We start from the raw sequence: 72,089 nt of genomic DNA on the forward strand, positions 1-72,089 counted from the left end.
TTTATCATTATTATATACATTTGAAATAATAAAAATATACATGTATTTTGTTCCCATATTAAAAAAAGTATAAAGATTGTGTTCTCAGCTCAGTGTACTTAATTCCTTACACTGTGACCGTTTTATGCTTCAAGGATCCGCTTTTCTCGCTTCTTCACCTGCGTATCCCACAAAGTTTTTCTAGCTTTTCTTGCCTAACACCTCAAACGCTTGCATCTCTCTCTCTCTCTCTCTCTCTCTCTCTCTCTCTCTCTCTATCTCTGAGGTTACTGCTTATTGTGTCATTTTCATTCTGATTTCATCACTTACTTGACAACCCTTTTTCCATATCATCTTTCTTGGTTGAAAAGTTGAGCAAAGGCATAAGCTTACCAATTATGGGTAAGGAGTGGTATTGGACTGGAAAATCATCCAAGAGAGGTGGAGGAGCTGAAGCAGAAACACCAACTTCTTCAGGTTGCATGTGTGCCGTTTTTCACTTCTTTGATTTCCACCCGTTTAACTTTCCTACCATCAACCAACAACAGCAACAACAAGCCTCTTTCAAGCCACCATCTTGCATTTCAGAAGACTATTCTACAGTCCCTAAAGGTATATTATTATTATTATTGTTTTGTTCTCATTACACTCCACAAACCACCCCTTTGTTTCTCTTCTTTTTTTTTTTTCTTTCTCTTATGGTTTTGTATAATTCAGGTGCTGAAGCACCTAGGAACAGCTTGGAATCAGAAAATGGTAATGGTACAGTTTCATCAAAAGAAGATAATTTTAAAATCCCAGTAAGTTTAAGTTTATATATATTAACCTGCCAGGCTTGCTTTTCACTAATTTTTACGAGTTACTTTTCACACACTCCTAGTTGGTTTGTTAGTTTATTATGTAAAGTGAGTAATGATGGTGATTATTTTGACCACTTAAACAAGTTTTGTTGGTTTTGAAAACCCAGAAGAATATCATACAAATTAAGACAAGTGGAAGCACAAGAACAAATGGTGGGGGTGGTGGAAATTTGAATGATATATCCTCAGAAATCAGCAGCTCTCCAGGGATAAAGACACCAACTTTGGTTGCAAGATTAATGGGTCTTGATCTTCTTCCAAATGCACACTCACCTACTTCTTCGTCTTCTTCTTCCTCTTCATGTCTTTCCACTCCAAACCCACAAGGCAATGTTCCTCATCTGCACCACTTGAGACACAAGCAACACATCCAAACCAAACCAAGAAACAGCATAGACAGTAGTGACATTGCAGCTTCTCGTTCCTTGCCTGAGACTCCTAGAATATCCTCTGCAAGAAGATCGGATGTTGATTATCATCACAGACTTTCACTCCAAATGAACAAGGAGAACATGACCCTTGGTGAGGACTTGGAGCTTCCAAGGTTCTCATTTTCGAAAAGGAAATGTGATGAGAACAATAGTAGCAAGAGTCCAAGCCACTATGCCAGACAGATTGTGAAGCAGGTTAAGGAAAGTGTGAGTAGAAAAGTTGGGCAAGACATCACCAACACTCTCAAAACAAGAGAAGAATTTGTGGGCCAATTAAGAAGCAAAAAATCTCCCAAAACATCATTGAAAGCAATTGATGAGACTAGTCCAGGAAAACACTCAAACCCGTCTTCCTATTCTCCAAGGCTTAGATTCATTGACACCAATAAGCACAAACCGAGCACAACTACACCATCACCACTCAACCCAAAGGATCAAAACATGCTGAAACTACCATCAACTCCACACACTCAACCACAGCTTCCAAGAGTTTTTACAAAGCCAAAGCCTCAAGCATTATTGTCTGAGCAACAAGAGTCTCATAACAAGAAATCAGTCACAAAGTGTAAGAAGGTCACCAATGAGAAGTTCAACTCAAGGCTCAAAAGGCCTCCACAGACAACAGACATAATCAGAAACAAGCAAGAAGAACCATTTATCATTCGTCCAACATCACCTACTACAAGAGTCAGTGACATCAAAACTACCAAAAGCAAGAAAACTCATCCACTGTCAAGCAATCTTCTTAACAACATCAACACTGTACCAAATCTTCTCCCTGTCAAGATAGATCCTTCTCCTCCAGCAACCAAAATCCCTTCAAAACAGGTACCCTTGAATTTTCAATTTTTAAATTTTATGCATTTAGTCGCCAATTATTTTATTAATCTATTTTAAAGTTTTGTCTTAACTGATTTTAAAAACTAATCACTTTTTTATCACTAACCCAAAGGAGTCCCTTTATTTTACTATTTATTTACATAATTTATTTTTTTAAAAATAACTTTCAAAATTTATCGGTGTGTTTGTTTAATTTTTGAAAAAATAATAAAAAGATATTATTTTTAGTAGCATATGAAAATAACGTAATAATAACTGTATTTACAAAAAGCATTTTCTAAAAATATAAATAAACAAACCTAATATAAAATTAAAATATGCAAACATATTAGAAGACTGGTTCGTGTCTATTTTGTGTATCATACTTCTAATTAAATAGCAGCACTCTTTTAGTAGTTTCAATTTTTAAACTTTTTCCATCATGTATTCCATTTTTTTTTTCTGTATATATTTTTAATGTGTGTTTAATTTAGGTCATCTTAAAAACAACAATGTTTCATTAATTTTCTGAAAAGATAAAACTTACAAAATGAGTAGCTCTTAAAATGAATCATTTGCCAAAATATGCACTTAACATTTTTTTTCTTTTTCTTTTTATGATTTGCCAAATTCGCTTTTTTAAAATTATATAAAACAGTCACAGGCATCTGATACCCAAGAGTCCAAAAGCATCTCACAGTTGTCTAGTTGTTCACGCCAGAGGTACAAACAAGAAAGAACAAGCACACTCGCCACCCGAGAAAGCACCAACACATCAGAAAACAAACTTAACGGTGCCTCTATCACCGGAACCAAACACCACACACCAGAATTTCAGTACATCACAGGAATCCTTAACCGTACCACTACCCCAAACAAAGAGGGTACCCCCACAACAACATTGTCCTTCAACCAATGGTTTTCTCCAACTCATCTACTAGACCCATCAATCTTCCACCACTTAGAACACCGCAACAACGACAAAAATCGCAACTTTTCCTCAAAAAACGAACTGGGTCAACGTTGGAACCGAAGGTTGTTGTTTGATTTGGTGGATGAGGTGTTAAAGGAAATTATAAAGCCAAAAGGGAACCAAAAAAGGCTTTGGTTCTTGAAGGGTGTTTGCTACCAAGGAAGCGTTGAAGGGTTGATAGAGAGAGTGTGGAAAAGGGTTGAGGAGTTCCCACGTGCCAAGTGTGAGGTTTTGGAAGATATTGATGCGTTGATTGAAGCACAAGACATGGAAGATGAAGATGAAAATGGAACTGAAGAAGAAGGAAAAGGATTGGTGGCAGAGATTGAAGGGAACATATGGGACACGTTAGTGCATGAAACGGTTATGGTTATGCATTTTTGTGGAAGTGTGGGAAGTGGGGTCCATGTCTTTGCTTGAACTGGGACGGCGTCGTTTTCTAAAGTAGTGTGTCACGTGACATTGTCGTGATGGTTTGTGGGGTCCACGTGTTTTGGGTTTGAACTTGAACCCCTTCGATTGTAGGGTCACACATGAAGAATTTGACCCCTCGACAAGACTGCCAATTCATTGGTCATTAAAAGACAATATTTGACAGAGGAATCCACACCCAACTTTACCCCTTCTCTCTCTATTCAATTCATGTAATGTAAAGTACTACACATTAGTATATTATATTATTATTTTTTAAAATTTCTCTGTCAGTTTATTCATATTTATTATGAGCTTTGATTAGGGTAGTTGTTGCATAAACACTTCTTTTATTTGAGTGTGTCACAAAATAAATTTAGCCCATTAAGAGAAAGGGTTTCTGAAGAGGAGAATATTGAGAAAAGTTAATGGTTATAAGTAACTATGTTTTTGGTTTGATGAACTTTACTACAAGTTTAATGGCTTATAGTTGTTTTTATAATTGTAATTCTATATATTCTTCCCATGATTATTCACTTTAATAAATAACCTACTATGTAGTCGAAATTTAAAACTAAAATAAAATTTAATTAAAGATAAAAAAAAATAGAAGTCATTTAAAGTTAAATAAGAAATAAAAATCAAACCAAATACAAATACAAATACCCATGACTCCAGTTATGATTTCTTACATGAGTTTAATTTTGATAAATTGTTAATAAAAAATTTATACTGTTAACTAATTAATTATTATAAAAATTAATAATTCTTGCTGGATGACAGTATTTTACAGTGTCAATATTCTAACATAAATTTTAACACTAACTTTCTATTTATTAAATTTTTAATTAATACTTTTAGAACACTAGTCTAAAAAAATCCAACTGTTTGTATACCTACATTTAATTCTATCACCTCATTTTGATATATCATTTGTGAGATACGTTAGCTATCACATCAAACATTTTAAATGTCTCAAAAACTAATAATATTTAAGGTTAACGTACATAAATTAAAAAAATATTTAATTAATATAAAATATTTTTGTTTAATATTTATTTATTTCGTTCGATATATTTTTCCTAACTAGTAGGTTGAACTAAATTTTAAAAGAGCGCGTAATTAAAAAATATCATCATATTTTAAATTTTTAAAACAACTAAAATATATTTTTTTAGCTAACGACAATATTTAGTATTTAAATCAAAAAATTGAAGTATCTCAATAATAGTAATATAATGTACCTACAAAATGTAAAACCGACATTTCTTTTTCCTTTAATCTTTTAATTAATGACAAACTTTTTGTTATTAATTTATATTATTCACAATATCCTATTCCTTTTTTTTTGTTTTGCCTTTTTTAAATCTTCCTTTCTTTCTTAGCACGTTAATTAGACTATTTTGAAGGTGACATAAAATAATTATCGAATTTTAGTTATCTTAATTGTGAAATTGATGCCATTTGAAGAAATAATGATTCATAAAACTGAAGAGTAGTCAAGGAATCTAAAATACTTCAATACAAACTATAATAAATACGACTTACGAAGAACATATAAGTAAAAGTCAAAATCAAAAGGTTTTGGTTGGCGCAATCAAATGCTAATTTACCGAACCATTTGCGAATGTATATAGATAATAATTAAGTGTTATGTATATATGTACATGCCAAAGCACATATAAATAATAAAAATGTTTAAAATGTTAAAAAATATATAATTACATTTATTTTGAATTTCAATGTATCTTAATATGATATAATATAATAAAAAAAAGTTACTTTTAATATCTTTAAGATCAACGAGATCAAAAAGTATAATATGCTCAGAGGATCATATCCTGTTTGGCTCTTACCTCATGGAAGTTTGAGATTGTAAGGTAGAGAGCGACTCTATAAATTAACGTTTTTAAAAGGTGATTTTGCATGGAGACATGAACTTTAATGCGACCTTTCTTTTCTTTTTGCTTCTTTTCAACACAAGTTTTGAAACTGAAGCCCCAGACAATGACTTTTTTCACTTTTCTTTAATACTTTGTTGTGAAACTCAACTCACGAAAAATAAAAATCACATGAAAATGTTCTCGTCCAAGTTTCAAACGTTCAACAACTTCGATCCAAAAGCTAGAGTTATATAGCTAAGATTCCTGATTTGTATAAACATTGGATCCATTGATATAATTATTTTTTTTATTACATAAAAAATTATATTATAACTTTGAGTATAACTTTTATTTAAATAAATAAATAATATATTAAAACCACAAGTCATTTTTGTAAGTATTAATACTTCTCATAAAAATTTTACTATTTCCATCCCATGTTAGTTATTACTCAGTAATGCACACTTTTTTATCAAAATAATTAGTTTTTTTATTATTATAATAAAAAAATTAATTTCACAAAAATACTCTAATAAAATTGATGAAGACCATCAGCTACATGGATTAATTAATAGGAGTTATTTTAGTTTAATCTATGGTATTGAATTTGAGTTTCAATGAATGCAATTATATTAAATATTTTTAAAAAAATTATATAATTATATTAAATACTTAAAATGAGAACTTCATATAATTATATTAAAGAACATTAGATATGTGGATTAATTAGCAAAATTTATTTTAGTTTAATTTATGATTTTTAGTTTGAATTCCAGTAAATATAATTATGTTAAATATTTAAAATAAGATTTTTTTACGTTTGTGTTAAATATTCAGAAAGAAAACTTTACACAGATCTGTTGAAAACCACCAAATACATAGATTAATTAATTGGAGTTATTCTAGTTTAATTTATAATTTGAGTTGGAGTCTCATTAAATGCCAATGTGTTAAATAATCAGAAAAAAGTTTTGTATAGTTATGTTAAATATTTGAAGGAAAAACTTTGTCATGATGCATGCATAATGGTAGTTGTACTTTATGCATGTATATAATGACAGTTGTACTTGATTCAAATATGATTACTTTTAATAAAAAAAAATACTTGTGGTTTAAATAAAAAAAGTGATGAGATGATAACTAATTTTAAGATTATTTAAGTTGTTAATAGGAAAAAATTATCTTTAAATAAGGATATTATTTTGAAAAAATTAAAATTATTTTTTTAATATTTTAAAGTGACATATAAAAAGTATTCTAATAACAATTAAGTATATAATATTTCTTTAATAACGAATATATAATAATATATGAAGTAAGATCTTTTTTCACAAGGTTAAGTTTAAAAACTTTTATATTTAATTTAAACTTTTTATTTAACTTACATATAAGACAATGAAATAATAAATTATAACTCGTTAAATATAAGTTAAATAAAAAATTCAGATCGAATATAAAAGTTATTAGATTTACACCAATATAAAAAAAGTATACCCCATAATATATATCTTTAAACAAACATTAATTAATATCTTTACGAGTTAAAAAATTAAAAATATTTGTTTCATTAATATTTTTATTTTAAAGATTATTTAACTTATAATGTTTAAATTAAAAAATAATAAATTTATAAAGACTCAAAAAAATATTTAACTCAAGGTTTATTTACATATATCATGATTAAAGAAAAAGAGCGGGAAGTTCAAACATGAATAGAATAAAAGCTTAAAAGTAATTAATGGGTGACATGTGGTTTAACAATGTCTCCGCATAAATAGTGGAAATAGGTAAAGGGATTGAGACTGAAGATGGGTGCCACTCTCCATTTTAATGATGTTTAGCTGTTAAGAGTACTGTGACTTTTGCATGTGCCACTTCTATTTCTTTGTCTTCCTTTTCACATATGCATGTATATGTGGCCAAGTACAAGTAATCAATTTCAACTCTATTTTTCAGATATTTTTATTTTTTAATTAAAAATAAAATTTTATTTTTATAAAAGATTAATATTTAAAGTTATTACAAATTATCAAGGTTAAAATTTAGTTTTAGTTAAAATATAACTAAACATATTTTTGAAAATTGCACTTAAATTTTCTCTAAATAATAGACTTACAAATGAAAGTGTACTATTGAAATGAACACCTGTCTTTTCTATTGTATTCATTTTAATTTATTTTTCTATTGTATTATAGTTAAAAATTATAAAATTTTATTTGGATAGATAGATAAAAATAGTTTTTATTTTATAAATATAAATCAAAACAAATATAACATTATTTGAAAAATAACATAAAAATAATGTATAAATATGATCATTTGTTGCTTTTTTTATAATAGTTAAAGACAATAGTTAAAGAATCAAACAAAAGTGCTTTTTTTATAATAAAATAATATTAAAATGCATTAAAAGATACAAAACATTAACAACATTTTAAAATAATTTTTATTTAAAATTGTTGAACTTATTAATGATTACTGTGTTGCATAAGCTTGCAGATATGTTTGTATATGAGTATCCTTCCTGAATTATTAGGGCTGTGATTTGTTGGGGACTCTGTCATAAACTATATTTAGAAAATGAAGTGAGATAATTCAATAATAATAAGCCATTGATTGGGAGAAAAGATTTACATTGGAAAAGCTGACACCCCTTTAACCTCAAAAGGCAAAATAAAAGAAGTGCAATGCCCAAACTTTTTGTTTAGTGCCAATGCCATTTAATTATATATTTTTTATTAAAATCATGAAATTTAATATATCAATAATATTAAATATTATAATTTTTATAAAAATATCATTTATTAATTTTTATTATATATTTAAATGTGTATTAAAATAATTTTAAAAGTTGACCTAATGATATAAGCCTTCACTGCATTCATATAAGGCTAAATGAAATGGATTCTCATAAGATGAAAAATCAAATTATTAGCTTTACATGAGGTTTCTAGATAAGTGATATAGTCTGATTGAATACAATAATAATTCCTTTTTCATATAATAAAAGATTTCTTCCTTTTTACAAAACTTGTTTCAATTTACGTGTAAATAAAGTTTTGATATACATATGTCTCTTGTTAATGAAAAATCAAACGTGGGTTAAGTATTAAGAAAGGAATAACTACTTTTCTATTAATACATTTTTCGTATACATTTTAATTAAGTGGAGAATTATTTTAAATTTCCCATAAATCTTAAGTTAAAATGGTTAAATTTACATATTTAGCATATATACTTTTAAAAACATATTAAAATATCAGGAAAAAAACATATTAAAAAATCATCAATTATTATTATTATTATTAAACTTTTAAATAAGCATAAGCTTATCTAACAGTGCAGATATAGTTTATCAATTCGAAGATATGTTTCTAAAAGGAAAATACTATTTAGTTTTCTGATGTACTAAGAAAATAAAAAAAAATTATTGGAAGAAAAAAAATGCATTTACTCCTATTTTTCATAATTCATTTCAACATGACTTCTCAGAAAATATTTTTTATTGATTAACAAGAATTTTTTTAAAAAATATATAAAATTTTAAAATAAACATTTATATTCTTAGGAAATAATATCAAACTAAACATGATTTTAAAACATTTTAAAAAATATATAACATTACCAAAAATATTTAAGAAATATCAAACATATTTTTTAACATTACATTTTAAAAAAATATAAATTAAAAAATATTCCCTGAAACTAAAAAAAATAGTACAATAAATACTCTCAATAATAAAATTATTAATTATTCTTATTACCCTTAAAAATAAAATTGTTAATTATATTCTTCCGATATACATGAATAAGTCAATAATAAACCTATCCTTATGTAATAAAATGGAACTTTATTTCTAAGGAGAAGTGAATCTTTTATTATAATTCTTTTCTTGATGATAAGTGGTTTGATATATAAAAAAGAAAAACAACAAACTATTCATATTTTTCAAAATTGTAAAACTAATTACTTTTGCATTTACCTTACATATATATATATATATATATATATATATATATATATATATAATTAAAGTATTAACTTGTGAAGAATTGCATGTCATTTTTTATTTCTTTTTTAATTAAAATTCTTTTAAGAACAACATGCATAGATTCATAGATACAAAAATAATATTACACATTTTCAAAACATCTTTTTACATATTTTACTGAAGTGAATTAGGCATAATATCTTTAAATATTTGTATTAAATATTTATAATTATTAAAATTCATATGCTGCTTAAATTTTAAAATACTCCTAAAATAAGATAAGAAGCTTGTAAATTTTAAAATTTGAAAACTAACATCATGTATATCTTATATATATTTTTTCATTGATACATCAAATATTTTATCAATAAATTGTGTATTTAGTACATGTTTCTTATATCATTAATTTACCAATAATTAATTTAATTAAAACTATAGTATCTCATTGCAATGTTGAGATTGATGGACAGTCATACTTGCAAGAAACTTTAGGGGTAAATTTTGAAGAATATCATTAACATGAATTATTAGTTAATATTTATTAAAAATTATACTTTTGTAATTTGTAATAAATAGTTAAAAAATATATTAAAAAGAGTACACTCTTAGCACTCCTAAATTTACAGTGTCATTATTAATAAGAACTTGTTCTAAACATGGAAAGACTGAGCAATTACAAGAAGGGGAGGTATTATGGTTGGAGGTGCAGGCTTATCTTGGGTGACTGAGACTCCTCAATAAGGGGATAGCTGGCAGAAGATCTTAATTGCAAGGAACAGAAGAGTGTAGAAATAAGGATTAGATTCTTCTGAGAAACGGCTTGCCCCCACCACCTGTTTTTAATTTGCACTTGGCAGAATTGCAGGGCCATTTTGAGTACAATCATGTCTTCATCTTCTTCGTGACTTCCTCAAACAAGTCCCATCATACAATGATGTTTACTTTGAAAATTTCCCAGCAATTTTAGCTTCCTGACAAACTGGGACCAATCTAAACTTTACCACCTTATTTACTATGCAAGAACAGTCATTTTATTCCTTAATTTAATGAGTTCAATTCAAAATTCCAGAGTGAACAAAATAATAGTTATTTCATCATTTTTGTAAACCATCAAATTTTTTTACTCAAATCCTATCCTATCAACCTTAATATGCACTTGAACTAGCTGTAACCAGGTTGAATATTCAAACTTGAGAAATGATAATTAATTCACATGTGACTGTGTGCACGCATGCTATTATTGTATAGTCTAAATTTATCATTCTAATTTTCATATAAAAAAAGACATTTTAACTAGGTACATCTCCTTTAATCAAGTCATGTAATATTTTAAATAGTAGTGACATCGCTTTTAATCTTAACAATCTATGTGTAGTTATATGATTAAATTTACCCCTTTTTACCTCACATGTTAAAAAGGTCATCTCACTATGTATAGTTGTAAATCTTAATTCTACAGCCATATATAGATAATCAAGATTAAAAAAAATTAATAGTCACATAATCATTTTAAAATATCACATAATTTTATGTTTTAATTTTAACTAATTAAATATAATAAGACTTATTCGTTCCACCCTTACATTAAAAAATTCTCTCATTTGATACATCTACTGTATCATAGGATTATTATTATTATTATTATTATTATTATTATTATATGTTGCAATGAATTTAAAAATCGAGGCATGTTAATACAATTGCATATTAATGGTAAGAATTAAAAAAAAATGACCAAAATGTCAAAAGTAGGAACGTTCTTTTTTTTCCAGTTTAACACTGAAATGATTTCCTTTTGTAAGTATATTAATTTTTATAATTACTTTATTCATTCTTAATCATATGTATAATAAAGTTCAAATTGATTTGCTCACAAGATCAACGTTTTATTAATGCTATCAAGCAATGCATGGATTAATTTCTAATTCAGAATAATTTTTTTGAAGGACCAATCACCAATATAATAATACACATAACATTAAAATATTGATTGCACATAAGAATTATTCAAGATTTTATTATTCTCCTTCTAAGAGATCTTTAACCATTAAATTTAAAATTACTTGGCTTTTGCCACTAAGAAATATAAATTGCTCTTAGAGTTTCTCTTAACACTACTATTTATTTGAATTACGAAGAAAATAAAGAGAAAAACAAAGTATCTTCTATTGTTTAAATTAAAATTATAAAAGCAAGGACAATCGATTTTCTTTTCTTTTATTTGATTAAAATAAGTAAATAAGAGAAACTACAATTATGTTAATTAACTTTATATCCTAATATAATAGTGAGTAGGTTCAGAGTCATTATGACGAGGGGTGACTGTGAGGACATTCTTTATAATTCAGGGGTAGCGAAAGTAAACTCGGTCGCCACCCATAATATAAATTTTATTAGCTACTTCAAAACTATTGTCAATATGGAACATTGATAAATTAAAGCTTTTCTTTGATATTATGTTATCTTCTTTTAGACTTTTATTGATGTTATAGTTTAACTAATCGAATACATATTTTCTGGTTCTGCCCAAGTAGTGATTTGAAGAAAAAAATAGACAAATTTGTCATCTTAACAATTTTTCCTTTCTCTGTCCCATTTTCTCTTCAGCTAAGGAGAGATAATTTTTGTGCACTCAACATAATTTTTCCTCTAAATTTTTCTTCTTCACCAGCATTAAATTTTTTTTTCTTTTCCCATTTTCTATCCAACAATTTTCACCCCAACCAAACAAAGCCAAGGTAAGGATAAGCATGTTCAAAGACCTAAGCAAATGCTTCTTACATAATCTAGGTAGAAATTTTATTTTTCTTTCCTGGGTTAAAGATAAAGCACCCAGACAATACAGGTAAAAAATATGACTTGGTAGTTGGTACAAAATCTAACCACAACCTCTGCTGTCATAATCACAAGTAAAACCCAAATGTTGAAGACATAAACCAACAGCAATGGAACTACAGTCTTATTGGCATCGTCAAAGTGGAAATTAGTTCCTTCCCCACCTAACTAGGCCTCTTGAGATGTCTGGTGAAGTAATGGCAGTTGTTTCATTTTATCAAAAGATTGCCATAAAGACATTTGTCTACAATGGGGGGGATCAATTTGTTCAAAACAAAGAAACTGAATTGAGGTGCCAGCTCGAACACTCAGAAGGACGAACCCAACTAGACAAATTAATCTATTCTTCCATAAAAAACCCATTGGTATCCACAAGTTTGAGTAAGCAGTCTAGCACAAGTAAATCAGAAAGTCAATGATTCTGTGTCAACTGTCAACAGACTGTTACTAATGGGTATAGAGAATGGGGAATTGAAATAAATTACCTTTTTTACATACCGCAATGACTTCTAATCAGCTAAAACGTATTCAGGTCAGTAATGCATAACCATAGTACTTTCAGGTTCTGCCATCTACATCAAAGCCAGAACCAGTCCAACCAGGAGTTGAAGATCTATTCTTGGGCACTGCACCAATTCCTTTTCCTTTTAATTAGAAGTTAACTTTCTTTTTACTTCTTCCTTCTGCTCCATTAGGAGACTGCAGAGCATTCGTCATTATAGGAACAATCTTGGCTAATCCTCCATTTGATTCCTTTGTATTTGAAACAGAGGAACCATCTTGGATTGCACTATTAGGAGAAGAACTTGCTGATTTTCCTAGCATAATTCAAGTGCAAGGTTCTAAGTTTTAGTATCCACCAGAATAATACGAATATGTTTCATGGGGATGCACATGTTTGAGACAGAAATAAATGATGTATGATTATCAATATGTGCAATAACCAACAATAAACTGGAAAGAGAGATAACATTTTCAGGAGAGAAGTCATACAAACAGGCAACATTATATGGTTGAAACTCACGACATTTAGTTTGAAGTTTCAATAGAGGCTGAGTCAAACTGTATTAATTCTGTTTCCTTATGACCTTGCATCACCATAAACAAAACTTTCAGTCCCCGCACACTCTGGATTTGTCTTGTAGCAGCTATCTTTAGTAAATTTCACTCAACCCTACCAAAGAGTATTTTGGCCGAACTAACTTGTGGGTTTGAACTTTGAACTGCTTAGCTAGTTAGATAGTTAATCATGTTTCATGTACTAGCTGCTCCATGCAACAATTAAGAATTCTGCTAGACCTAGAACGATAATTGATATGTTACCATGCTTATGTCAGTTCAATGGCTTACCCACTACCTTCTATTTTACAAAAGATATTTCTTGGAGGAAGGTTTTTGACAAGATTGAGAATAGACATTCACACTCTCATATGACTGGCGGCAGATGGGTATGTATTAAAGAAGGTACGTCAGGTCAATCACCAACGTAAAATTTATTAGGTCACCACTTAAATGATGCAGTAGAAGCTATTGAGCACAAATCTTACAATGATTAGTGCGATAAGAAAAACATACACTGAGAAGACCAGTTGACTGCCGATTTGGATTCAAAGCTTCCAATTGTCTTTTTAATTCCTCCAGCCTAGACAACTGAGTGTTATTGCTCTCTTTGACCTATAAAAGATTGTTAATATCAAATCACAAGATGAATATTAAATGTCTTAATTTAACAATATATTTACCAGTTTGCTTAAGTCTTCACATAACTTCTGCTTTATTGCCTCTTCATCCTTCACTGTTCTTGATGCTCATTCCCACACCTGCAGCATATGCAGTCAAGATATATGCTATATTTGAAAAAGGTAATTAATTATGCTCGTCAATGTTTTTAAAGATCAAATCCCTACTCTTCCACTAAATTTCCCAAACAATAAAACCTCTTTTACCAATCAATGTATACATGCATAGGTTGTTTGGTAAAAGTAATAGGGTCATTAATTTACCATAGCAAAATGAGTTTTTGAACAAAAATATACAAAACATAGGTTATTTCAAATTTATGAGATCAAATGAGCTATTGAGTAAGAATCTAACTAACCCACTGTTCTAAACCTTGCTTCGTATTCAGTATGTGTGAATGATGAGTGCACCAAATGAGCCAACCGTTCAGCATTTTTACTAGTCATATTAACATGAGTAAAATAACATTTAAAAAAAATTTGTTTAAACTGTTTTCAAGCAGCACGAGACTGTATCAACGTTTTTCGCCATTCCATCCTATTTGTTGACCTCATCATAAACTCTCAAGTAAGATATGAAGTCACACAGTAAACAGGGAGTGGGTGCAGGCATAGTGTCGTACAGGGCACCTATACCACAAAAACATAAGACATTATGAAAACAGCAGAATAAACAAGTTAATAGTAGTGCATTAAAATAACATACCTTACGTGCCTGTTCTTCCTTCAGCTTTACCACACGAATTCTCTCGGTTAATGTTTCTATCTTTTTTCTCAAAAGCTCCAGTGCTTAAAGTATGCAAAGCATATAAAAATGAAATGAAGTCATTTTACATTTTCATAATTCTAGGAGCAAAAACCATTAATTAATTAATGCAAAGGAAACAATGACATATAGAAACCTGCTTTCTTTGGTCCAGATGTAAGTTTCATCTCCAATCCAAGATTTGAAAGCTCACGCTCCACATCACGAATTTTAGAATAGTTTTCTTGAATGTACCTGAAAATATTTTTAAAAAAAAGAGAGACTAAAAAAGGTATTCAGTGATCGTAAAAGATACCTCTTTCCATCATATTGGCTTTAGCCACAAAAATACTGATAATTTTTCCATTTCTGCATGCTCCATCCACTTTATTAATTCATTAGCCGTAATATTCCAATACTTCAATTCAATCACTGAAGCAAAATCATGAATGCTAATATTATTATTATTATACCAAAGCTCCATGATTAATTATTACCAGAGACAAATTACAGAGTAAAAAGAATTAAAAGAAGAAATTAAGAAGTAGCATTAGCAAGTGCATAGAGAGAGGTTACTTCTTCAATTGAAGCTGTTCTTCTTCGATTATCTGCAATAAATAAATAAATAAAAGCAACGAATGAGAGATTGAAGGAGGAAGAATGAACAGAGAGAGAGAGATTGAAAACCTGTTCGGTGTAACTGATAACAGGAGCTTCTCTGGGAAGACCATCGGGTCCGATCTCGGGGACGAGCGCAGGGTTCGAACCCATTTTTCTCAATCCCATCACTCTCTTCCTAACAGCTGCAACGCATAAAATCATGAACCCCCTTCTCTCTCTTTATTTATTTATTTATTTTTTATATGTATTTCCATATAAAATAAATAATTATACTAAATGTTATTCTTAGTGGGTGTTTTTGTCATATTATTTCTGTGGATTATGCAAAACAAGTTTTTAAAAATGTGGTATTTTCTTTTATTTGATAAGTTTTAAAAAAACTCAGCTTATTTTAATTATTTAATAAAATCTAAACATAAATTATTATTTTAAAATCACTTTTACTTATTTCAAACACACAGTTATTGTGATTATCAAGTATACATATAATTAATTATTAATATAATATATCAAAAGCTTCATTCATCTCCTTAAAGCATCTTTATGAGAAATATCTTACTCTATTTCTTTTACTTTGTCATTTCAAATTTTTCAAGATGTTTTAAAACTTTGTAAGTAACTTATAATCCTCATAACTTCTTTTCAACTTAAATAAATAAACCACATTCTAACTCCTTTAATTAAGGGTATTTTTGTTTTTTAAAAAAAGGCCATTTTATCATAATAACTTGTATAACTACTTTTTTTAATGAATGTATATGACATTAAAAGATAAAACATATATGAATTGAATGGGTATTAAGGAATGTACTAACGAATTTTAAGTTATTATATAGAAAATTAAGTGTATTACTAGCTTTTCAGTTGTCTATACTGAGCCTAGTTGCATTGCTAAAATCCCAGGTCATGTTTCCCAACAAGGTATCAATCTATTTGTTAATTGGGCATATCTCTCAATATTAATTATATACCATAAAAATGCAAAATCCAGTAGTTTATTAACATTTCTTCATTCCTTGACTATAACCGAATACCTTTGATTTTATTACAAATCTTAAATCTAGAGCTAATTCGTGAGCTCAGCTGTTAACTTGAGAGCAAAGACAAATTGAATGTATAAGAAAATTACAGGACCAAAGATTTTAATTGAAAAAAAAAAAATCAGCATCACCTAAACTATAGCTTAACAACAAACTATAACAAAAAATTTCATTTGTTATATTGCAGCTGCCTCTAGTAAGAATTGCAAGATAGCTTCCTTTGTGGGTAGTGCAGGAATTGCACCTCTTTCAGTAACAGTGATAGCACCACATACATTAGCAAAATATAAAGCCTTTCGGAGACGTTTCTCATCCTGCCAATGAAAATAAATGTATAAATTCTTATGCAAAAATGTGATGACACTATAAAGATAATTGATTATTTAGACTGTTCCCATTTTCCTATACATCAAAAGCAGATTTTTATTTTTTATTTTTGCATATATTTGAGCCCCTATCTCGAGACATCTTCGAGTTTACCTTGTAACTAAGATTTTATCACATGTTAATTTTTGTGTCATATGTCGGTTTTTTTACATCAGGAAAAAGGGACCAAAACTAATAACTTCAAAAAATATAGGAACTAAAACAAAAGGATTAATTTTTAAAAAATTAAATACAGTGTATTTTGAATGACTAAAATCATATTTAACCCTTTTTTTTATCATGTAAAGTGCACCTAAACAATATGCCACTGAATATGAATAAACATCTGGTTTAAGCACATCTTCCACCATAGAAATAGAAAACCTTGTATCCACCTAAAGAGTGCGGCAGAAAATTGTAAATAAATTTGTGGTATTATAAGGGCATTATCTACCAGATTACATATTGTGTAAAACTCTGTAGAATTAAATAGATATCCTGAACAGCAATTAACAGGAAAAATAATCCAATTCCATTTTGCAACTGCTGATCCCAATAATTCCAACTTCAGATTTTTTATTCCTTATCTCCTTCATCATTGGATTCCAAGAATAAAAGGATAAAGAAATAGAAGAAACAAAATATATATCGAGTTAGTTTGGACAACTTCTTAACAAGTACTTGTACAAGAACATAAAATGAATTAAGGAAGTTAAATGAATCAAAATTCTTAAGTTTAAATCCACTTTTGCACCTTAATTTTTTTTCGAAAACTCTCTCATCTAAATTTTTTATAAACAAAATTCTGCATTCTTGCCTTAGAAACGTCTTAACAAAAGGATTTTGCAACTGAAAAGATTCAATAAGTAAGAAACTAATCCAAACTGGGCCATAATAAAACATTAATGCCTTTCTGTCCTAGAACACTTAACATGAATAAACAATTAGACTCTGCAATTTTATAAACCTTCTGGCGTTAACATCCATGAAAATTAAGCAAAATGGATCAATGACAAAATGGGGATCTAGAAATTTTTCATTTTATGAGATACAGGTTGGGTCAGGACAATTTAATAGACAACCACAATGAGAAAAAAAATTCAAAATTACCTGAAAAATAGCTTGGTCAGAAGCTATACAGTATAAAATCCCACTAACAAATGCATCACCAGCACCAGTTGTGTCCACGGGTTTAACTTTAACACCTGCAACCCTGCCCCTAAATTCCTTCACAGAAATAAAACAATCACATTTAGCTGAAGAATGATTCACAAGGGGCAGAAGAAAACATGGGTGAATCCTAAAAGGCAAGCTTTGTATCAGTTTTTACTAGCTACTAGTAGTCATTGAGTACATTAATACAAGATGGTGTCACATTAGTACATTCAAACTCAGAAGTCACAACCATTAATTCAGCCCATAACTTATTGTATAAGGGACACACAATATTTGTCCATGCACTGTAGACACAAGCACACACATCAACACTATACAAAACAAAAATGAAAAGAGAAATCCTGCTTCTGTTGACACGTTTGATGTCATAGTCAAATGGATTTGGCAAGCATACCTTGGTGTAATATCTGCAACCCTCCGAGCCTTCAGTAACTATTAAAAGCTTGAGATTTGGATGAAAAAGTTTCTTCAAAACAACATTATCATCACAAGGATCATCACCTCCGGTCAAAAATGTAATCTCATCTTCACTTATCTGTACATACATAAGATGATACCATGTCAGGTCTATTAAGGAAAATGGAAGGGAAGAACAGACTTCTTATTTTCAAAATTAAACAGAAATATTGAAAAATTAAAGTAAAATTTTGAGAGTAAATTTAAATGATTAGTGTATTATCATTTATAAAGGAGGTCACATAAGAAAATCATAGTCACATATGTTACTTATACCTTTATAACATCAGCCTGATCCCATATATCCATTATGCCTTTCCGAGCAGCCTCTGCTGAAGGCCACAGTGCCAATCTCAAATTAGGATCATAAGAGAGTATGCAACCAGAGTTTTTGGCAGTGCTCATAGCAGCAAGGTGAGCTGACTTGCATGGCTCATCAATCAAGCTGATGGAGCCATAATGGAATATTCTAGCCTGAATTCAATATTATGAATATCCTGACTTAATCCTCAGTTCTAGGATCACATTTCATAAAATATAGAGATTCAAAATCAAAATACCTGCTTTATGAGATTTTTGTCAAGTTCTGACTCATGAAGAAGCATATCAGCACTTGGATTCCGGAAAAACAAGAACTCACGCTCACCATCAGCTCTAAGTGTAACAAAAGCTAACGCAGTTCTTGCATTAGTGTCAAACCGCAAGCCAGATGTCTCAACGTTGTTATGCTTTAAAATGTCAGCCAACATGTACCCAAATTCATCTGCTCCAACCTAACAAACACAGGGAATGTGAGTTTCTGTTCTAGTAAGTAGTTCAATACTTAGCTTCAATCATAAACTTATGTAAATTCTAAGTGTGTGCTTGGAAACGCGTTAAAAATCTTGCAAATGTCAATTCAATGCAAAAGCTACAACTAAGAGTGTTGAAGTAAGATTCATTACCAATTAAACGTGAATCCAAACACGCTATAAATATTCAGATTTTATGAAAATCATTTAGGAGGATGAACAGCTAGATAGTAAAAAGAAAGCAAAGAAATCATATCACCAACAGACATTGATTGGAAACTACACCTTTCCTACAAAAGCAGATGAACCTCCCAGTCTAGAGATACCCACAGCCACGTTGGCTGGAGCTCCACCAGGAGCTTTCTTGAAAGCAGGTGCTTCAGCCAGTGACACTCCTCCCACAGTTGGGACAAAGTCTATTAACATTTCCCCAAAGCAAACAACAAGAGAACTCGTTTCCTTGGTGTCTTCTTTTGTGAAATCATTGGATTGACCTGCACAAAAGGAGTAGCTTCAGACCAACCTGAACCATATTCTGTCAGAACTTTTCACTAGTAACAATCTAATTTCAGAGAACTAAGTAAAACATTAAACACTAAACTCTCATTATTAAGTAAGGAGGCTGAAACTATCAAAACAATTCATCCTTAGTGAACTGTAGATGGCAATGTGGCATACAATAAAACATCCCATTCTGCTAATTAGGGAGAACTAAAAGAATACAGGTGAAATTTTGAACTTAAATATTTCTTGAAAATCTATACGAAGCATGAGTTTCAAGTACATCACTGGTTCAAATTATGTACTTTCCAAGTACCCATTTCTGCTCCCAATGCAGGGTCAGGTCAACTCACATGCCCTGGTCCAAATCACAAAGATCCCATGTACATATGACAAAAGAATTTGTCTAAGCAAAAACAAAAAAATAAAATAAAATAAGATTTTTCACATCATCTGCCACATAGAACACTATACAAATGCAGTCATCAGAGAAACACCGCAATACATCACCATAATTTTGTCCCTTTTCATGGAAATCACACGCTGCCAAGTGCCAAGGTGTCATCTCTCATTCACAGAAAACATTCACACACATTAACAAAACTTAACAGGTCCAATCAGAGAACAAAACATTCACCAACTCACTCAACTAAGATCTCCATTTTGATTCAGTCAAAAAAACCTCAAAAGGAGTAAAACCCAACATCCAAAAAACCTGAAAGAATAAACTTTTATCTGAAAAATCTAGTTCCAATCCACATAAACAATTTCAAATAATAATAATAAGTGTTCCAAAACACGTAAACAAAAAATAAAATAAAATTGTGGGCATAGAAAGAGAGAGAAGAAAGATGACAAAACCTGATGAGGTAGAGAGAGCCATTTATGAATGATGCAATGAGGCTTGGGATTTTGGAACCAAGAAAACAGAGCCTAAAAGCTATTAAATTGTTGTGTTATGAAGAGAGAAAAACAAAATATTGGAAGCAGAAGAAGGGTAGCTGAGAAGGAGGAGAAAAATGGGTTGGTCTTTAAAACAAGAGAGGTGACAAAAAGGAATTCAACAACAATCAACACACACAGCACACAGATTTTTACTTTATATATTTCCTTCCTCTCCAACCAGTTGCCAAAACCTTCTCCAAAGTCTTCAACTTTTCTTCTTTTCTTTTTCTTTTCCAGCAAATGTTATGCGAGCATGATGTTTCGATACAGTTCATGTAGACACAATTGATACAATTAATAAATTCTGAAATAAAACATTGCTTAAAATTTGTGTAATTTTTTTAATTGTTAGAAGGAATAGTTCAAGTGTTATACAAATTAAAATGTATTTTATTATCATTCTTAAATATTTATTATTTTTATTGTTTAATAATTTTTTTTATAATAAGTTCATGAAAGGTCCAATAAATAGTTCTCAAATTAAAATAATTCTTTTTTTAATTTTATTTATAAAACTTGTATGTAATCATCAAAATTCTCTCTATATATACGCGTGTGTTGTTCGTAGAAAAAATTGAATATAATATTGTAAAACTACTATTTATACGTATGAATTGGGTTGTAAGAATTTTATTTGACCGACGTACACGAAACCATCGAAAAATTGAAAGACTGCAAATCATAATATTTATTTATTTATTTTTATGAGGTTACGTTCTGTGCCTTTGTCTCTTTCAGAAACGTGTATTGTATATGTTTGATAAATAGGAAGTCCGTGAATTACAGTGGTGGCAATGGAAAATAATCAATTGTGGGGTTAAATGCAGGTTTTATTTTTTATTTTTTGTAATTTTTTATTACAATAATTTTAGGAATGAAATAATAAGGCATTTTAAGATAAGAAAAGTCAGGACATCTTTAGATTTAAATGCGTGTTTCGATTTGTTGCACTCAATCAATAATTATAATTAAATTTGTGTTTAGATTCGCAATAAAAAAATTTACACGGGCATCTATTTTAGACCGTAATTAAGTAACAAATTACCTTTAATCATTGATAAAAACTCAGTTTAGTATATGGTTATAAACCTCGTTTATTTGTAATAACGAGAAGACACTTTAAATCTTAATATATTCATTAATTTATTCATAAAATTATAATAATCAAAACACTTAATTTATTTTAGATATTTACTTTTCTTATTATTGCTTTATATTATATTACTTTAATTTTTTTATAAAAGCATATATAATTAATATTTTAAATTACTTTGATCAATATATACCCAAAAACGTTTAGTTAAGATCAGCCACAGAATATCGAAGGATAAGGATTCCTGAACCGATACTACTATGCACTTGGCGGTGAGATTATTTGGCCTGTAAAGAACATGACAAAAACAAAAACAAAAACAAAAACAACAATTATATAATAATATCTAAAAGTTTTATGTGAACCTAGGATTGTTACTTTTGGCACACAGCTTCATGCATATTCGTAGATTCCAAGAATTCAAAATTGGATGTGGAGTCCACTCACATGCACAAAATAATTCATCATAACTTGATATTTATTGAGAAACAAACAAAGTTGAAAAGAGGTCAATTTTTTAATATAACTTTAGAGTAAATTATAATAAAAAGTGAAAACTTTTGTTATCATAAAGTTTACTTGTGTAACGTGTCCATTATTTTTAACTGAGTTAAAAGCCCAACATGCATGTCGGTGAGGTTAGCTTTATCTTAATGTATATTTATAAAAACATTAAAAATTATAAATCTCAATTTAATGTAAAGTTATAATTAATAGAATAAAAATAAAAATAAAAAGTAAGTTTATAACTATGAATTTAACACACTGGTCTCCTAGATGCGAACAATCATTAGATATGTATCTATAAGAGATGAAAAAAAATTTGATTTTATTTGACCACAAATTTTAACAGTCTTATATTTTAAATTTAATATAAACTTAAATTCAAAATTAACTTAATTAAAATTACATAACGTATAAAATAGGAGAGTTAATCAGATATTTAAAGATAAATTTAAATTCATCTAAAATTTTAGAAGCACAATTTATATAATAACAGTTTTTAATCAAACCGCTAGAAATAAGATACTCTAAGAAAAATATATTAAATAGTGTAATTTTTTTAAAATGTTAAATTTAAATACTTATATTATTTAAATATTTATAAATATGTTATCTAAAATGTAAAATTTACTTATATTTTAAAAATATATTAGATATTAAAATAAAACAATGAGATAAAGTGTTTATTAATTTTATTTTTATATAAAAAAGTTTTTAACTTACCTACCAATAAGAATATTTAAAATAACAGTCAAATTAATTAAATTCACATTTTATAAAATATAATTTTTAATTTTTAAATTTGATTAATAAAGTTTCACTTATACGTACAAGCATGCATATGGGCACGCTTGTGTACCGTATATATTAAGCATTACTTATACTTAAATTGATTGAATTAATTGTTTTTTATTTTTAATTAAATAAAAATAAAAACTAAACTGAATGTTTAAACCACATTTTTTTTGTTTGAAACCACACTTTTTTTAATATACAATCTCTGTTTATTACTTTTATTGGAAACTTGTTGGATTGATGAAGTTAATGGGAATATTAGCAACATCTTTTGCTAAAACAGAATATATAATGTCACGTGAAATACACAGTTTTTTTCTTTTTCAAAATCAAGAAAGCATGCTTATTAGAAATAATAGACACTATATGAAGAAACTATTTTGTGTGACACCAATATAAGGGTACCTAACATGCTGTTGTAAGAAACATTTGATGAATACGTAAAATAAAATAACATTCACTGCAACCATCCATTGTTTTTGTGGTGATTCCTTTGATTATCTTCTGTTCCACTGTCAATTATTTTTCCTTTTGAAGTAGCTTCATGATGTCGAAACCTATTGCAACAAAATATTTATTTAATTAAATATCAAGAATATAGTTTATAGACAATAGCTTTTAATTAACTTATATAAGTCATTTTATGCATCTTTGTATAATTTGTATTTAGAAACAATAAAAGAATATTTGTGGAAGTGTTACATTAAAAAATTAGATAAACTAATGGACTTTTAGTAGAATTATGAGATATTTTTTTATTTATGCATAAATCCAATTAATTAATTATAATAAGAGATAACCTATTATGGAAAATACATTATGTGCATTATTGTCATTGGTTGATTAAAAGGATTTTCTTAGAGTGAAACCATGTGCATCTACCATGATTCGAATGTTAACAAGAATATAAATATACCTCAAAGGTATATTTTTGAGGAAATTGATCCTCAGTTATACCTTTTATTACTTGGTCGAAGAGTCTTATAGAAAATACTTTTGAACTAAGACAATGGGAAAAGAATTTAAATTGATGATGTCAACTCTTATAATATTGCTTTATATAGTTTCTTTTGGAGTGCAACGTTGGGGGAATGCAAAATGGCAATATTGGTAGGAAGCTTTTACTTATATGTAATCATATGGGTCCCTTTTTTCTTTTTTTGAAATAGTCACGACTTCATTCTAAAGGCCTTAGTGATAGTAATAGTGTTACAGCCTCTCAAACAAGGCATACACGTTAGTAAAGATAAATTTTGGAATAAAAAGTTGTTCTTCTATTGTGGCTAAATAAGTTATAATGATGAATAACTATACTCAATTCTAATTAAAGATGAGCTAAAAGCTTTCTTGCAAAAGAAAGGAGAATACTTAAGTACATTATAATGTATACTATTGATGTTATTTTTTAATTAAAATTAACCTAAGGGTAACCATGAAGTGGTTATTTATGTTTATTAAAAAAAAAAGAGTGAGGTACAACTTTAAATCTGGATATATACATATATATATATGTGGTGGAACTTGCGTGGGCTCACATAGGATTAGATGAAGTTAGACTTGAATCTCTAACACAAATGCTAGACACTATTGTCACTATCAAATATCAATAATGAACATAATCAGGGGAACTATAAATAAGGTAATGGCCCTATTTTGAATATAGAAAACATAACTATCGCTTAAGTCCAAATACTACACTTTACTCTGTCTATGCTACAAAGTCGCCCTATTACAATGCAACTAATTTTTGCTAGTAAGAAAAAACGTTGATCTCCTCCAAGCCTAAATTGTATTTCAAAAGGATGGAAACGAAAATGAATTAACTTTTATTCGAACTCTTTTGCCTCGTAATCCTTATAATGCAACCAACTTCTTTTGTGGAGCACTAAGTGTTAAGAGAAAAAGCTTACATAATGAAGATGGCGATGGTAATTTGGTATGTAAAAATATAACTTAGAATTATATATGGGATGCACTAAGATTCTATTGAGCCATCTTTATAGGCTTGTTGGAATTATTTTGGGATCAACACATCTTGTTGTCTTGTAATGAAATTCACTGCCTTTGAATAAAAATAACTACATATGCCTTATGTTATTACGAATGAAAAGATTTATATAACAAAAAACAAAAGGTCAAGAAAAATATGATACATACCATGTATTTAATGTTGTCTCAGATTCAAAATGGTTAGCTTGTGTGTCATGTAATTGAATATTGTTGTTATTATCAGGAACGAGGTCTGAGAATCCATCTCTTTCCTACAACATAAGTTTTGATAATACAATTTATATGTAAAAGGACTAAAAACATTCCTTAATTATATGATGTGATTATGTAATGAGGAAACCTTGGATTGTAATTGATTGTTAAGCTCCTCCAAGTTGTGCACCTGCCAATAATATAACTAATTAAAATTAATACTGAGCATAGTAGTTAGTATTAAATGACTTCCATACATTATTATTATATTGTATTTTGCATCTAGTTATTTCATTCAATGATGGAGGTATAAGGTTTTTGAATAGTAACATACAACGCAGTATATATATATAGAGAGAGAGAGAGATTAAATCCACCCCTTTTTCCTTTATGTCAAATAATATACATAGGATTCGGGATATATTTGAGGATATAAAAACAATATGAAAGGTACCAAAGTTAAAATTTCGATAGAATTTTAAAAATATTATAGAATGGGATATTAGTGTTTGAAAAGTAGATTTTCGTAAAAAAATTGCAACACTATAATATTTGATTGATAACTTTTAAATGAAAGAGGGATTAAAATAGTTTTATTAATTTAATTTATGAGAATTTTGAAGATTTAAGAAAAAAAAACATAAAAAAATTAATTATAATAATTAAAAAATATATTTAATAAAAAATTTATCAAAAAATAAAAACATACGTCAACTTCTATATTATAAATGAGAATACTCTATTTTTAAAGTAAAGCTGTAAAATATTTTCTTTTATAGTGTGCAAGTGTACTTATAATATTAAAATTGTATAAAATTGATGTATATTATATTTTTCTCCCTACAATTATATTATTTTTGTTATTGATGCATTACTTGAGCTGCTAGTTAACTATGATGAAAGGAACACTTTAATGCAAAATACATTAAGACTTTACAAAATTCCATACCTTTTCACGTAATTCATCAGTTCGTGCCATAAGCTTCTTCATCTACGATTTAAAAGTGAGATAACAAACATGTCAACAAATAAATAAACAAAAGAAGATAATAATACAATTATATTTTTAGTTGAGAAAAAATGACACTTACAGAGCTCAGAGGAACGGAGAAATTAAGATCACAAATGTCTTTTTGATCAAATAATGACAGGAAGTAGAATTAGGCTACGGTATACTTTACAAACAAGAAGGATTCTAATTATTTTTCTAATCAACCAATTAACATCATAATCAACTAATTAATCTCTGGTCAACTCTGGTTATCTATAATAAATCTCAAATAACTTCGTTATAACCAATTTCATTGAGGATTGAAATCACTTAATCACCTTCTCATTTTTACACTTTTTATTACGTCAATTAAAAATTACACGTAATTAAAGCACAAACATTTTCTTTCTTTATTGTCACAATTTTAACTCACATATTATCTTTTTATTAGAGGGACAAGTAAAACAAAGGAAACTATATCAAATAATGAGACCCTAATTTAGATCCCAATGAAAAAAAAAATCTTTAGAATTACGTGCAATATTTAATGTTTTAATATATATATATACAGAGGAAAGATTTTTTACAAAACTAATAAATTATAACCTATTAGATTTAAATTAAATAAAAGGTTAAAATTTAATGTAAGAGTTTTTAGACTTATACCGGTATAAGAAGATTCTACCATATACATACATATATATATATATATATATATATATATATATATATGAAAAAAAAACTAATAAATACTGATTTTAATGACAATACTTGCTGCTGACGAGCTAGTGCGAGCGTTATGTCTAGTTGTTTCTCAAGGCTCTGTAATTCTTTAAAGCTTAGTGGCTCCAGTTCTTCTCCTTGAAAATGCCTTCAAACACCGAAAAGAAACAATGTAAAGTATTGTTCAATGATTTGGACGTTTCAAACACTTTTGTTTCTATATATCTCTTTATATTTGGATTGTAAGTATTATTGTATGAAGGAACATTTTAGTATATCCTTAAATATAGGGGTGAAAAATTAATTAAGGAATAAGCACTTAATTTGATTTCACAAATAAATTTCATTAATAAATATTTTCACCCTTGTTTTTTTTAATTAAGGCTATATCAAACTGACTATAAAAGTAACATTCTTTAATAGATCTAAGATATATACTGTTACCTTTGTGTCCGTTCCAGAGATTCATATTTCGCTCTTAATTTCAAGAACTCATGGTAGCTCTGCATGGCACCATAATTTAATTAAGCCTTATGATTACTTTCTAGCCATAATCATAAGTAAATAGAAAACTGTAGGGTCCCATTTTTTCCCTCCCAAATATTTAAAAATTGATACATAGGGAAAGGAAGAAGATTGAACCTGTGATTCATGTTCAAAAGAATCGCCAGCCTGTGATTTGTTGTAACGACATTGGCGATACCTCTCAATGATTTTGTTAACACTGATCATAATAATAATTAAAAAAAAAGGTCACAATCAATTGATTAATTAGAGTAATGCTTGATAAAACAATCAGTTGCAATATAAAGGACCAATTGTACGAATTGAGAATCATTTGCGGAAAAATTAAGTTTACTTCCTCTAAAAGTAATGCTTGATTTGTATGAATACAAAGTTATTATTAATTTAAATTTATTCGACTGCATTGATTACACTTTTTTTACTGTGCTGAAATCAAATTCGTAAAGCTCAGGTAATTTAATTAACATTCATCAAATAGACACAACAATGTCAAATGAAACAAGCTTTAACGGACCAAAAGAAGATGTGGTCAAAGATTTTGGTATTAAGTTATACATGTGATTTTAATAGTGGAAACAAATAATTTTGTGCATATTGATGAACGGAATAGAGAAAGAGAGAAGAGATGAAATGAATAATAAAGATCAGTGCAGCTGACAAAATGTTATATATTTAGTTCATACAATACATTAACTTAATAGCTGTTACGTTTTCATTTGTCTATTCCCATTGACCATAAATTGTATTTAATTCTTTGCAAAACCATCATCAATCATTTTGTTTTTTTTTTATCAATTCCAATCTTAATGAATGGTATCTTCATCTTCTATTCATGTATATTGAAGACAGACGAAAAATATTATGGGTAAAAAGTGTGAATAAAGTACGAACTGTGAGTCACCAAATCATCGTTCGCGCTACGAATCAAAATTTATCTAAACGAACTGAGCGATAAATTTACAGAAAAGATAAACACTATAAGAAAAGTTATGGTGGGCTCTTTGGTGATTGAGTTTGAGCCGAAGAGTAAATTTCCATGTCGAAAATTTAAAGAAGGACGGTGCATGTGTATTGTAGTATTAATTTTGGGGCAGATTGATGGAGCTATAAGAGAGAACTCAACAACAACAATAATAATTATAATATTATACAAAAAGCTAAAAGACATTCGATTATTATCACTGGATCATAGAAAAGAAGCAAACAAATATGATAGATCAACGCTTAATCTATCAAAATATATTTTTTATTATTACATAACCAAAAGATATTAGATCGTTGTACAAAATTACAGTGTGTTTGTGTAATTGTTTTTATATAGAAAACTTTGGCCATACAGGAAAATATTTAATTTTGTATATATGGTCATGAGTAAAATCACACGCACCCTAGAGAATGATAGAGGGAACTCCCATCCCTAGTCTTTCAACGGGAGCCACTTTAAGGAAGATGCATATAAATCATGTTGCCACCTTATGTTATCAAATTGAATATTGTTTGTAGATAAAAATTCATCACATCTTTCGTATGCCAGACTTTTGTATGTGGAATAGAATTAATTCTCTCTGCATGTAGGTATTGAAAATGATGTACAAGTTACATCGAATTTTAATCTTTAGCACAGATATGACATCTCTGTAAGCAAAAACATTAAATATACAATATATTTGTTTTAACCTATAGGTCTAAAGGGTATATCCAAATATACCAGAATTTTTTCCATCTGAACTACTTATTTAAAATCCAAATTAACCGTATTTGCACCTCTCACTTGGAGTGTAAGACAATCGTAGATGATTGCTGGTGCAATATTGATCTTCATACCTCATAAACACGCAAATTAATGCATGCTATATAGCTTAATTAAGCTATAGCTGGCCCCATATAAAATTTTGTTTCTTTCTCAATGGTTTTCTTTTGGGAGACTACACAATTGGGAGAGTAACTCAACCTCTTTCATAATTATAATTAATCTCATATGCTCTCCCTAGGATATGAACTTGAGACCTCTAACATCAACTACATATATGGTAGTATTTAAGGCACATGTAGAAGTCATGAGATTTTTGCTGGCAAGTTCTTATTCTACCCCAGGAACTTGAAGCAAAACATTAAATGTTCTAATCATTAATATTAGAACTAGGTACAAACACTTAACCCAGAAACAAGTTGAAAGAAAAACAAGGAGAAAAAAAAAGGGCTAGTGGGTCGTGACATGTCCCAACCAAAGAAGAACCTAACCTTACCTGATCGATAGGCATAATTGGGGGCCGGGCGAAGAAGAAGTACAGATTAAAGAACAAAGAAAGGAAAAGACTTGTTAGCACTCAATTTATACCTTTTTTTTTTTTTTTTTTTTATCTCAATCTTTCTTTTACTATCTTATCATTTTTAGTATTTATTATTTTCTGACTCTTCTAAGTTCTACCTGTCTTTCTCTCCTCTCCAAGGAGTATACATAGTTTGAGGGTGTTAAAAAAATTATTAAATTGAATAATTACCACAGTCACACAAGACAAAGAAACAAAGCTTAATAATTATAATTTAGATTTGAGAAAAAAATTAAGAACAAGATTATAGTTATTTATTAACTCAAAAGTTAGTATGAAAGTCTATAAATCAATGAATTGTAAAATGATAACCATACATTCAAATAACTCACTATAATAATTAGACTGACACCAAGATGGCTGCCCAATCAATTTTTAAAATTAAATATTTATTAAAAAATAAGAAATAAGCAAGATCAGCATGGATATTTCTCATATTTAACAGGAAAAGATTAATTAATTATTGCCATAGACTTCAAATCATCCAAGTCCAAACCATATATATAGCATAAGTGGCAAGGGAAATTAAATAAACAAATTAAAGTAAGAGAAAGACAAGAAGGATAAAGAAAATTACTCAGTGCTGCTGTACTGAAAAAGCTTGCCACGGCTAGAAAATATTATAAGAGCCACTTCAGCATCACACAGCACAGAAAGCTCAAAAGCTTTCTTCAGCAATCCACTTCTACGCTTTGAGAAGGTTACTTGGCGATTGATCTTGTTCTCTATTCTTTCAAGAACCACCCTCCCTCTTCCCATGATCTCTCTCTCTCTCTCTCACTCACTCACTCACTCACACACACACACACACACACATCTACAAAGAGTAATATAAACTATATAGTTGTATATAAATTGCACTTCCTCTTATCTCTTTATATATTGAACTAATGCAGAAAGGATCAATAATGGATAAGCATATGCATAAGGGACAGCAAAGGCAATACTACAGAGATTCCATATTCTCCTTCCATAGCCAAACTCATGACCACCCTTTTCCCCGCAATATCTGGCTAAGAAATCATCGTAAAGCTAAAGGTTTTGTAGTTTCCTAACTACCAAGTATTATATTGTTTCTGACTTTAAATTGCATTCGTGTTAACATAAAGGTGAAAAAAATAGAATAACGAAATAAATATTAATTGACCTTGTACAGTTATGTTTTTTTTTTTATATCAGCCAAAAGGTAAATGTATTATGGGTAAAGGGGGACTAATGTTGTACAGTTGTGATTTTTTAATTTGCAATCATAATTAGTGATGGTTGTGGTTGTGTTGTAATTATTAAAGTTGTACAAAAATTATAAATAAATATAGTTGATGCATTCATGATTGCGTATACAATGTTTTCATAAAAATCTTTTAAATACTAATATTATCATAGATTATTACTGTTGAAATTTAAAACTCAAGTGTATTCGAGAGATAAATATATGGTTGAGCAAAGAGGAGAATAAGTGAGGAGAAAAAAAAATCATCTGAGTAATGTTCATGAGACAAAATGGTAACCTTGGGTTTTCTCTTTCTCCATGATAATGCTTCTCTTTTTTAATGCATCCACTTTCTCTGGTAGAGACGTGGAAGTTGTGAAGCCATGTCAACTATTTATGTTTGAAAAATGTTAACTAAGACATTGACTAAGAAATTTAATTAAAAACTATTTAATATGTATTTTTTGTAATTCTTAATGTACTTTTGCCATAGTTTTTATGAAAAAAAATCATCAATATCTCAAAGATGCAATTAGTAAAAAAAAATTTATGTTAATGCGTTTTTAAGTATTTTAAATATCTTTTTATTACAAGTAAATGTGAGTTTGATTTATTTAATTACCAATTCCACATATTTTGTAATAAAAAATTTCTTAAATATAAGTGAAAAAAGCATTATTAACGTTTCACTTTATATTCATTAAGACAATAAAAGGCAGTTTGTACCAAAGAATGACAATAAAAGGTGGTACAGTAATACGTGTCGATTAACCTGTCTAGAATTTTTCATGTTAGCTTCATTTTCAATCATAATAGCCATTGAAAATGCGTGTGGCGTTTGTTTTCCATTTGGTTAACAAAGGTCATCAATTTGTTGTCATCGATTCCCAGTCACAGAGTCACTTCAATCTCATCTGTGAGGCAATTTCTACTTTTTTTTTCCTTTTGCAACTTTACCATAGATGTTGTTGGACCTAAGAGGATTTTATCATTTGGGTCCACTTCCACTACACTTGGCCACGTTTCAGAACCCTAATGGCTCTTTGTCATGCTACAAAAGCTGCACCTCACTTCACCTTACGTCAATTTCCTATGAAAAAGATATTCATCCAATTGAAACTCGACACATTTTGATCCACAAGTAGAGTCACAGAGCAGGGTTGTCCAGTGTTTATTTTTTTTATTTTTGATAAACAAAAATATTGTTGAAATATAAGTAGAAGGGATAATAAGCAAAAATATGGTTACTTACGATCATATTGTAGATAAAAGTTAGTACAAGAACCCCACATTTCTCTTGAAAAAAAATTATTCTCTGTAAGATGCTTATTCTCAGATTTGGTAGTAAATAACCTTTGCATTGTTTTTTATTAATATTTTATATATTTAAATTTGAAATACCTCTTTAATTTATTTTATTTTAAAATAACTCCAAATAGTTTGTTGAATGAAATAAGAGGAGTAAAAAAGTCTCGCATCTCACATGTCACATTTTATAATATCTTCTTAAAATGAAACATCATTCTCTCTTTCTAAAATCTCAAACAACAAAAATTTAATTTAAAGAAAAAACTATTTATTTTTATAACTTTTAAAAAGTGATTTTTATAAAACAAGCTATTATTTTCTTTGAAAAATATTTTCCAATTATCCACTTTTTCTGGGATATCTTGGGCACCCTTTAACTTCTATATGTTACCAAACACACTCAGGTGACACATTACTGTTAATTAGTTTATTTATATTAGTTTTTAGGTTTAATTATATATATATATATATATATATATATATGTATATATATATTAGTTACATGTAGTTTTGCACATATTTTTTTTTAATTTTTTATATAAAATTCATAACTTTTTATTTTTATTCAAAATATTTATAAATTTAATCTATTATATTTTTTCACTTAAAAATAACCAATTAAAATATTAAATTTTACATAAAATAAAAAATCTCGAAAAATTTCTCTTTTTAATCCTAATATTATATTTATAAAATCTTTCAAAATTTGCCACATTTTCATTCAATTTCTTACATTTTGAACTTTTAAACTATTTCATATTTCAATTAAATTACAAACTTTTCAAAACTTTGAGCATTTTAAGTTGAGAAAAAAAAGTATAGAAGGTCTAAATTTATATAATTAAAAGAAAAAGGAACTTCGTAAGTTAAAAAAAATTAACAAACTTAAAGCGCACGCGATTCAAATTATTGGACCAAAATAAAACTATAAATCATAATTTTAATACTACTCAACCTAATAAACTACTAGTCAATTTTTAAAATGCTATTTCACACTTCTTATATTTATGAAAGAAGGCAAAGCAAATTTGCTAAACTCTCTTGTATATTTATATTCAATTTGATTCATCGAACCTAAAGTGAAGTAAACGAAAAATAATAAATTTTAATAAGAAACGAGATTAACATAGAATAATTAATAACTTATTCTAATAATAAAATATATTACACTAATATTTAAAATGGTAATAGAATAATTAATATGTCTAGCATAATACATCACTTCATTAATATAAATTTACATTATCTGTATTATTTAACAACATTAACATTACCTGTATAAATGTTTTAATTTCTGGTAGAAAAAGTGTATATGAATAATAATCAATTCAACGTTAAATTGTTAGTAAATAACATTTTATGAAGTCCCAGAGTAGGTTTGATATGCATATGAAGAGTGCTTTAGTAGCGTCACTCTGATTCGCCACGAAAATTCCTTCTGCAACTATCAATGGCTGAAGAAAGAAGGAATTCAAGCCTAACAAACAGAAGAGACATGCGATAAAAACAGAAAACGAAAACTAAAGAAAGTTAAAAGAAAAGAATTTGTCAACTGAGGATGAAAACATATCAATAAATGAATAAAGTTGGAACTTTATTTTATTGGAAGAGTGAATTTATCCTTTATAAAAGAAAGGGTACGTTACTACGTGGCAGAAAAAAAAATATCTCTGCTTTTAACTTTAATGATATTTACACGAATTTTATTTTCTAACCTCTTCAGACAATTTTAATTTATTAGAGTTAATATAGAATATGATGAAAAGTGATACTTTCTTTTTCTATGATTATTTGCAAATTTTGTTCATACAAGTCAATGATTTAGGAAGATAAACTTGTTAACAAGTTAATATTTTTGAAAGATAAAATGTATAGATAAATTCTTAGGACCATAATAATGCAAATTATCATTTTTAGTTAAAAGGATTAATTAAATTACAGTTTTGTAATAATAATAGGATTTTTTAAAAGAAAACAAATATTTATTATTTTAAAGGTATAAAAATATGATAAATACTTGTTTTTAACAAAATCTTCTAATTATAAGTTGTTTAAACCCAATTGGAGATTGACAATTTTATATTAACCACCTTCAAAGTGAATTAATTTTGGAGCATTAAAAATAAAAGGTTGATGTAAGAGTAGTAGAGCATAATTATGAAACATAAGTAGAACTTACGAATTTGATGGGAGAACTCCAAGAGAAAGAGAACGAAAATGAATGCCAAATGAAGCATCTTACGGCATAGGAAACTTCCAAGCTGAGTATTGCTAAGCCACAGAGATTGGGATGACTTACTGTGGATGTGATAAGTAAATTTCAAAGCTATTAAAATGGACTTATAAAGGCAAGTGAAAATAATAGTGATCGATTGTGAATACTTTTTTTTTTCGTATTTCAATTAAATAATACAAAAAGAAAAATAGATTCTGTGAAAGGAGGAACAAGCAAGCTCTCGTTACGTGCAAACATTTAGCTAGAATTAAAGTTATACAAAAAAAGAATATCATGAATAAACTGAGAGGAAAGGAAATGAATCAAATTAAAAAAGAAACGCACGAAGCATTCAAAAATAGAGTAAAGAACGAAGAATGAAAGAAAAAAATGAAAGTAAAAATAGAGAAATAAAAAAAATAGAGCAAGGATTGAAGAGAAAAATTAAAATCAGAGAAGAGAACTAACGAGAAAGCATAGAGAATTGAAAAACACAGAAGATACAAAGACTGAAAAAGAAGAAACATAAAAAAATCAGCAACTACCAAAGAGCAAAAATTCAAGTAACTCCTCTCTCTAAATGTTCTTTAGATTCATCAAATAGAACTCATTTTAACCCCTATTTAAACCTATTTACATGCTATCTCTGCAAACATCTTATACATTTTAGCACACACAATGGATCTAATTTCAAACAACAAGACCACAATCTTAGAACTGCAAAATACAATGAAATAGTCGTTAATAAAAAAAAGATATTGAAATAAACCTAAGGTTTAAGGGTCACGACCACCATGATTTATTAACAAAGCCACTGCTGACCACCACATTTTGCCGTTTATATCACCTTGTTCCTATAACCTCCTAAGATCCATTGTCATATTGAAGTTTTACAAACCTTTAAACTGTTATAACCAACTATGTATGCTGTACCATCATTCCACCTTTTTTTCCTCTCTCATTCTTCGTCTTGATCTTTGTTATACATAATTAATTATTAATAGATAATAAGTTGTTAATAGATAGAATTTAGATGTTAATAGATAAGATTAGTTAGTTAAATCATTAGCCAATAGTTATCTTGAAAAGATATATAAGTAGCAACTCTGTACATTGAACAATTAAGTACAGAATATAAACTTGTGCAAAATTTGTAAAGTTCTGTGTGGCCTCGTGTGTGTATATTTCACGACTGGCAGCACTCACAACTTTGTGAGTGATTGATGGGTTAAAAGCTTAGGGTTGAAGACTCATTTTGTAAGAGAGTTCCCTGTCTTGGTTGCTAGTGACAAGCCAATCCTAATTAATAAAAAATGTGCTCAATTAAAGTGGCAATTTGACAAACATGAGTTTGTGGGAGACATTTTAGTATTACCTAGATCTCACTATGGAATCATCCTAAGAATGCAATGGTTGAAGACCTTAGGAGAAATTTGCTGGAATTGTGTAAAATTGGCAATGCAGTTTGAACACAATCAGGAAGTGGTCCTTTTGGAAGGAGAGAAGCAAGCATTCAAGAATCTGCAGGGAAAGTCAAAGTAGTGGCAGGTCTAGTACTGTTTTTAGCCATTGCTTCTATTGGTGATGACTTAAGGCTTACTAGCATTAACAAGGAAGATGTGGACCTCTTTGCAATACATAATACAACATTGACGAACCTCCTACAACAGTATGATCATCTATTTAGGGAACCAACCAAATTACCTCCTTACAAAAAGTATGATCACAAGATTAATTTGATGAATGATACGCCTATTTGTTTGAAGCCTTATCAATACCCTCACGCACAGAAGACCAAAATAAAGAGATTGCTGCAAGAGATGCTAGACACGGGATTCATTAGAGAAAGCCATAGTGCCTTTGCTTCCCCCATTGTGCTGGTCAAAATGAAGGATGTGAAGTGGTGGTTCTGCATAAATTATAGGAAACTTAATGCAACAACCATTAAAAACAAATTTCTTATCCCATTAATAGAGGACTTGTTGGATGAACTAGGAGGTGCCTGCTACTTCACTAAGCTTGATTTACGGAGTGGTTGCCACCAAATCTGAATGCTTGAGGAGGACATCCATAAAACGACATTTCGCATACACAGTGGCCATTATGAGTGGGTTGTGCTTCCCTTTGGGTTGAGTAACGCCTCGGCTGCTTTTCAGAATTTGATGAACGACATCTTTTGTCCCTACCTGAGAAAATTTATTCTAATATTTTTTTTTATGACATTTTGATATATACCAAAACTTGGGAGGACCACTTGGAGTGCTTACTACTTACTTTGCAGATTTTGGAACGCAACAGCTTGGTGCTGAACAAAAAGAAGTGTACTTTTAGACAGTCATGTGTCAAATAATTGAGACATATGATATCTTCAAAAAGGGTTGCACTGAATCCACAAAAGATTGCCGCTGTGATGAGTTGGTCAGTTCTTACTTCAACTAAACAGCTCTATGGATTTTTGGGGCTATCTAGCTACTATAGGAGGTTTATCCAGAATTATGGCAAAATAGCTATGCCATTAACAACCTTGCTACAAAAGGATGCTGAATTTCAGTGGAGTGCAACTGCAAATGTGGCATTTTAGCAACTTAAACAAGCTTTGGTGCAAGCACCAGTCTTGCCTCTACCTAATTTTGAAGCTAAATTTAGAGTGGAGACAGATGCTTTGGGGCAAGGTATTGGACCAGTTCTTCTTCAGAAGGGACACCCTGTTGCCTACATTAGTAAAGCCATGGGCAAAACGTATTCCTTGCTTTTTGCTTATGGAAAAGAATTTTATGCCATTCTATTTGCTATAAAGAAGTGGCAACACTACTTTTTGGGCCATCACTTTGTCATCAAAATAGACCAAAAAGCACTCAAGTATTTACTTGAACAACCGCCAACCACACTTATGCAGAATTGGGGATTAGAAAAGTTGATGAACTTGGATTTTACCATTGAGTATAAAAAAAAAAAAGCAGAGAAAACATTGTCGCTGATGTGTTATTGAGGAAGGAAGTGTGAGGTAGCTTAGCAAAAATCTATCAGGTTGGTTCAGATTTGCAAGAAGAGGTTAAACTGACATGGCAATCTGATAGGAAACTGCAAAAAAATATTGATAAAATGCGGGTCACTGGCCGTGATTACAAGCATTACAAGTGGGATTGAGGAATTTTAAAGCTGAAAGGGAAATTAGTGGTAGGCAATGATACACAACTCAAAAATAAGCTATTAACTTATTTCCGTTCATCCTGCATTAGTGGACATTCAGGAAGCACTCAGACATACAAGAAGTTGAGAGCATTATTTTGGTGGAAAGGCATGCAGCAAGCAATCAAGGATTGGGTTAGAAAATGTGATGTGTGTCAAAGATTCAAGCCACAGTTGTTTGCGCCTGCAGGGTTATTACAACCGTGTCATGACCCCTTTTATAAGAAACCGAGAACATTGTTTCTACATCACAAACTTATTTAAAATAAATAAAGTATAAAGAATATAAATATGAAATTCTCTTCTCATTCAAAATAAAACAGAGTTTCTTACAACAAATATCTAATAAAACAACACAATATTACATTTAGTTCATAATATTCAAAATACCCAAAATTATACTACGTAGCTCCCTCTACATGAGGTCTCAGAATATAAGGAAAAAGGACTTTGATGCAATATTACTCGACCCCAGCTTCAATCATTTCTTCACTGGCCCCTCAGCCTGTGAAGTAGATGCAACACCTGCTACATCTGCTCACGTACCACCGTACGATCATCGCAATACACACGCACACAACGACATAGAAAGAAATGCAAGGGTGAGCTTATCAAACTTAAAATAAAATCATATATATAGAGCAAAATATTTCTCACAGCAATAATCCCATGCATTTTCAGCCCATCTAATGCTCAGCATGAAAATGGTTTCCAACTGGTTTCACAGCCTAAGTAATCCAGAAGGAACCGAGCCGGTCCGGGAGCGACCCATTCCGGTATCTGGATCCAGACAGCACAGCACAGCAGCTCAGCATGAACTTACCGTTACACGTCTACCCACCTAAACATGTAACTCGGCTCTATAATGATGCAAAACATATATCTCAGCATTATGCACACCGCTAAAATTATTTTAACAGCTCAACTAAGGCAAGTTTATAGTAGATCAGCCAAAATCTCAGCATTTTAAATCAATTAACAGCAGTTACAGCTTAGAAAATAGCTTTTATTCAATAGATCTAACAAAATCATATTAAAATATCTTGAAATAGCATATTAAACCGTTCAAAACATAGTTCATAGGTTAAAGTAAACTCCCCTTACCTCAGAAAGATGATTCACACTAGATCTACCGAATATTACTTGTTTTAATGCAAGATTCACCGAAGATTCAGCTTTAGAACGAAGTTTCTCCTAAGAACACCATGAACTTCTATGAGAAAGAGAAGGAGAAGAGAAACGAACGGTAAATCTAGCTTCAAACTTAAAGAAACTTACTTCAAATCCTTCAGAATAGACGTAGAATCTCAGATCTGACAATAAATCTAAGTTTAGGAAAGTTTAGTATGAGAGAAATGGTGGTATTTGGCCTTAGAACCTTTGAGAATCTTGGATAGGGGTGAAGAAATGAAAATTTCGTGTGAAGCCCCCTTTTTATAGAAAATTTTCAAAATTTACTGTTCACCGCTGGAATTACTATTCACTGCCGAAAATACTGTTCACCGCCTTACTATTCACGCCGGAAACACTGTTCAGGACACTATTCACGCCGAAAAATACTGTGCACGTGTATGTGACGTCAGCAGTCACTGTACATACACGGTTTTCACTGTTCATACGCGGTTTGCACTGTTCATACATGGTTTGTATGCGGTTTTGCACTGTTCATAGGCAGTTTTACTGTTCATCTGACACTGTTCATACGGTACTGTTCACCTTTTTTTTTTTTTTTTAAATAATTTCAAACTCCATCTAAATCTATTCCTTCAATTAACATTGAACAAGTATAAAATATTATAGATTACTCAATAATAAATCTCTAGCCTGACAAACTGCTCTCGATCTCAAATCATGCATGGCAATCAATTACAATGGACTTCATTGTTCGGTTGCCAAAATCTGTCAAGAAAACCATTATTCTAGTGGTCATTGACCGACTAACTAAATATGCACATTTCATAGCAATGAGCCATCCATTAGTGCTGCCAAAGTGACACATTTATTCATAGACAACATCATCAAGCTACATGATTGGCCAAGTCAGATAGTGTCTGACAAAGATCCAATTTTTATGAGCGCATTTTGGACAAATTTATTCAAGTTACATGGGGTTGAATTGCTGAAGTCTATGGTCTTCTACTCCCAAACTAACAGTCAATCTAAGGCATTAAATAAGGTTTTGGAAGGATATCTCCGGTGTGTCACTAGGAATGTGCCTAGTAAATGGGTGAAGTATCTAAGTTTGGTCCAAGCCGTGGATTATGTGTCAAGTCAAGAGAGGAAATAGCACACTTGCTACATGCAAACATTACAAAGGCTTAGGATAGAATGAAGTACTATACTTATTTGAAGCGGTTTGATAAGGGTTCATTTGTGGAGATTGGGTCTACTTGAAGATTCAACCTCACAAGCAGCATTATGTTCCCAATTCTTCATTCAACAAGTTAGCAGCTTGTTATTATGGACCTTTTCGTGTGGTAGAGAAGATAGGGAAGGTAGCTTATCGATTGGAGTTGCCTGAAGACATAAAGATATATGATGTTTTTCATGTGTCGTTGTTAAAGAACACCATGGCAGACACTTGGTCACATCAGGTTTACCATGTTTTACAGAAGAGGGGGACTTCGAAGCCAAGCCAATCGACATTCTAGACAGACGAATGAAAAAGAAGGGGAACTGAGCAATGACTGAGATTCTGGTTCATTGGGCTCATACATATTGACTGGCTTGTTGGCACAAGAGATATGGCCTCGAGGGCAAGACCTTCTGAAGGAGGGGACATTGTTATACGTAATTAGTTATTAATAGATAATAAGTTATTAATAGATCGGATTTAGATGTTAATAGATAAGACTAGTTAGTTAAATCATTAGCCAATAGTTATCTTGAAAAGATATCTAAATAGCAACTCCATACATTGAACAATTAAGTACGAAATATAAACTTGTGTAGAATTTGTTAAGTTCTGTGTGGTCTCGAGTGTGTATATTTCACGAGTGAGTGTGCGTGTCTATTCTCTAAAAGTGGAAGTTAGGAATTGATCATAACAATCTTTCCCTATTTTCTTTCTTTCATTCTTTGAATCACTTGTTCCTATATCATAACCCCAAATGTTAGTTGTTAGGAACCCACAAGCTTGCTACCATTGTCCTCATTTTCTTTCCGGAAGCCAATGTCCCATTCCCCTAATTGAATTTGACGGAACCCTAAATCCTTTTTATGAAAGGCCTTGGTTTATATTGCTGATAAGGTGAAAGAAGAAGGTTTGCTGGATAACGAAAATCATTCAAAATATACATATTAAATACTAAAATTAGTCATTTTAATTTCTAATAAAAAAATTGACTTTTCAAATTAAAATTTTATCTTAAATTTATTTTATTTTAAGTTATTTCTTATATAAATTTTTATTTTTCATATATATATATATATATATATATATATATATATATATATTAATTTCTCTTTACTGTAATATGTAAAGTTATAAAAGAGAAAGGAAGGGTTTTGAATTTATAAAAATTTTAAAATAATGCATTCTTTCTTCTTTTATTTTTAGTCTAATTTTTAGTATTTTATTTTTTTGGGTTACGATTATTATTATTATTATTATTTAAATTAACTTTTATCATAACATTAATAATAATATTGAAAAGAATATAATTAATTTTGAGGATTAAATTTTATTTTAAATTTTATGCTATTTCAATTATTTCTATCTTAACAATTTATTTATTTTGTCTATTTTATTAGTATTACTATCATTATAACTGTTTTATTTAATATTATTCAGGCTCATATTTTATGTCATGATTAGTGGATTTTATTTTAAATCATATAGTATGTAATGAATAAATAAGTGAATAAAGAATTTACATTAACTTACAGCACAATGTATAGTTTCTTTATTGTCGTGCTTTATAAATTAATGAGACTTGTGTATACCTATATTATCATAAGTTTTATTTTAAATAAATCTTGTATATCATAAATTTAATTAATCAAGTAACTACTATATTAACTAATCAAATATATTTAGTTAAATATTTTTTTATTAATTAGTTAAATTAAATCAAAATCAAAATTATTTATTAATATAACAAGTTAATAACGTCATTGTGCAACAACTCTACTTTTGTACATTATAAATCGTTGAAACTTATATATACTTATGTTATCTTAAGTTTAACGTAATATATAAATATTTTCTAAAAATTAAAATATATTATATTCATTAGATACCCACTTTATTAACCAAAATATATTATTATAAATACAGATTTATTTTATCTAAAATTTATTTTTTAAATTATTAAATAATAATATACTAACTTATTAATTAAATTAAAATCATATAAATGCAGTGGTTTATAATGCTCTTGTATAATAACTCTATTTTTATGTATTATAAACTCTCAAGGCCTATGTATACATACGCTATTTTAGGTCATATACACTATTAATGTATTTAAAAAATCTTATTTCTAAAATTAATAAATTATATATTTATTTTATTTAATTTTAGATACATCTAAAAATCTTACTCACTCATATTATCAAATAATATAAAATTTATTCTGAAAGTAAAATAATGTACATCTCTGTTTAATTATATAATTTGTTAATCAATTGAAGTATATATATATATATATATATATATATATATATATATATATATTATCTTATTAGTTAATCAAAATATGTCATATTTTTATAAAATTAAAATTAATTTATTTAATTAACGTAATGATCTATAATGTTAACATGTAGCATCTCTACCTTTATGCATTATAAATCATTGAAGTAAACGTGTACTTACATTACCGTTAATTTCATATAATATAAATTTGTTAAGTTAAATAGTATTTTATTAATTATTTTACCCTTCTAAACTATATCCTTTTAAATATTTTTATTTTAATAAGCAAATGATCAATTTATTAATTAAGTTAATGATAATAATAATCTCGTTGATACAAGTAACTTATAAATTAACTAATCTAAATATTTTCTTTTAAAAATTTCTGCTCCTACCTTTTAAATAGTTGAGATCTTTATATACCAAAGTTATTTTAGTCTCACGCAATACAAATTTATTAACAATATATTTTAACTTCTCTTAATTAAACGTCTATCTTTACTAATCAATTTATATATATATATATATATATATATATATATATATATTGTTCTCTTTAAAATTAATTTCATATTTAAAATTTTTAAACTATCTTTTCAACTTTAATAAAATATTTTTAATAAATTTTATTGTATAATATTTTGTGACATAGATGTGTGATGTACATTACTTTTAGTCGATGAATAAGTCATAAGATATTTATGTATAGTTTACGCTACTTTAAATTTCTTCAATATACATTTTTTTGAATTAAATTATATAAAAAATAATTTTTCATAAATTAAAATATTTGATCGTAATTACTACACTTTTTATAACGACTTACAATATATATGTGTGATTTTTCTTCGCCTTTCGAAGGGTAACATATATAGCTGCACTATTTTGTATACTAAAATATATAAATGATTCTTATTTCTTTTCTCTTGCAATAAATATACAACATAATTAATTTTAAAACAAACTCATTTAAAGCCTCATAAATTTCTAAATTTTTTTATATAGATCTACGTGACTTTGAGTTCTCCACGCAAGAGCAGAATTATATGTCAAAACAATTTTTAAAAATATTTTTTTCTTTTTTAAGATATAACTTAATATTTTTAATAAATAAATATTCTTTCTTTAAAAATAAAAATAGTCACATTTATTTTTTAAGGGTTAAATAAATATTTTTTAAAATTATAATAAATTTACACAATTAACTTAAGGTAAACGTTATTTAAATAGACGTAATAGGGTGCTAACACCTTCCCTGCATGTAAATGACTCCCAAATTCATTTTTGGTTTCAAAGATCAAAATTTTAATTTTTTTCGAGGTTTTCTTTGATAAACTTTGGTGATAACTCTACTGATTTTTCTATAATATTTTTGTCATATCGTTGCAACCCCACGGTTGCGACATCGATTTAAGAAAATTAGGCTACATTTTACCGCAAATTATGATAATCAAAATATAGAAGAAAATAATAATAATAATAATAATAATAATAATAATAATAATAATAATAATAATAAGTTGAATTTAAAAATTATTTATGTCAAACCCAATTTTATTTTATTTTTTGGATTAGACAATGTTTACAAATTTGGAGAGTACTAACTATTTACGTTTTATTTAACCTGAATTGAGGATATTTTTCATTGACAATTTGTTAAATATGTATATTTAGAAAATTAAAAATTATAAGAAGAAAATTTATCATTTTCAACAAAATGGTTTTTATATGCATAATTATGAATTGACTTATCACATAGTACCTTATATTTTATTGGCGAATTTCATATATAGAATGACATAAATTAACATGAAAAATAAAAGTACAATCACTAAGTAATGGAATTAAATGTGGAAATGAACCATCAGCCACCTCGAGATGAAAACAAATCAAAATCACCTAACAAACCCTTAGATATATTAATCTACAAATTAATAGGAGCTGATAAAAAGTCGCATATTGAAAGAAGGAAATAAAATTACATGTAGATTTGAATCTCTACGTACATGCTTGTCGATGTCTCCACGAGTCAAAAGAGAAGATAGAAGATAGGAAAAATCTGACACAAATTTGAATTTTAGATTTGATCATTTCGATTAACTTAAGACAAATAATTTGAAGGGGTTAACCCCTCTATTTATGACATTAACTTAGAATTTATAGAGGTAGCATATGGTGGAAGATCAAAGGTATTGACATACTTATCTAATTAGGTATTCTTTCAAGACTTCGTGGAATGCAATTATAATATTTTACTGTAATATATTTTTCTAAGATTTTTGGTGTTCAAACCTTACTTTGAGTTTTGTGTATTGAGAGGGGTGAAAAACACAAAGAAAATGCATTGAATTGGGAGAATGTACATAACGAGAGGGACAAAGAGGATTGGGAGTAAAAAATATACAAAAGCTGATAATGAAGTTTTGATTTTATATACAAATAGCCCTTACATTTTTTATACAATTGAAATCGAGATTTATGTAGTTTTAATAAAGATAATACATAAAAAAAACTTCAATTAAGTTCGCATGACATATATTTGTACAATTGAACTTAATTGTTTTATTTCTCTTCTCTTTATCATCATGCAACGTGATGATGAGGACTACGATGATTTAGAATAATAAATAACTAATATTAAGAAATAGCGTTTTGGATTTTTTTTATTTTTTATTTTTGGTCAATAGAAATTTAGAGATTAAAAATAAATAAGACTCATGATTAAGTTTTTAAAAAAAGGAAAAATGCTAATTAGTGCCATTAAGGCATTAATTAAGAAAATAAAAGTAATTTTTTTGGGTTAAATTCTATAATTTTCAGTGTAGTCTAACATAAATATTATAAAAACTTAAGCCCAATATGAAGTCCACATGAACAACTTAATATGATTTGGGCTTATGTCTTCGAATTATACCTAAGAAATTTTATTGGCTTAAAGATTAGAATTTGGCACCTAATTGGGCTGTAATACTCGTCTCATATTGGCTTGGCGGAAAGAAATTTTGTTGGGTCTTGTACAGTTGGACTTAACATTTTTTGGGTTGCTTATTCGACTGTCTAAAATTTTGTTGGGTCATGTACCGCTCTACCTTTCATAATATAGTGAAAATCTTGTTTGTGTAACAGATACTAGACTTAACTTTTAGTTAATTCAGTATAAATTTCTTGAATCTCTTTTCTTTAATTTTTCTTTGGTAATTTTTTGTGTTATCTGTTATTTTATTTGTACACACATTCAATCCTTTCTATGTGTACCTTATTTCATACACTTTCTTTAATGAAGACTTTTTTAATAAAATACAATTTTCTTCGTAACTTATTATTAGAGATTTAGACTATGTTTAGAAGTTATATTTAAGAAAAGAAGGGAGGGAAGGGGCTAAGAGAATTTAATTTTGGAAGAGTTTGACGATTTTTTTTTAACTCTCCAAAGTTCTCATAAAATAAGTTTTTTGAGTTCCTTTAAAATTTTCTTAAGGTTTTCTCCCTCTCACTTTCTCTTATTTTTTTCACAATCAGAATTGTAAGATTTTTTTTAAATATTAATTTTTTAAGTAAGAATTTTTATTTTTTAAAAAATAAATAAAAAATAAAAAATATAATAATACTATTTATGTAATTAAACATTTCATTACTCTTTTTATTTAATATTAAATATCTAAATAAGAAAATTATTTAACCTCCTCTTCTCTCTTTTTCCATCCCTTCTTTCCTCCTTCAAACTCTTTCCCTTTTTCTCCTAAACTCATAAACAAAGTTTGAGAGACTCATAGTAGTCATAAAGACATTTGAGTCATCTAACTTTTCCACTTTCATAAAATATTTTGACATATAGACTATCTGAGTTTGCTATCATACATTAAATTTTTAAAGTCTGTTTAATGATTTTTCACACTTAGTAAACACATTATTTTAAAAAATGTCTTATTTAAATATCTTATTCTATCAAAATATTTAGATGCCAACTGTCTCTTTGCCAAAAAAAAAAGATGTCAACTATCTTGATTATAATAATATGATGTTTTGGTTCTAACAATATCAAAGGAAGAAATTTAACTCCTTTAAAATGAAGAAATATATCTAAAAAAAAAAAGAATATGTAAAATAATAAAAATGAGAACTTATTTTTATTATTAATTTTAATTAAATTATATTTCCTGTTCATTATTATAATGCAATATTTTCAATTGACACATTTCTCTACAAGGCTGATGCAATATCTTTAAAGCCCAAGTTTCAACTCAATGGTCTGTTAGGAAAACCCATGTTTTAGACCTTGTTGTGGTCCTTTTCTGTTCATCCATTGTTTTTTTCACCAGCTGTTTTTACTATTCCTATCTTCTTCATCTCATTATTGTTATTGTTGTTGGTTTTGGGGCAACAAACTATTATTCCTTTGATTTTGGGATAGATATACTTTTGAAACACACACATAGGCTGAAACAGGAACTGCATGAGGAGAGACCTATATGATTAGTAGTATTTCCTATTTTGGGTTATATCAGCATTTTAAACGTTCATTACTGTGGAATGGGCCTTATGCTGGATTATTATAACACAACATGATTGGAGATGCCGTGCACTGTGATATGACAAAATTAGAGAAGTGTCACAAAGTATACAATAACAGGATTTCTTCTATAGATGGTGGAGATTCTTTTGTGAGAATGCCTTTAGTTTTTGTGACATCCACAATATCTTCTGTTACCTTTTCTTATCACAATCACAAAAGTAACTTTATTCTCACATGTTTTTTTTATAATTTTTTTCTTTATTACATAATTTCTTTTCTTTTTTCTTTTTGTTATAAAAAAGTATTGTAAAAAAAAGAGTGAAAATAGTATTATTTAATAATAAATATAAACAATACTTAATTCGAACAATTGTCCCATCAACAAAATAAATAAATGAAATTGTGCATTCTGAAACCAATCTCATTATAGTGTGAATAATTGTAATTTAAATAGAATTATATCTTAAAAGGTATTTATGATGTAGAAAAAAAAACAATAAAGTATTGGCATTATATTGGTGAGACAATGTATATATAATAAAAACCTATCATGATTAGAGTAATTTGTCTTTTCTTGGCCTTGAGGACTCACAGTGACCGCATACAAAATTTGGAGGTTTTGGCTTTTCAACTTTTGGGTCTTGTGTGTTCATACATTTGGAAGACACAAGAAAGTGGCATACTGTGCAAGATCAAGGGAAAAGGAAAATTATTATGATAGTTAACACTGTTTCAATTAGTTGCTAGATTCTGCAATACCAGATCCACCCAATTCCTTCCACTTTTGTTGCTCTTCTAATGGGTGTACATGCAATGATGCAAAGACACCTTAGTGTATAAATGAGTGAGAGACTTCACAAGTTTCACAATAAAACGAGTAGAAATAAATTATCTTAAATTAATTTATGCATGCAAATGCACCTTAAATTAAAAAATCTTTATAGAAAGTAATTAATTCATCATTCTTGTATATTTGACCGAATGTTGTCAAATTCAGACATGTTATTATTATGTTTAAATACTAATATAATCGATTATTGATAAAATTATTAATTAAACTGGTTGAATTATTGGAGGAATAAGATATATTTAAAAAATATATATATATAATTTTTTATATAAATAAAATTAAAAATTAATATAAATAAGAGTTAGAAATTAAAAATAAGACTTAATTAATTTTTTATTCCTACAAATATTCAACATTTTGTGATAAGTATATATAAATTTTTTTTTTAGAATTTAATTCTCAAAAAATTAAAAAATTATGATTTAATTCGTATTATTAACTCTTTTATTAAATATTAAGCTGACTGAGAGGAGTCAATTTAACACTTTCACATAACATATTATATTATTTAATTTTATAATATTTTATTACTTAAAATTAATGTTTATAAATAAATTCTAAATATATTTTTAATATTCAGAAAATTTCTTTAAATTCAATTTTTTTAATTTTATAATATTTTATTACTTAAAATTAATGTTTATAAATAAATTTTAAATATATTTTTAATATTCAGAAAATTTCTTTAAATTTAAATTTTTTTCCTTCCTCCTTCGGATGCCTCTATCTCATTCCTCTAAAAATGTCAAATATTAAAAATTATAAAATGTATTATTAATTATAATCTAATAAAAAGTATTGACAAAATATTTATTATTATTTATTAATTATTATAATTTATAAAAATTACATAAATTTTAATTTTTTAACTCTTAACTTAATTTTTTAATATTTTTATAATTTTAAATAATAATAAAAAAACATATTAAAAAAATACGTGTTACTTGTTGTTTTTCAATGTCTCACAAGTTGCAAAAATCAGCATTCCGACCGCTTTATGTGGGAAATGCGTGTACGACTATCATTGTTAATCCATTGCTTTAGAAACCAATATCTAATGGGACCAAAATTGTTCATAATCAATATTTATTTTAATTATTTAAATAATAATTATTGATTATTTTAGTTTTATAAATTTTTTATTTTAAAAATTACTTAATTTTATATTTTATTGTAAAAAAATTAAAATAAACATTTTTTATAAAATTAAAAAATTAAATATTTTTTTTATAAAATACTAATAAAATATTTAATTTTATTAAGTATTATTTTTAAAAATAATTTTAGAATTAAATCATAAAAAAAATTGAATATATATATGAATTGAATTAATAATTTATTAATATATATTATTAATTTTTTTAAAGTTATAATGAATTAGAAATCACTTATAATTTAAAAATTAATAAAATATTATATTTAATAATTTTTTTTTGTAAAATGCATAGTTAAAGCTAGTAATATTTTAATTTTAAAAAATAATTAATATATATTTATACAAATAATTTACTTTGCAGTACTTATATCATGTTAAAAGTAGTTTAATTAAAGTTTATATTAATGACTGATTTTAATTAATACTAAAAAAATATATAATATATTTAAAATATCAGCCATTATTATACATGATATAATACGTGGTGATGTTATTAAAAATTGATATAATAACAAATAAAAAATTCAAAATAGAATAATAAAATAAAAATTTATTAAATTTAAAGCTAATTATTATAATTTTTAATGTGAAATTAAATTTGAGTAAGTTTTTATCTTTAAAACTTTTTTTAGTAAGGAATTTTTTTCTTAATTATACTTTTAATCCAAATGATTTAGTTTATATGTAATTTAAATATTTTTAATTTTAATTATTTAAATTTAGTCTTTCTAATTTTTTAAATTATATTATTTACTTTAAAAATTTTATTTAATAAATAATAAAAACAAAATAAATTATGTAATATATCATTAATTTATAGAAATTTATATAAAAAGTATATAAAATAATAATATAAATAATTTGTTTATATTCATTATATATTATTTAGTATTTTTATTCAAATATTAAATATTTTTAATTGATATAAAACAATGACTATACACAATATATAATGATCTTAAAAATTACTTGTCTTAAAATTTTATTTAAACAAATTCTACATCTCCTCTTTTAATCTTTTCATTTCTTTCTCTTTCATGCCTAATATCTCATCTTCAATCTTTACATTTAACTTTCTTCCTCCTCTCATACTTAAATCTTCTCTTCCCTCTTTTCCTTTCTCATCCTCATCTCACCTCACCTCATTCTACTCTTATACCTACTTCTCTATTCTTTTTTTATACCCAATAATAAAAAAAACAACAAATGCATTTGGAGTTCCACTGACTGGCACCTTAAATGTGGGAACTTAATGTATTTTAATATTTTACGAGGGAGAAGAAGTAACTTTTAATATTCAATTTGAGTATTTATATTGGACAATTTAGGTAAGTTAAAAAGTAATTATATTATAACTATATAGATTGTTCGGTATAAATATTTAAATTAAGTGTTAAAATAGAATTATTATTTATGAAAATTAAAATATTGGGATGATACAAATATGATAATAAGGTGGAGTGAGTTTTTAAGCTGCAGAATGAATAAGAGTATGGGCAGCTTGATAAGGTATGTAACATGGGGACTATTGTCTCTGCAACAACATAAGAACAAACAAATTTTTCCCTACATTTGTAAATGCACAAGACAAGATCATGCTCTCTCCCCTAAAGGGTCAATCATGTCTTTCCCCGTTCATAATTATAGATTGTAGCATAAACTTAGCCAACAATTGATTTTTAACATATTTTTTTGTTAGAAAGAGATTTATGACTTGACATGAGGTGCCATCTTAGTGTAACTCGAGTATTATGGTGGATCATGTAACGTAGATATAAGTGTTAGTTGACTCAATTAGCTGAAGGAATTCGAATAAGATTTCACTAAAGAAAAATCATGATAATAGATAATTAACATTGTTCTTTAATCAAAATCAACATTTTATTTTAATAACTTTTTCATTTGGAGAAATAAAATCCACAGCAATATATATTAAGTTAAAATATCAATTTTGATTAAAAGTAACACTAACAGTTTTTTTAGTTTCATGTATAAATTTTGTCATTTATTAAATATGCATGAAATTGAATGCCACTTTGATGATAATCCCTCTATAAAATCGATCCACTCTTTCTTTTGTTCAAAAAATTAAAGTGGCAAAACTGAGATTCGCTATCTGCTGAAACAACTTGTAGATTTATGTGGCTGGATTGTACCCATGTATGATGATGGAGTTAGTGCAAAAGCTAGTGATTGCAACACCCTACCCAGGCACACTTGCATGCCAAAGTATAAAAATCAAAATAGAAACGGAAGAAAAAGAAAAAGGACACAAAAGATATGCACGTGGCATAGGGTAAGGGCCTAGTCTATGATTTCCATTTGATTCAACTGGAATATATGATGCAGGAGGGTTCAGGTTTCCAAATGGTAAATACATTATCATGTGTTTAAGATGTTCCTTTGTTAATAGAAATGAATGAACATTATCCAAAGGTTGAAAGCAACTTTGTCACGTCATTTTCCCTAAATAACAAAACAACTTCAAATATCATTACAATCAAGTTGGCCTTTTTGCTGAAATCTACTTAACCAAAATCAAAATGGGGATTGTCTCTGCCCCCCAATTTCTTATGGATAAATCTCCCACTAGACGCAATAACGAATAGTGATACAGACATGCAAGGAGCAAAAATAAGCAATCTTAATGGTGATAATAAGATGATGGAAATGTGTCTTAATTGTGACATACCCTATGTCAATTAAGAACTATAGTTGTTGCTAGCTGCTAAGGTCCAAAAAATTGTCTAGTAGTATATGTCAATTTCTGGGGATTTTCCCTACAGCAAATATATATATATTGCTCATTAGTTAGCCCTACTTGCTATCTGCATGATACTGTGACAACTACACTATCATGTTAGTTGCCTCTACAAATGGACCTGAATGGGGGTGTTTCCCTCTATCCCTCTTCTCCACCCAAATATCTTTTGTCCTATTGTGAGGATTGTGGGATTTCATAAAGTTTGGCTATTCGGAACTTGGATGGACAATAACCTCAGTTTAAGTAATTTTTTGAAAAAGATTCTCATTGTAAGCTTAAGAAAGGGATATATTTTATGATTTCTACAACCGTATAAAGATCGTATCTTTCACATTCATAAAAAAGAAATACAATATTAAGTATAATTTAAAACTCTAGAGATGTTGAAACATATATTTGCAAACCAAATGAGGTATATTGGATATTTGGAACAAAAACAATCGCGCACTATTAATCTCTCGGATATGAGTTTTGTAAAGGTAATTTTGGGATCATATTAAAATTGTTTGAACAAGTGCTAGTGGAAGCACGATGAAAATGGGGAGTTGACAAATTGAAAAGGAATTCAAACAAGTTTATGTGTAGTCTACTGTACAGTGTATAACTCATACAATTCTTCGAGTAATGTCGCTCAGAAAGCACTAGGGATTGGTTTTTCTCCAAAAAGTTGTGACATGATCAGTGATACAACCAGATGGACAGGTAACACTACTACAGCGGGAGAGTTAATGCCCTTATTTATAGAATTTATTGGAAAGAGCTTATAGAAAATAATTTATGAATTTTATAAATTATTTTAAACTTATTTTAACAAAAATTTCAGATATATATTAAATTTATAACATAAACTGTTATTTGAAAAATATATTCTAATTCAATACTATTTTGAAATGCACTCTTAATATAATGAATTATTGGATGATATTTAAGAACCAGATTGACATTCTAGTCATTGCAGTTCCTACATACTAATTGGTGAAATTATTATTTTTGTCCGATAGCACTTTTATGAAAAAAGCTTACATTACATGTTTTGCAAGGGAAATTCGTATTCATGCAAATTTACAATTATTTTTTTAGACAGGTTTGCAACTTTTAGGTTGTAACTTCTGTCATTTTTTAAATTTCCTAGGTATCTTGTAACGTCTCAAATAGGAATTTTTCTAACAATAATTTTGGAACAACATTTATAATCTCTTTAATGTTTGTGAAATATTCTTAATATGTGTATATGAAAAAAATTAAATATTTTTTTTACTCGAAGAGAGAAGGGTCATTTTCCTCTAACGTTAGAGTTTCCTTTACCTTAATCTCCCCTTTTCCTAAAGTGCCGCTACAATACTATAATATTGGGATATCTCTCTTTTTCCTAAAGTGCCTCTACAATATTGGAATCTTCTCGGTACGCTCACTCGAGATCTCAAGAGCTCTTGCCCTTATTCTTTTTGGCTCTAGCAAGAAGCTTCCGTGAAGGTAGAAAAAGAGAAAAGATTTACAAAAGAGGCATACCTAATGACTCAAAGTAAGAAGAAGGTCAAAATAAAATTCGTGGTTATTCACAATAATTTGAACTAACGTATGTAAAAAGATTCTTACTATTATTATTCTCCAAATCAAGTTCTTTCTAATCCTAGCTCTCCTGCATGTCATATATGGATAAAGTTCTTGTATCAAAAGATATTAATATGGTATTAGGTGATGAAGAAATAGTAAGATCTATGTTAGAGGAGCTTAATATCCCTCCAAAAAGTGAAGATACTTTCCTAGATAGTAACGATGCTTAAGATTTATGTCATGAGATTAAAATTTCTTTTGAAGATTACAAGCATTGGTACTTGCCTTAAAATTTATCCTAATAGTTAAGCTCTTAGGAAAGTCCATAAGCTTTAATTTTCTTAATAAAAAATTGGGAGTTACGTGGGAAAAGAATGGTAACATATAAGTCATGGACCTAAATAATGACTATTACCTAGTTAAATTTGAAAGTTTAGAAGATTAAAAATTTGCATTATTTGAAGGCCCTTGACTAATATTGAATCACTATCTTCTAGTTCAAAGGTAAAGACCTCTATTCAAATCTAAGAATTATAATCTAAAAAGAATCGCAGTATGGATATGTATCCCTAATTTACCATTAGAATTGTATAATGAAAAATTTTTGTGGCAAGTAAGGGCTTGGTTAGTGACACACCATGTTAGAAATAAGTTTTTGGAGCACTAACTTAGATAGCAGTTAGCAGAAACTACTCTATAATAATATACTTAGAGCGGTTAGCATTTAATAACTCTCTAAGATATACCTCTGAGAGCTCTTTAATGTATACTTCTGAGAGCATTTCATAAAAAATTGCTTTTTAATTTATACTTCTGAAAGCGGTTAATAGAAAATAGTTTTCTAGAATCATCCATTTTAGAGAGTAGTTTTCAGAGAACTGTTGTTTAATATATACTTTTAAAGAAGTTAAAAAAAAATTATTTTCTAATATGTATTTTTGAGAGTGGTTAATAAAGAACTGTTTTTTAAAGTTTTTTTTTTCTATTTTATAAATAAAACATGCTCACCTCATATTCTATGAAATTTCTTGTCTTGCTAATAAAGTTAGTCTCTTTTATATTTAGAAATTCTTTTCATCTTCTTCGTCTTTTATGCTTTAACAAAGTTGATCTCTTTGATTTCTTTCACATTTGTAAGTTTTGTTCGTCTTCTTTAACTAACAAAGTTAGTCTCTTTTACATTTGTTACTACTTTTTTTTTTTTTACAGTTCTCTCTATTCTTTTTTTTTTTCTATTAAATGTGAATCATCCTATTGGTTTTTTTTTTCCTCTACTTGTTCTACAAATGTTGACTATTTGGTTAATACAACGTACAAACTCAAGTTTTAATTTTGATTTATGATAAAAATAAAGAAATTTTGAACATAATAATAAATTAATTTTAGTTTATAATAGAAAACTCAAAGAAAAAAATTTTAATTTTTAGATTTGCAATTTATACTCATACTTTAGAGATTAGTTACTTAGGGAACCGCTCTCCAATATCAATATTTGAGAACGGTTATTTAAGCACTCTTTTAAATGCAACACATTGGATAGCGTAAAATTTTAGAGCAGTTCTAAACACTTTCTAAATTAAAACTTAACCGCTCTCAAATCTTTATTTTGGTATAATGACAATGCTAAAAATAGATCTACACAGCTTCTTGGTTTCTAGAGAAAATTTTGCTAGGATCTGTTTTGAGCTTGAATAAAAAACTTGTCCCCTCCTTTAAATTGTTATGATAGGAATTCAAGGTTAAATATGAAGGTTTACATCTCATTTACTTTATTTGTAGTAGATATGGTTATAAAATAGAAACCTATGTTGAAAACCCTAAAATTAACCAAGAACATAAAGGCTTGAATACCATCTGGATTGAAAATGACTCTAGAACAACTTTATCCCTTGTCCCTAATGTGCAAAACTTTGTTCATCCTTTGTTTGACTTGATTACTAGAATTAGGAATGTTCTCGAACATATTCATTTTGTTAATTTTGAGCATTTGTTTAGGAAAGCAAATCAATGTGTATCCTCCTTCCCTTTCTTTATATAGATTCTTTAGGTGTTTGGTCCCCTATATCAAAATCTTGATCTTATCGTTGTTTGTTTGGGCTTTTTAACCCCTTTAAATGTAAATAAAAAAAAACATTGACTTAGAGATACAAATAAACATAAACATATATAGTGTTGTATAGAAAAATAATAGAATTCTTTTAAATATAACATTTTTTTTTGTTAATAATATAACAACATTATTTTACGGCTTAAATATAAACATAACATTTAGAATCAATTGATTTACAAGTTAACAAACTTAAAAATTGAATTAAACATTGAATTGAAAAAAATTGAATCTAACTTAGTCTCAAAATTTAATTTAAAAAAATTGTCTAAATTCTATAAAAGATTATCTATCTTTCATATTTCTTAACTGATATACGAAGCTATAACACACCTCCTTTAGAAATGAAATGGATGTAATTCAACATTAAAACAAATTTTAGTGATAAAATGATCTATCGTATAAAAAATATTTTGATTATATTTTATTGTTGCACATGGCGTCAAAAAATTTGCTAAATATTTCACCCGAAAGAAAATTGGCATTAGTTGGGTGAACTGGATAAATCTAAACAAATGGTTAGTTAACACTTATTATTGTTTTACCACTTAAAGAAAAAGAGCGGTGCTTATGAAAAATTTATTGATGAAGTGCTAAATTAATAATAAAAAATAAGTTAACAATTTGTTAGGTTTTGATATACTTGCTTTAATGCAAGTTACACGAATGTTTATGAGGATAACTATATTTTAATTGAATACTTAAAATTAAAAAATATATAATATTTTAAAGTAATTGTGTTATTATTAATTAACTTTTTTAATCTTAATTATATGTGTATAGTTATATGGTAATGTCACCTTTTTAAAATCAGAAATATTCTTGTTATATATTAAAGACATTAATTTATATCACATAAATTGCTTTTATTTTGACAATATCAATAAATTTATATAAAGTATAAATTTTATTCATTTAATCATTAAATTATAAATGTATATTACATTAATTATTTAGATTAATTTTTATTAAAAATAAATATTTATTAAAATATAATTAAAAATATTTTTCTATATTTTAAAAATATATATTAAATAATTTTGCATTATTATAAAATTAATAGATATAATTTATACAACAAATTTTTTTAATTTAACAATTAACTTTAAGATAAAATTATTGAATAATGGTATTAAAATATATAAAATAAAGTTGGACTTGTATTCTTATGCGTTGAATTCTCATCATAGGTGGATATCTAAGATGTATCAAGTAAATCTTGTAAAGGAAAAATATAATAATTTTATATGATATCATTATTATATTTCATTGTATTAGTATTGAATTAGATCAATAATATCATTATTTTGTTATACTTTAGCCTAACACTTTGCATAGTATTAGAGATGAAAAGTATGGTTGGAGACCTCGTATTAGTTTTAACGATGAATAGTAATAGTATATTGTCATTTTATTTGAAAAGAAACACATATTCATAAAAAAATAATATTTTAGTTATATAATTTTTTTTTTATCTAAAGTTAAACATTTGAAACATTTATCACATACACTACATCCAATAAATTACAAAGTTAAGATTTGAATTGAAGTTCATGTTTATCGTAAGATCTAAAATTAAGATAACATTCACAGTGTAAAGCTTTTAATTGAAAGTAATATGATTCTTTTTGAAAAAGAGGTTTCAAATGATGGTGTAAAATTAAAAGATGATGCAAGTAACTGATTAATAGTATGTATAGCAATAGCAAAAGCTTCTTTCCGTTATTTTTAAGGTATGTAAAAATGTACAAGTAAATATAAACTAGCTTTTTGTAATGTGTTTGTGCTTCCTTTCTACACACTCATTTTGCTAATGTTTATTCTTATTTAACAACATATATACGAATACTTCCATTTGAGTCAAGGTAAGGCCGAAAAGTAAGATATTCTTATACTTATGTCTATCTAAACTGCTTTTAGTTGGTGTTTGCAATTGAAGTTTTTTCATAATCTTAAAATGCTAAAAGAGGTTGAGACATATCATATAAAAAAGATATTAAGTATATCTTGAAAAAGCATCGACGAAAGTTATATAATATTTTGCATTATTATTTATAGTAGGAAAAAAAATTCTTAAATATATAAATACACAAGTTCAAGAGGAGTACAATAAATATTAGTAAAATTTTTAAATGATAATTGATGCAACTTAGTAAGAAAAAAAGATTCACAAACAATTTCTCTTTTTTTCTATTTTTCAGGAACATAGTTTGCGTACATTTTTCATGCTACATTCAATCTTATTATCCAAGTCTATTTTGTGCGGACATTTTGATTTGTGTGAATTTTTCGATTTTACCACACATGCTTATCTATTTTTAGGTCCTTAAATTTACTCTTTTCTTCAAACAATCACACCCTCCCGTTTAAGTGAATGAATATTTAAAAAAATAAAAAGTATACAAATCAAAAAGCGGTCCGAGTTAATTTAAAATAGTTAAAGATTAGCATTTTTATTTTTTAATTTAAGTTTACTTTCTCATATACGTGTATTTCATTGACATGTTTAGACCATTTTGAGATATCTCAGCGTCTAAGACGCTAAACATGCCAACATTACGTTGAAACTTCATCCCTACTTTCCCTTACCTAAAAGAAAAACGAAAATTAAAATGACCACCACCTTAGCGTATACTACTCTTTCCATTGCTAAAACAAACAGAATAACGAGACTAATGAAAAGGTTGTCACATGTCAATTTTCATTGTATCATATTATCAATACAAATTAAAAAAGTATTAGAGAAAGAAGAACAGAGGGTTTGAATCTTTAATCTTTTGAATCATATCCTGTTTAAAGATGTCTTAACTCAAAAATGCAGCACAACAGTTTACCAACAGTGAACAATCGTAAACATATTATGTCGGCAACGCGTAATACCCAATTGATAAATGGGAGAGAGCTATAATCAACTTTAAAAACGAGAATGACTATGTTGAGGATTGAATATAATAGTAGTTTCTCATTCCGGAGACCACGGTTTGTACGTGGGATACATAGATTGACCTGTGGTATGATGAGATTTTTCTTGCTTATTATCTTCATGAGAACGAATTTTAGAGAAATTAAGCATTATGTGTTTCACATTATCGTTTAATTTACACTTATGTCAAGATTGTTCATGGCGTTGTAGACACGAATTGATGTTGTGTCAAATATAGGATGCAATACCAATGACTTCCTTCAAGTGATATGATTGAAACAAATAGTCGACTGTTAGGTGTTGATTATGAGTTATATGCTTTTGAAATCATATTCACATTCATTGTTTTATATCATTCAGCACTAGAGCACTAGAGTCTTTTCTAAATCTAGGATTTCAATTGTTAAATAATATCATTACCAATTAATGTTTTGAGTAAGAGTTCTTTAGGAGCGTTTTTCAATTCAACCCTTTTCAAAGTCAACTACTAGTTTCGTGTTTATATATATAACAACTACTGTTTTGGCAAATGTTTTCGACATTTTTGAAAAATTGTTATTAATTAATACACTTTTCCATAACTTTTGATATAAATAGTTAATAGAATACCCTAATAAGAATATTATTTAATATTCTTAAGACATAAGTTTTTTAGACCCAAAAACACAAATTTAATATCTGTTTAGTTTGAACAAAATTATTTTAAGATTTAACCTTTAAGTTTTAATCTCTGATTTTTCTAAACTTAATATTTTTGTCCTTAATAAGGACAAGACGTACTGTTTAAGAGTTTGTCGAGTATAATTTTTTTAGTGTGCCATGTTAGTAAAAAACAAAATTTTTTGTATGACTAAAATAAAAAATTTGATGAAAAATATGATTAAAAATATATTTAAACCTTATTTTAATTATAAAAATATTATATATTTTTTTCAAATGTTTGTTTAGAAAACTTATAGAATTGTTTTATCATTATTTTCATTGTTTCTTAGAATATCTTGAAAAACAGAAAATAAAATTAAAATAATATTTTTGTAATTAAAATAAAAAAGCTGGGATTTAAAATCCTTTCTCACTCTTTTTACCATAAAAGGAGGGAGTGCGGGCTTTCATAAAAAAGTAAGAAAATATCAATTCTATATAGAATCTTATAGCTCTTTACATGTCTCTTTATTCTTGCTGTGTCCTTCAAAGCACAAAAACAATTTTTCAAGTTCAGTACATTTAGCTTAAATTCATAAATTCTCTCAATTTTTTATTTTATGCTTAACACACAACAGCTGTAAAAGAATCAATTCAAATAAAAATAAAATTTATTTGAAAATATTAAAATAAAAAGTATTAAAATATAAAGATTAAAAATATATTTAAATAAAAAATTACATTTATATTTAAGGATAAAAAATGTGGGAACGTACGTGCATGACTTTTAAATGTTGGCTACACGTTAAATTAAAAAGAATATTTGTGAATTATGGTACGAAATAAAGTGAGAATATGTGGACAGTAACATTCTTCAAGAATGGGCATTGTTTTAGCATAGTCTCATATGATGTCTTTACATGCAAACATGGAAGTTTGTGATGCAGTGTGGCACCATTTTTAAAAAGCTCAAACGACACTGTTCTCAATTTAAAGCATGCTATCTCAGCGTTTTTCAGAGGCTTGCATCTGACAAATCTTGGATGTTAGTTCTTTTTAAGTTAGAGAACACAGTTTATTTAAAGTTTAAATTAATACACTAATTCGATTTAAATCTAACATGGGTTGTAAAAATTGCATTATAGAAAATAAAAATGTAAATTATCAGAATAATTTCTATTAGTATAATTTTTGTTTAGCAAAAAAATTAGTAGTATAAATTTTAAAAACTAATACTTTCAAATAATGCTTTATATTATATAATATTTACATTTATTTTATAATTTATAATAATGTTATAAATTAACTAAAATTAACTTATAATATTAGTTAAAATTAACTAAAATTTTATAATATTTATTTTATAATTTATAATAAACTTATTAAAAATTTTATAACTTGAAGTAAATTATAGTTGTTTAGTAAAATTAGTTGTAAAACTAACTAAAATTTGTTAAATTTTTTTTAAAATATTATAATTATTTCCTATGAGCATAAATTATTTAAAAAGTTAAAAGTAAAAATGGAAGAAAATAAATCAAATGTTATTTTTTTTGTTTCCCATCCAAGACTTGAACCCGTTGATAAACCAAATGATATTTGAAGTATCATAATATTTAAAAATTATAGTTTCACTTTCTTTTTTGTTCATTCAATATTTTTACTACTTCATTGATAAAAAGAAATTTTCAAGTTCAAAATTCTTAAATAAGTCACAAATTTTGTTAGCACCACATTAAAATTTTATTTTGAAGAAATGACTTTTAATAATCTTATGAGAAAATTGAAAATATAAACAATTATTTTCCTAAAAAAGTTTCCAAATATGCACAAAGTCTCATATTTGATAACTCGGTTTCAATTTGAGTTTTCATTAGTCTTCTCACGATGGGTACTTTTGAAATGCTATTTGAATTTGTAAGTTTTCCATGTTTTAGTTTCTTATCTTGGACTACAACTGGATTTTTTTTCTTCCTAAAAGTTAGATTAAAATAAAATAAAAAATCACACACGCATGCCTCTGTCGACCATCCTTTTCTCTCTCCGCCAACCTTAATAACAAAATATTCAACCCTTCTCAACTTATAATAAATACAAAATATTAAAAATTACGTTAATGATATATTAAAACCATAATTAAAAAAGAAATACTATTAATACACTCTTTAATTATTAAAAATTTCAAAAATTATATTCAACCCTTTTATTTTTTTACAGTTATTTTACAAAGTTTAACTGATAATTAAAAGTGTATAAGTTTTTTTGAAAATAAATTAACAAAAAACAGTATTAGTTTAACATTTAATTTTCCTGAATATATCTTGGTTAAAATTAATCAGCATTCTCTCCTACCCATCAATTGTTATGATAGGAGAAAGCTACTTTGATTCAAACCCCAAATCATTTTTCATTGAACACTTTGAAAGCTGATAGGAAACTGAGCCAATGTTGAAGGAAACCTACCCACCACACCAACTCATCTCTGTTGATTGTAATTTGGTGTTTTCATGACATGAATTAATCTTCTAACTCTATATTCGCCATTTTGTTCCTTTGTAATCTCTGGCTGATGCCATCAGAAGCATTTGTCTAACTGTCTTTACTCACATATTGGATACGATTTCCTCCTAATTGGTTCCCCAAAAAGCTGCCTCCTGATGGGACTTTTGTCTCACTAGCTGATCCAATCTCAATTGGAAGTACTTTTATGTTTGTTTTCAATTAGACAATTACCCCTTTAAAATAAAAATAAAAATAAAAATTTCTCTTTTTTCTTCCCTACTTTAACTTTTACCCTCTTTTCCATGAATTACTTATGTGATCCTTAATTCATTTAATTTCCAAGATGTTTTATTGAAATGGTCAAAGGGGTGCACAAAAAATGGTGTAAATGGTAATCGGAAACTAGAAACATAGCATAGTGGACAATACTTTTCTAGTTACTTGTGCTTTTTCCTTTCATAATTTGCATCACCTTCTTAATGCTGTTTCCCCTCAAGTGGTTGAAGGGACTCTCACATACTTAGCGTGTACTTGAAATTATGGTTAAAAGAAGGAGATGCAAACTCTAATTTTCATGTTTTTGCACCGCATTAAACGGAATTTCAAACACATGCTTACATATTGAAACAATGCTCATATATATTATAACTTCTCAATTACTCTTATCCTTTTTTATTTATTTATTTCCCTTTTAAAAATTATTTATCTATTACTTTTAAAAGTTTAAGGTAACATTAATTGATTTTTACCGATAATACCTCTTACTTCAAATAAAAAACAAGTAATTAATAAGAGAAATATAGGTATAACAAAAAAATAATTTATTTATTTCTTAATTTTTGTATAAAAACTTAAAGTAACAGATAAAAAAAATGGAAGGAGTATATTATTTTTATTATACTCTTTACTTATTTAATACCTGTTGTAGTGAAAAGAATAAAATTTATTTATTTTTATATTGTTTAAATGTTACTTAAAGACTATCTAAAGTGTATTTATATATATATATATATACTCATGCTCATCCCTTCTAAGATAAGTCAAGTGTGTAAAATGGAGTAACTTTCAGTAAAATAAATCGAATACTAATATAGGGTAATTTAAATTTTACTGCTGCTGTACATGTACCTTAGAAATTTTCATAAGCATAAGACTCATCCTTCGTACATTGTGGAGGGTGACATTAGCATTATTCTTATGAAGAAAAGCCAAAAAACACCATTGGGAAACCCTTTTCTGGCTCCAAGATAAAGGACAAATACCGTAATAATTTGGACCATTACTTAAGTAATTCAGAAATTCAAATTATAATATTAAGTAACATTTTTTTTTCAAAACAAAAATGTCACTATCTCCGAATGATTGTTTTAATCAAGTTGAATGTGTTGTTAAAAACTCATTTGGATCACTATTTTTTAGTGCTAGCTCTATTAGTGTTCAAAATTTTCATCTATGTACTTATTAGTATTTAAATGTCAGTTAAAGAAATAGTGTACACCGAAAATAAATTTTCATATAATTGATAAATAGTTGAAATAATATTTTTTAAGTACATGAATTAATTTCTTTATTTTTCAATATGTATACGAAAATGACTTTGTAAAAGAGATAAATTTAATTTTATGATCTTTGTATCTCAAAAAAATTCTCTTATTGTTGACTAAACTAAAATATAAAAAGTCATAATTTTTGTATTTCAAAATTCATTTAAATATTTATAGTGACTAGTAAAAATTGTCAATCTTTGTATTCGTTTGTCATAAAATAAATATTAATAACATTTAACCTTTCACTCTCTATTTGATGGATCTTTTTCTCAGTTTAGTAAATTCTACTTAAATTTTAATTAATAAATTTAAATAAGGCTTTAATACTGATTTTTCAATTTGGATTTTTTTCTAGTCTCAAAAATTATTTTTTATTTTCATCCAATTTTTTTATTATTAAATTTATTATTTTAATTCATATTTATTTACTTTAACATTCAAGTTCACTTATATAATTTGACTGATATGTAACATAAAAAAAAATTATTATTAATAATATATTTTTTATATTTTTGAATAAAATTTTAACTTAGAAAATTAAATTTTTTGAAATTAAGGTTTAAAAATATAAAATGAATGAAATTATAGATGTCATTTAATGTTCATTAATTCTACGTCGTATTATATAAATCAAGTTGAATATTATACAGGCACGTGAAAAGTACATTGTCATAATTTTTTAAATACTTTTATTTCTCAATTAGTATTATTAAGGTACTAATTAATATTAATTTTATTTCTATTTATTGTATAGAGAGAAAGAAAAAAATTATTCTTTTTTTTTATCAGTCTATACAGAAATTCAGGATAATAGTTTAGTTTGGATAATTTTTTTAATAAATTTTTATAAAATTATAAGAAATCAAATAACTTTTTAGAAGATCTTTCATATAAATTTTTCAACCACAAGAATAAGTTATTTTTAATTTTTTGAAAAATTATTTATTTTTATAATTATTTTATTTTTCTCTTAAAAAACTTAATTAAAATTGAGTGAATATCAATTATTATTCTTTCACCAATATTATTTTGGATGTATAAATATATATTTAAGAAAGTATTAACTTAAGTCTTTAAAGTTAAGTTTAAATATCTAATAATATTATATTTTTATTTTAAAAAATATTTATACTATTTGAATACTTCAAACATTAAAAACAAAAAATAATATATATATATATATATATATATATATATATATATGAGAAGGATATTTTATATTAGTGTAAATATACAAATTTTTACATTTGATTTAAGTTTTTTATTTAACTTACATCCAACAGTCAGTAATAAATTATAATTTATTATATGTAAGTTAAATGAAATATTTAAATTAAGTTTAAGAATTTTAGACTTAAATTAGTGTGAGAAGATTATGTTCTATATATAAACACACATAAACTTAATATTCTTAACTGAATTTTTTAAAATTTTTCTATAGCAGTTAAAAGTTTTTTTACAATATTATACTAAAATTATTCATAAATTAAAAAGAAGAAAAAAGACATTTAAAGAATGGCTTCCATGTCTAAGAATCTCCGTCCAAAACTAAATTTGCAAGAATACGTTTGACTTAATGAAATTAAAGGTGAAATATGTTGTTTCGTATTTCGCGTGTATTCTATTTAAAATATGCCAGAAAGAAACCCATAATAAATAGGGTCGACGTAAATCCACAATTAAATAATAAAACTAAGCTATTAAAACTCAATCCCAAAAATACAACATGATTGGTGAATAACTATTTTAAAATTATTTTCTAAAAAGTCAACTATTTTTATCTTAAAATAAATTAATCAAATTATAATAAAAATTATCCTTACTCAAAATATATTTCAATATTTGCTATATTTTTAACTAAAGTATAGCAAACTGCATGAATTAATATCTAATAAAGATCATCTTTAGCACGGCATGCATGTTGCTAATCTGCATGAGTTATGTATGGATGAGAGAGACAGACCCTCTCCCTATCAGTATAAAAAATTTGTTTAGTAATATATTTTTTTTAACTTTAAAAAAATAAGAAATAAAAAATTGCTAAAATTATAATATTTGATATTATTCATGTATTAAATTTTATGATATCATGTTACTTCTAATAAAAATTTATTATACATAGATTTTTCTTATGTATCTTTAAATACATGTTAAAAAATTATCTAGTAAATTTTACGATTTTTAAAATTTTTAATAAATTTTAATACATAAGTGTATTAAAAATAACCCATGAGAGGGTCCCTGTCGTAGCACCCCTCATCTATATAATACACCAAGTTTTCTGATTCTCCAATAAGCGGTCTTGGCTTTTCCTTCATCCTCTCTCTCAAACTTATATATCTCTCTGTTTTCCTCTGCAGCAACCCTGCCTCAAACATACCTATTATCATTATTACTATTATAAACTAAATTTGCATTATTAATTCAATGGCCATAGAGTGCATTACAAGTATACAATCCATGCCTCAACCACAAAAGCACCACCAAGAAGATGAATCACCATTGGTTTTTGACGCCTCAATTTTGAGGCACCAACTCCATCTTCCAACACAGTTCATTTGGCCTGATGAAGAGAAGCCATGCATGAATGTGCCTGAACTTGTTGTCCCTCTCATTGACTTGGGAGGCTTCCTCTCCGGCGACCCAATTATGACCATGGAAGCCGCAAGGCTCGTCGGAGAGGCATGCCGAAACCACGGTTTCTTTCTAGTTGTGAACCATGGGATTGATGCCAAGTTGATCTCCCATGCTCATAGTTACATGGATGAGTTTTTTGAGACTCCCCTGTCTCAGAAACAGAGGGCTCAGAGGAAAACAGGGGAACACTGTGGTTATGCTAGTAGCTTCACTGGCAGGTTCTCCTCCAAGCTTCCATGGAAAGAGACACTTTCTTTTCAGCATTCAGCTGAGAAAAACTCATCCACAATTGTCAAAGACTACTTGTGCAACACATTGGGAAAAGAGTTTGAGCAATTTGGGTAATTACAACATGTCAACTTTTTTCAATAAATATAATAATATATTTGTTGGGAAAGATATTCATTCTATCAGGTTTCATTTCATTTGCTTTTCCTCCAAGCTAAATTGTGTTTGTTTCCATGTCAAACAGGAAGGTTTACCAGGACTATTGTGATTCCATGAGCACTCTTTCTTTAGGGATAATGGAACTTCTTGGAATGAGTCTTGGAGTTGGCAAAGTTTTCAGAGAGATTTTTGAAGAGAATAGTTCAATAATGAGGCTCAATTACTACCCTCCTTGTCAAAAGCCCGACCTCACTTTAGGCACTGGACCTCACTGTGATCCAACATCTTTAACAATTCTTCACCAGGACCAAGTGGGTGGTTTACAAGTTTTTGTTGACAATGAGTGGCATTCCATTAGCCCAAATTTCAATGCTTTTGTTGTCAACATAGGTGACACCTTCATGGTATGTTAACAAATCTTTCATTCACCTTTTTTTACCAAACAATGAGATTTAATTTTGGTCAATGGTTTATTTCTTGTGTGATGTTATTCAACCAACCTGGTTTCACTTTCTATTGTTTTAGGCTCTTTCAAATGGGAGGTACAAAAGTTGCTTGCATAGGGCAGTGGTGAACAACAAGACAACAAGAAAATCTCTTGCTTTCTTTTTGTGTCCAAAAAGTGATAAGGTGGTAAGTCCACCTAGTGAATTGGTGGATGATTTGACCCCAAGGGTATACCCAGATTTTACATGGCCTATGCTGCTTGAGTTTACTCAGAAACACTATAGAGCCGACATGAAAACCCTTGAGGCATTCACCAACTGGCTTCAACAGAAAAGGAGCTGAAATTTGAAGCACATGAATGGCATATTATTAGCCTTTGATAATCTCATATGAATAGTGACAAATCATGTGGAGGTGTAAGTAATGGTGGAAAGCACTTAAAGGAGAAAAAAAGGGCAGCAATGGCACTGAGATTCAAATTTGAAAGAAGAATCATATTTTCTTCTTGATATGAGTGTTGCACACTAGTGATGTGTAATGAACAAAACAAGGAAGATGAAATTTTTATAAGGAATCAAGAAAAATTCGTCAGCTAATTTTGTAATACTTCTTTGGTGATATAGAAAAGTTATTATTAAATCCTCCATATTTTATATCCTCGTTTAATGTGCATAATAACATATGCTATGGTAAAATCCGAACAAATTTTCTCCATGGAATAGGAACCTTTAAAATGAGTGTAATAACTTTTGTTATTGAATGACCCCATACTTTTTAAGATTCTGAAAAGTGCTTGATACCGTGTGTCTAATCCCAGTAACACTCAAAAAGCAGATATTTTACTCACTTTTCCTCATTCCTTCCATCAAATTTTATTGTGTCCTTGTACCATTAAACAACAACAACTATTGTCGCCTATTCATTGGCATGATACAAGTTAAAACCATTCCATAAGACTATTTAGAGAATTATTTCAGATTAAAACCTTAACTTTTATTTACTTATTAATAGTATCAAGTAAGTTTTTATTAAAAATTATAATATTTAATGGTACCAATGGGTTTAATTATATTAAAATTTGTAATTTGAATAAAATCAATTGTATGCTTTTCATTTGCACTTGTTAAAAAACTACTTTTATGAATACTTCTATTGCATTATTTGTTCGTCAAAAAAAAAGGTAAAAAACAAAAGCTAAACTCATGCTCCATGCATTCATTTTGCTTGAAAAAGAGAACTAATAGAACAACTCCTATGTAAATAATTACAAAACAGTTTCTATGTAATCCTTCACTAACTCAAATCACATACTAGTTGGAAGGAAAACAATTGCACAATAACTGAGATTTCACATTTTAGAACCTACACACATTTCTTGTTTTGAATGTCTAGATTCCTTTTTTCTTTTATAAAGGTCCTGTTGTTTGACTCATTTAGTGAAAACGGAGCATAACACCTAATGAATCCAAATTACTAAATAAATTAATTAACATAATGATATGCAACACCATAAATTAGTTAATTACAACTCTCATTCATCAACCAATAATCTTTCATTATCTTGAAGGTCTTTAAAAGTTGGAACTACATGAGAGTAAGGTTAAAAACCAGCAAATACATCCAATAAAAAAAATGGCCCACAATTTGAATGATTCGGGGGAATAGGGAGCTAAAATCCATTGAGGATTGGCATAGATCTCTTTTGTAATTTATGAATATATATATACATATATATATATATATATATATATATATATTCTGCAACTTCAAGCACTTGTTTTTTGGTTTTATTATCCTGATTTTTCATACCTGGAAATTTGGAGGTTTGTGTAATTTAGAATGCAAGGGAATACTCACTACAATCCTCTTAGCACCTGTCTTGAGATGCTGCAACATTCTTCTCATCATATTTTAATCATTATCCTTAAAAATAAAATAAAATGAGAATGTAAATGCAAAACAAAGATTATAAATAAAGGGATCTCTCGAGTCCCCCTCCCTATTATAATTACTGTAAGTTAATTTAATTCAAGTTGCAACTGTGCAAATTTTGTTATCATTTCCATTGCTTTCCTTATAACCAAACACGGTTTTGGGTGTTGGGTACAATACAAATTGTGGCAGCAAAAGTTACTGCAAATATAATTTCTTTTACACCCCAAGCACTCAACTTGAAAGGATATGTTAAATTGAAACAATTTCTTATAAGTTGATTGATATATTCGATAGTTTCTAATACTAATGATGATAATATTGTATTTAAAATATTTAAATATGAGATTTATAATTAATTTTATTTTAACTTCCAAATTTTATGGAAATGTGTTGGGACTATTTGATTCATTGGCAATCTGATGCGGCCAAATGGCAGATAAATCGATAGAATTAGAACTACATGCGAGAGTGAGACATTTAAGAATGTCCATATATTCTTTCAATGATGTATATCCATTTTATCTTGATGATATTCCATAGACCAAAAATACTCAAGAAAATGACACATCATACAGAATGAAAATGATCGTGAAGCAAATTTAATTTACAAGAGCTCACTTTCCAAAATAAAAAATGATTTTTAATTTGATTTAAATAAAATTGAAAAGAGTAAAGAAGAAGAGAGGTGGGTTTGATGAAAGTTGATTTGGGGCACAGCCGCCACAAGTAAGGACAAGGACAGTCCCATTCCCGTACTCTCTTCCAAAAGGGCAGCATCACGTGGAAACCATCTGTTGTTTCTTCTGCCATCATCGCTTCTAAATTAAATCTTCATCTTTTCATAAACTAAACCTTTCTGCATGCATTTGCAAGATGCAACACTTCTTAGGATTTCTCTCTCTGTCACAGATACCCTTCCTTCCCTCTCCCATCTGTACCATCTTGTTTTCTAGCTCCCTCCTCTCCTCTCACTTCTTAGCCATCACACATTTTTAATTATATCATCGCTCTCTGTAACTTCTACCCACTCCTTTTGTCATCTATCAGCTTAAGAACTCTGTTTCAGTGTCTTTCATGCACTTGTCACAATGTGCATAATCAATTCTCCAGTATTGTAAAAATATTTCCTTTCCTATTCGATTATCTATTCTTATGTTAATAATAATTAATATAAAATGACACTATAAAACTATTTACGCTGATATTAAGTTTCTAAGATTTAATAGTTAACTTCTGAGTACATCAATAGGCGTAAAATCCACCGTGCAGGACCTTTATAATTCCATCCAATAAATTCCATGCTTCAAAATCATGTGCTTTTCTCTTGTTGTATCTGATCCATGCACTTCTCAGAGAGTAATAAATACATAGGAATTGGAATTCATTTTTTTAATTGTACTTAAATGCATTGTTTTTGGAACTATATGTATGCTGATTTAAAGTATATGATTAAGATTCCATTTTAAAATTCAAGAGTTTGGAAAGGGACAAAATTTGAACACATTTTCATATGTGATAATGTTTTTGTTCTTTAATAAAAGAATTAATTGTACGCTTCTCTTTTAGAAAAGATTTAAATTACTTGTCCTGTTATCTACCTTAAAAAGAAATACATCGTTATTATTTATTAAGATCAATGTATACTATATTTTATTCTGCGTTTGCTTTAATGTAAATGAACATCTTAAAAAATCATATTTCACTTTACTTAGTTTTATCAACTTCATCACAGCTAGTTATAAACCGGAATCTATTAATGAATTTTAAATTTTAGAATCATATAAATAAAATTTAAAACTAGTTTTTAAAGTTAATACTAAAAGTGTTTAAAACTTTATTTCATCTTCTGAAATCATAATAGGAATATTCATAATTAAGTTCCGATTAGGTTAAAACTTATTGAGTGAGGGAAAAGCCAAAATATAGTTACTTACTCCTATTAATAGGTATATATATTACCCTAAAATAAATTAAACTATAAATGATTTTATTAGTTTAATTTTTAATATTTGAGAGAGAACATATCTTTTTTTTTTTTTGGGGGGGGGGGAGGGGAATATAATTGTTTCTTTTAAAATAAAAAAGATATATATTATTTTTTACTAAATTCAAGTAGAGGAACTTTAAGGAGGATAAAATTATTTTATTTTATTTTGGTATTAACATGAAATTTCCCCTTTGAAAATTAATCACTTTTATACTTAGAATTACACCCCCATGCGGTTCAATTATCAGTTGAAAGGGATTAAGAGTAAATTTTAATTATTAAATATTTTATAGTTAAAAGTTACAACATAAGATTATATGATTTTTTTAAAAATCATTGTGTGGTCTTTTATATATCTTTGATCATTTATGCATGTTTAATTAACAAAATATATTCTTCTATTCTTTCACAAATAATTATTATTCTCACTAAATACAAATTCTACATTGAATACTGTATAGAAAAAGTTAAGTCCTATGTCATCCTATTTATATTCTTAAATAATTTATTACACTTACTATCTTCGTGTCAATGAGTATAAGGGAAACCAATTCAGCTGACCTAACAGGCTTTGACTCAATTAATTCCTTTTTTGTTGATTCTTTAAGATTTAAGTTTAATTTTAGGACCACTCGATAGTAGGCGATAAATAATTTTATCATATTTTTTTTAAAAGTTGTTAAAGTCTATTTGAAAACAAGTTGCCACCATGTTCTAACTACAGTTCAAAAGAGTTGAAAATGTTTCCTTCAATAAAATTTAATTTTTGGTATCTTAAAAAGTGTATAACGAAGATTCAGCATCTCTTAAGTTATAAAACAGGTAGTTAAACCGATCCTTCCATTTTCATTCATATTCGTAGCCATTTGAAGTGGCACAAAAATGGTAACGAGTCTCGATCTTGTGCTTTAGCCTCAATTTTGCTTCCACACATCAATGCCTTTTTTTTTGTATGTATATGTTTATTAATTTTTTATTATCTACACAAAAGGACAAACTTTGTTTGTTTTTATTGATAATTGTGTTATTATTTATTGGAAGAAGATATTGTACAAAAAAAAAAAAAAAACTAAATCAACAATAACAACTGTAATAGACACAATTTAAACTACACCATGCAAAATGACAATCTCAATCTCATTGAATCTCAAAAAATTATCTTTATCAGCTAGCTAGAGCTCTAGGGATACTGCATATTTGTTGCAGCAGCTGTTGATTGAAATATATGTTTTTGTCTTATCTGATAATTTCCATTGCATGCAAACGACAAAAGTTCAATAATTTTTCCTATGCATCGAGCTAGTAAATAAAATATATATAGATTTGGGCATGGAAAATTGGACTATCACTGCAACCTCCTCCCCGTGTTGATTGTTGTGATTGATAATTGTAGTTTAATTTGATTTGATTAATAGACACAACATGGTATAATTATATTTTAATAAGCCAACATCACTTACAAGATTAGCTCATTCTTGCATTGCTAAGTTGGCCATTTGGGCACCATTTAGACCACAAAACGACAGAAAAAGGCATGATCTGATCAAGCTTTTCCCCACCAAAATAAAATAATTAAAAGCAGTTTTATACCATTTTTAACTTGAAATATCATTCCATAATTACGTGCCAGGATGTCCAACATGCATAACGGTTTAATCAAACGCACAAAATCTTATTTCTTCTATGGTGTTGTCGTTTCTTTTGTTAGATTGTGTGGAAGGAGATTGAAATGTGCAGTAGAAGAAAAAAAATGCCCTCCTTAATAAGATTTCTATTCGTAAAAAATGGCTTAAGAATTAGGAATTGCCACGTAATTGAGGATATACATCCTCTCAAGATAATAGTATAAAA

General features: G+C 27.8%; 4 protein-coding genes and 1 pseudogene across 5 annotated transcripts; 2 read left to right on the forward strand and 3 right to left on the reverse strand.

Moving 5' to 3' along the window:
* Positions 1–377: 377 nt before the first annotated feature.
* Positions 378–3,482, forward strand: LOC113866680. The gene is made up of 4 exons (XM_027501490.1): positions 378–591; positions 697–779; positions 947–2,098; positions 2,748–3,482. The coding sequence occupies exons 1-4, from the start codon at positions 378–380 to the stop codon at positions 3,480–3,482; spliced, it is 2,184 nt and encodes a 727-aa protein (XP_027357291.1).
* An 8,538-nt stretch (positions 3,483–12,020) lies between these two features.
* LOC113867848 lies at positions 12,021–15,482 on the reverse strand (annotated as a pseudogene).
* A 787-nt stretch (positions 15,483–16,269) lies between these two features.
* Positions 16,270–20,807, reverse strand: LOC113867531 (probable fructokinase-7). Its single transcript, XM_027502914.1, has 7 exons — positions 20,480–20,807; positions 19,403–19,611; positions 18,887–19,099; positions 18,603–18,800; positions 18,265–18,405; positions 17,805–17,921; positions 16,270–16,642 (listed from the first exon to the last, which is right to left on the reverse strand). The coding sequence occupies exons 1-7, from the start codon at positions 20,499–20,501 to the stop codon at positions 16,505–16,507; spliced, it is 1,038 nt and encodes a 345-aa protein (XP_027358715.1). The 5' UTR covers positions 20,502–20,807; the 3' UTR covers positions 16,270–16,504.
* Positions 20,808–23,412: 2,605 nt separating this feature from the next.
* On the reverse strand, positions 23,413–30,485 carry LOC113866681 (truncated transcription factor CAULIFLOWER D-like). The gene is made up of 8 exons (XM_027501491.1): positions 30,304–30,485; positions 27,514–27,595; positions 27,316–27,374; positions 26,920–27,019; positions 26,107–26,148; positions 25,306–25,347; positions 25,113–25,216; positions 23,413–23,512 (listed from the first exon to the last, which is right to left on the reverse strand). The coding sequence occupies exons 1-8, from the start codon at positions 30,483–30,485 to the stop codon at positions 23,413–23,415; spliced, it is 711 nt and encodes a 236-aa protein (XP_027357292.1).
* A 34,652-nt stretch (positions 30,486–65,137) lies between these two features.
* Positions 65,138–66,952, forward strand: LOC113867541 (gibberellin 20 oxidase 1-like). Of its 2 annotated transcripts, none has more exons than XM_027502931.1 (3): positions 65,138–65,823; positions 65,955–66,273; positions 66,395–66,952. In XM_027502931.1, the coding sequence occupies exons 1-3, from the start codon at positions 65,273–65,275 to the stop codon at positions 66,656–66,658; spliced, it is 1,134 nt and encodes a 377-aa protein (XP_027358732.1). In that variant the 5' UTR covers positions 65,138–65,272; the 3' UTR covers positions 66,659–66,952. The 2 variants fall into 2 exon arrangements, with proteins under 2 accessions (XP_027358732.1, XP_027358733.1); XM_027502932.1 differs by having other exon boundaries at positions 65,189–65,823; positions 66,500–66,782.
* Positions 66,953–72,089: the final 5,137 nt, after the last annotated feature.

This window comes from Abrus precatorius, unplaced genomic scaffold (assembly GCF_003935025.1).
Source record: "Abrus precatorius isolate BTA unplaced genomic scaffold, Abrus_2018 Scaffold5, whole genome shotgun sequence".
NCBI lineage: Eukaryota > Viridiplantae > Streptophyta > Magnoliopsida > Fabales > Fabaceae > Abrus > Abrus precatorius.

Excerpts from the sequence above, each read along its gene's own strand:
- LOC113866680 (XM_027501490.1), top strand. The coding sequence starts at position 378 with ATGGGTAAGGAGTGGTATTGGACTGGAAAATCATCCAAGAGAGGTGGA. Across the intron at positions 592-696 it reads CTATTCTACAGTCCCTAAAG|GTGCTGAAGCACCTAGGAAC; the intron begins GTATATTATTAT and ends TGTATAATTCAG. Across the intron at positions 780-946 it reads AAGATAATTTTAAAATCCCA|AAGAATATCATACAAATTAA; the intron begins GTAAGTTTAAGT and ends TTGAAAACCCAG.
- LOC113867531 (XM_027502914.1), bottom strand. The coding sequence starts at position 20,501 with ATGGCTCTCTCTACCTCATCAG. Across the intron at positions 19,100-19,402 it reads CATCTGCTTTTGTAGGAAAG|GTTGGAGCAGATGAATTTGG; the intron begins GTGTAGTTTCCA and ends TGTGTTTGTTAG. Across the intron at positions 18,406-18,602 it reads ATCAGGCTGATGTTATAAAG|ATAAGTGAAGATGAGATTAC; the intron begins GTATAAGTAACA and ends ATGTATGTACAG.
- LOC113866681 (XM_027501491.1), bottom strand. The coding sequence starts at position 30,485 with ATGGGAAGAGGGAGGGTGGTTCTTGAAAGAATAGAGAACAAGATCAAT. Across the intron at positions 26,149-26,919 it reads CACTAGCTCGTCAGCAGCAA|ATGAAGAAGCTTATGGCACG; the intron begins GTATTGTCATTA and ends TTTAAATCGTAG. Across the intron at positions 25,348-26,106 it reads CTGATGAATTACGTGAAAAG|GTGCACAACTTGGAGGAGCT; the intron begins GTATGGAATTTT and ends TATTATTGGCAG.
- LOC113867541 (XM_027502931.1), top strand. The coding sequence starts at position 65,273 with ATGGCCATAGAGTGCATTACAAGTATACAATCCATGCCTCAACCACAA. Across the intron at positions 65,824-65,954 it reads AAAGAGTTTGAGCAATTTGG|GAAGGTTTACCAGGACTATT; the intron begins GTAATTACAACA and ends CATGTCAAACAG. Across the intron at positions 66,274-66,394 it reads ACATAGGTGACACCTTCATG|GCTCTTTCAAATGGGAGGTA; the intron begins GTATGTTAACAA and ends CTATTGTTTTAG.